Source organism: Vipera berus (genome assembly GCF_964194415.1).
Source record: "Vipera berus genome assembly, chromosome: Z".
Lineage (NCBI taxonomy): Eukaryota > Metazoa > Chordata > Lepidosauria > Squamata > Viperidae > Vipera > Vipera berus.
In genome coordinates, this window is record NC_138205.1 from 26271641 (window position 1) to 26343729 (window position 72089).

Genomic DNA, 72089 nt, shown 5'->3' on the forward strand with positions numbered 1-72089 from the left:
ATGAAACATTTGGAATAATACATTCTGTGTTGATCTATTAATTCTCCAACTGTGATATATACAAGGAAGGGAACATAAGCTTTCAGTGAAGCCATTCTTCTGGAAGTCTCATATCTTGCTTACATTCTAACTGTAATCAGAGAGTATAATTTATTTAGAAGAAAATAATCTGTATCACTTACTAACAACCCATAAACAGCAGCTTGTTATAATTATTTTTCATTACATGTTTAGTGCTTGGATTTAATTTATTCAGAGAGTCTTTAGGAGACTCCATGTACTTTCATATTGTGCATTAAATCAAACTTGAAGGCAAAACCTTAAATAAGCATTGATTCATAGAGGAGAGTAAATTTGTAAACCTTTTGTTCCCTTCTTAAAAATAACATACCTATTGTCAAGAACTTTTGTAGTTCTTTTTCTCTATATCTAGTGAAAGAAATTTTGCACATGTTTAGAAATGTCTTCCATTTTCATTTCTTTAATCATGATTAAAACTTAGATGAAAGGCCCATGGGATATGATGCAGAACATTCCATAAGCTTGCAAATAGTTAATTTCTAATTGTTAACATAAGGACCCAATGCAATGTTACCTTTGTGGGTGTTGTGAAGCTAATTTGTTACTCTTATTTTATCTATTACTTAGATTTATAGCTGAGGCCCTAAGTACAGTCCTCAATGCTTCTTGCACTTCTGCATTTCTCAGTGTATAAATAAAAGGATTTAACAAGGGGGTGACAACTGTATTCAAAACAGTAATTATTTTTGTGAGTTCTTTTGACTGCTCTTTGGAAGGTATGACGTGAAGGAAAATGGTAGCACCATACCATATAATCACCACTGTGAGGTGGGAAGAGCAAGTGGAGAAAGCTCGTTGACGTCCTTGAACTGATGCAATCCTTAAGATTGTAGCAATGATATAAATATAGGAAATCAAGGTAATCATGCAGGATCCCATAATGACAATTGCAAAAAGAATAAGACAGACCATTTCCACTGTATAAGTGCTTGTGCAAGAGAGGACTATCCAAGGGTCAATGTCACAAAAGAAATGGTTGATGACATTAGAGTTACAGAAAGACAATCGAGATATAAAGAAGGCTGGAAACAAAATAATTAAGAAACCACATGTCCAACAGCCAAATGCCATTTGTACAGAAAGAGTTTTACACATAATGATATTATAGTGTAAGGGGTGACAGATGGCCAAATAGCGATCATAAGCCATGGCAGCCAACAAGAAATATTCTGTACATCCCAGGGAGAAAACAATGTACATCTGTGTGAGGCATCCTATGAATGAGATGGCTTGGTTCTGAGCAACAAGGATTGACAACATCTTAGGAATACAGGCTGATGTGTACCATATTTCCAGGAATGAAAGATTGCAGAGGAAGAAGTACATGGGTGTATGAAGCCTCTGAACGTTCTTCACTAAAACTATGATAGATACATTTCCAATGATTGTAAGGACATACATGAAGAAAAAAACTATAAAAAGAGAGATCCGAAGTTCACAAGATCCAGGGAAACCCAGAAGGATAAATTCCTTCACTCTTGAGCCATTTCCTTCTCTCATCGGTATCAGAGCATTTGCCTGTCAAAAGAAGCTGAATAAAAATCTAGAGCTTGAGAATGTCATACAATGTTGTATTATTGTTCATTTGAAAACTTTTCCCATATATTAACACACAAATCTATGCTTACTAGATTTATATCATGTTTTAAATTTTAGTAGTACTTATTTTATGTGAGTAAAAGAAAAAATAAATTTAGTTAAGTAAGACAATTTATATACTGTATCCTAATGAAATAACTGCTTTAGCTATAAGCGTAACAGGATGTTTTCAAAATGTGACAATGACTATCCAAATAAGATAGTAAAATGGGACTAATTTGTCAATTTTTTCTTCACTTTTTGTACCCTTCAAATTTTACATTCATTCCATTCATTCCATTAATGTAATTATTTTTTTTAAAAAAAAATAATACAAAATGTGCATATTTCATTTCAGTACACTTTTCTATTTTTTCTACAAAATGTTTTGTTTTGTATATTTTTATTTTAGAGCACTTTCCCCTACAATCTAGCTATTTAGACATCATTTATTTAATCTATGAATGTGAACTGAAAATATACTGCAAATTTCGGCAAATTAACAAAAGATTATCATTCCTTTGCTTCTACAGTACATCCAATGATTTACATTTATTCATTATACCTATTATACCTATGTTTTCTTGAAATTTTATAACATAATGTAAGTGTGTGCTATATGGATGATAGTTTTACCCTAATTCATAGGACCTTCTCCTTATTCTATCTTCTTGTCAAATCTTCCATCAGACTCCAAATCAGCTGTTTCTTTGGCTGGCAACTCTCTGTAATGAAAGTGTATCATGAAAATACCTATTTTGAGGTTGTGCACATTATTAAGAGTTTAGAAAAGTACAATTTACAAAAATCTATCCAATGGATAGGAAGTCTTGAAAGAAAAGAGTAAACTGGGGAAAAAATACACCATGACTGTACAAAAGGCTTTGAATAAAATAATAAAAATAATTAAAGGAACCATAAAAATACTAACCATTTGTTTTATTTTAGCTATAATTCAGTTTAAATTAAAATTGAAGATGAAGTTCTACTCCATGACTGCTAGTACATCTACAAATACATCTTTTACGGTACATTATATTTAGAACTACCACTCCTTTTCATTTCCCAACCCTTTATATAACATAAACAACCACTTTTTTTATTTATTTTAATTCCATTTATATCCCGCCCTTCTCCGAAGACTCAGGGCGGCTTACAAGCTTAGCAGTAGCCTTCATTCTATGTATATGCCTGCTTATTAGGGCTTTCATACACCCCCCAAGCGGCATTATTACAAAGTCAGCTTATTGCCCCCAACAATCTGGGTCCTCATTTTACCTACCTCGGAAGGATGGAAGGCTGAGTCAACCTTGAGCCTGGTGGGATGCGAACCTGCACTAATTTCCTTGGGTTTTATTATTTTTAGATATTATTTTTAGATATCAATTCCTATTTAAATTCAAACCCTATTGACCCATGACAGTTGTCCGAGGTTTGCCACCAGCCTTATTGTGAAGTTTGTGGAAGATACAATAGTAGTGGTCCTTATTCAAGATGACAGTGAGGGTGCTTACTGCAAGGAGATTAAGGGTTTGGTGAACTGGTGTAAGGAAAACAACCTAGTTTTAAAGCTTATAAAAACCAAAGAGATCATTGTCAATTTCAGAAAAGACAGGCAAAGCCATACTGTCTGTGCATCAATGATTCACCTGTGGAGATGGTTAACAGCATCAAATTCCTGGGTGTGGAGTTAACAAGTAGGCTGGCTTGGTGACTAAACAACAAGACACTGGTGAAGCGGGCACAGCACTGCATGCATTTTTGGTGTCACATGGGAAAAGCACATCTTCCTCCCCCTGTCCTTACCACTTTCTACAGAGGGACAATCAAGAGCATCATGTCACATAGCATTTGGAAGCATCACTGCTTCAGTCAGGAATGGGGTGCAGAGAGTGGTGAAGATGGATGAAAAGATTATTGGCAGTTCTCTCTCTTCCATCCAAGACATAGCAAATAAGTGTTGCTTGAGCAGGGTCCGTAAGATTGTCTGGGACACTACACATCCTCTTCACAACCTGTTTTCTTTGTTACCTTCTGAGTGGAAGCTTTGTGGTATCTAAAGCAGAACATCTAGATTCAGTCACAGTTTTGTTCCATACAGTATTAACCTTCTGAACTCTAAAGCTTCCTCCTTCCATTATTTATTCAAGATGGACAGTGATTAATATTTATATATTACTTATATGTAAGGGTGTAGGTCTATACATATGTTGTACATAGTATGTTTAAATGTGTGTTATGTATGTGTACACTTTTAGAGCAAGCAACTGAATTTTATATTTAATGTGTGCCATTATGCCCACAGTAAAAATGACAATAAAGGTTATCTATCTATCTATCTATCTATCTATCTATCTATCTATCTATCTATCTATCTATCTATCTATCTATCTATCTGTATATCTATCTAAATTTATCAGAATTTAATCAGAAAATAACTTGGAAAATTTGAAACTTAATACCTTGTTTTAAGAATATTTATTGCATTAGTTTCAAGGGACATGAAAAACTTTTTTAATTACTCAGTAATAGCTCATGTGGTAAGGGTTTTGGCATAAGTAATTAAAAATTAAATTAAATTAAAAGTAATTTATTATATCATGATACTTACCTTGCTATTATTCTGATGTAGTTAATGAAGACCTTAGGCCACCATAACAATACTTTGAAAAATGTGATTCAGAGATATAAAAGTAGATGTACACCTGCCTGTGTGTTTGTCTATCTCCTATGTGCGGATAATAGATATTTTCCAATGATTTGCTTAAAAAAGCCACAACCAGTGGTGGGATTCAGCCAGTTCACACAACTTCAGCAGAACCAATAGCTATTTTTTTGTTACCTAAGCCCAGAAAGGACTTCCGGAAGTGGCATCCACACAGAGAACCAGTTGGTCACATATTTGAATCTTACCACTGCCCACAAACCTCTAAAATAATATGCTTTCCTAAGCTATCAACTTGGTTGCTTTGTTTCAAATGCCATGCATTCCAAACTTTATATATATTTGTTATGAATATTTCCTTTGATTTTAGGCCCCAGAAGAAATGGGCATAATTTCAATAAATACAGCAATTGTTGATTCATAAATTAGTAAACCTCAAGAGGGAATTTTGTTTGAATGAGGTTTCATCTCATTAACCCAGCTAATTCAGAAAATATACCAAAATGCATCATAATTTTATATTTCAACATGCATATAGACTGGTTTCAATAAAGAATTATTATAGTTCCCTATGTTTGTCCACATATAATCCACATCTGTAAACCATTTTTTTTTAAAAAAGGCAAATGACATCATGAATAGCTGGGGACTTAAATTTATGGATTATTCAACTGAAATATTCCAAAAGGCAGAGACAAATTTTAATGATGTGTGATTCTTATATTATCTTCAAAAATATGATTTATTCATATCTTTTCTATACAAAAACAATAGAATCTGATAATCCAAAATAGTGAAAACCAACATGTTATAAGAAAATAAAGAAGAGCAATGTACAAAATCAAAACAGAAAACAAGCAAAGGAAAGTGAAAAAGGGAGTTCCACAATCAGTCTCTCCCCAAGGCCAGACTAACAACTAGATCTTCAACAATTTCCTGAACAGTAGAATGATGGTAGCTACGTGAATCTCTTGATTCCAGAGGCCAAGAATTTCAACAGTGTGCTCTTGCTTCTTTGAAGAAAGAAAGAAAGAAAGAAAGAAAGAAAGAAAGAAAGAAAGAAAGAAAGAAAGAAAGAAAGAAAGAAAGAGAGAAAGAAATGGGAGGGAGGGAGGACAGTCTTTAAAAGTAATTATAATTTGCCTCATCCCCAAGTAATGTAACTGTCATGGTTCCGATAAATGAGACAATTCAAACAAATTGCAGGCATCATTGACAGTAACAATCAGAAATCTTGAAAGGCACAATACTACTACAGATTAGAGTAGATTATTATTTTTAAATGATGCTTAAAATTATGCCTTGTATCAGAATTAAATGTGCCTTTCATAAGGGCCTGGTTGGGAGTAGGGTATGTATCCTTATATTGCTACTTTTTGTATTGCCAAAGTGAAGGCAGATTAGCTACCAAAAATTATGTAATAATTGTTGAACTTAACATATTAAGTTAAGGAAATGATTGGTCCATTAGTGGGGGAAAGTGGCAAGAAGGTGACAAGCAATAGGGAGAAAGCAGAACTATTTAATTCGTTTTTTGCATCTGTCTTTACACAAAGGGAAAAAACAGTCCAACCTACGCAAACCAGTGCCATAAAAAACAGAATAGAAACGCAAGTTAAGATAGGCAAGAAAATGGTAAGTGAGCACCTGTCCAGCCTAGACGAGTTCAAATCACCAGGACCAGATGGAGTATACCCCAAGGTTCTGAAGGAACTGGCAGACATGATCTCAGAACCACTGAACTATATTTTTCAAAGATCCTGGAGCACTGGGGAACTACCAGAGGACTGGAAGAGAGCTGATGTAGTTCCCATCTTCAAAAAAGGGAAAAAATAGATCCAGGAAACTACAGACCTATCAGCCTGACCTCAATACCTGGGAAGATTCTGGAAAAGATAATCAAACAACAAATCAGCGAACACCTTGATGCAAACAAAGTCATCACTAAAAGTCAACATGGGTTTGTCAAAAACAGATCATGCCAGACAAATCTTATTGCATTCTTTGACCAAGTGACAAAACTAGTGGACCAGAGGAATGCTGTAGATATAATTTACTTGGACTTCAGTAAGGCATTTGATAAAGTAGATCACAACCTACTACTTGATAAGATAGAAAAATGTGGGTTAGACAGCATTACCACCAGATGGATTCGTAGCTGGCTGAAAGGCCGTACTCAGCGTGTGGTCTTCAATGGAACCGCATCTACATGGAAGGAAGTGTGCAGTGGGGTGCCCCAGGGCTCTGTTCTGGGCCCAGTGCTCTTCAATATCTTCATTAATGATTTGGATGAGGGGATAGATGGGGAACTCATCAAATTTGCAGACGACACCAAGCTGGCAGGAATAGCCAATACTCCAGAAGATAGGCTTAAGATACAGAAGGATCTGGACAGACTCGAACACTGGGCACTATCTAACAAAATGAAATTCAATGGTGAAAAAAGTAAGGTTCTACATTTAGGCAGGAAAAATCAAATGCATAGGTATAGTATAGGTGGTACCTTGCTCAATAGTAGTAACTGTGAGAGGGATCTCGGAGTCTTAGTAGACAATCACTTCAATATGAGCCAGCAGTGTGCTGCAGCTGCCAAAAAAGCCAACACAGTGCTAGGCTGCATTAACAGAGGGATAGAATCAAGATCAAGTGAAGTACTAATACCACTTTACAATGCTTTGGTAAGGCCACACCTGGAATACTGCATCCAGTTTTGGTCACCACGATGTAAAAAAGATGTCGAGACTCTAGAAAGAGTACAGAGAAGAGCAACAAAGATGATTAGGGGGCTGGAGGCTAAAACATATAGGGAACAGTTGCTGGAATTGGGTATGTGCAGTTTAATGAAGAGAAGGGTGAGGGGTGACATGATAGCAGTGTTCCAATATCTCAGGGGCTACCACAAAGAAGAGGGAGTCAAGCTATTCTCCAAAGCACCTGAAAGCAGGACAAGAAGCAATGGATGGAAACTAGTCAAGGAGAGAAGCAACCTAGAACTAAGGAGAAACTTCCTGACAGTTAGAACAATTAACCAGTGGAACAACCTGCCTCCAGAGGTGGTGAATGCTCCAACACTGGAGGTTTTTAAGAAGAGACTGGACAGCCATTTGCCTGAAATGGTATAAGGTTTCCTGCCTGAGCAGGGGGTTGGACTAGATGACCTCCAAGGTCCCTTCCAACTTTATTATTATTATTATTATTATTATTATTATTATTATTATTATTATTATTATTATTATTATTATTATTATTATTATTATTATTATTATTATTATTATATTAATCTGTGTTTGAATTATATTCATTTTTACAGCTTACAATTTTTTCAGGTATAATATCATAAATTAAACTAATTGTATGGTAACTAGGACATGAATGACCATGTACACTTTCAAGGAGCCCAGATATAGAAAGGTATTTGGTTCTGTTGGGACTGAACCTAAACTCTTCTTCCCGATTGCTTGGCTGGGGTATCAATAGCATATTCATGATACCTGATTCTAAATTGGTGGGTGACCTTACTCAGCAGTTTGACAGCAGTTTAATAAATCTTGTCTTCATATTATATCCTGGTCTATGGACCCAATGTAATCAGTAATTTCTATTGTTGTATTGATGCCTTGTTAGGTTTTTTTTGTACCACTATTATCCTTATTGAACTGGCATCCTTCATCATTTCCACCATTCCTATCTAGGGTTCCTGCATGATGATTTTTCTTTTCTACATTTATAATAATAAAGTCTTTATTGATTAGCCCTTGGGCCATATCAAAGTGCAAAGTTCCAGCAACAAATTGTTACTAAAATTTGATAAAAGCAATTTAAAATGGAATTTGGTAAAATACAATTTAAAATTGAACTAGAATAAAATACAATTTAAAATGAAATGGTAATAAAATACATTCTAAAATGAAATTGTAATAGTGTACAATAATTTAAGATATAGATAAAATATGATAAAATTATATTTCGGAGTCACCCTTGCAATCTACCCCAATCAGTCCCACATATGCAGATCTCAATCAAACCGTTTTGTTTAAGTACTGTGCTACATTAAATGTTATTTTCAAGTTCTGGCCAGACATAAGGTAAGTTGTTTTGATATGGTGATCCCAATGGGTCATTCGTTTGGTATATAGACCAAGATACCTGTCTCTCACCTTATACAGGCAACAGTCAAATAGGATGTGAGCCAGGTCTTCTACCTCTGCCGCTTCGCAAATGCAGAGATGCTCATTCTGGGTATAGCATGAAACCTCCCATTGTGTCAAGATGTTCGAATCTCACTCGCATAAATATCTCCCTAAGATGTTTTGGGAGTTTTAACTTCAAATAACTGTCTACTTGAAAAGTATGTTTGCATTTACTCAGCCATTTCAAGTTACCCACCTTACCAAGGATAGCTATATCAGTTTGTGCTTCTATATCCTTAATTCTTTGGGCAACTCTTTTTTTGCATTGTTCTGTTATGCAAGAGACATTTTCTATATTTATATTATTTGGACTTTTCTACATACCCTATCTGTCAAAGTTCAACAAAAAGCCTCTACATTTTCTTTCCTTTTGGTGATTTAGTATGGTTCCACCATCTTCCTTTTTGTCAAGCTTTCTAAGCAGAAGTTTTTAAAAATAAACAAAATTATGAATATCCTCAGTCTCATTATAATTTCACTGATGAACCCTTTTATCTACTTCCAGAGAAGTGAAGGAAGGCTTGAAGCACTTATTACATTGGAATCTGTGCTGACAATAAATTGTAAAGAAAGTATGGAAAGGGGAATATCTAGCTTCTATCACAGCCGTCCACGCTGAAAGAACGACGACAACGTGGTACGGGTGACGACGAGGTTTTCTTTACTTCAGAAAAGCCTAGCAGATACAAAGTCAGCGTTGGGAGCTAGCCGTCCCAACGCGTCTTTTATACACCCCTCCCCATGCAAACCAGCATCCGGCTGAGTCTGCTCAAAAACCCGCCCCCTTCCCAGCTCTCTGCATGTCACCCCGCCCTTTGTGCCTGAGCTCCCACACAGACTCCAGGTGAGTGTATGCCCTTAACCCCCCTTTCATGCTCCCCCACCCCTCCTCCGTGCTCCCCTCCACCATCCAGCGTGTCAGTGTTACAGCCCCTCTAACAGCTCCCCACAACGCCCCGCTGTCCGGACTTCGTTCTGAGCTGCCTGACGCCCCCTCTGAGCCGCCCGACACCCCCGCCGAGGAACAGGCAGCTGGATAATCCCAGGACAAGCTGCGGCTGCCGGTCTGACTGCCTGTGGGTCCCTTCAGCAGCTCCGTCAATGCAGACATGCCAGAAAGCCCCAGAACAGCTGCCCATCAGTGGCATGGCCGTGGGACTTGTGCAGCTGCCCGTGGTAGCTGGCGGCCGTTTGACTGCTGGATGTGCTGTTCCCAGGTGGCTCCAGCAGGAAGGTTCGGGCAGGCGGTTTGCGCGGCGTTTCCCCTGCTCCCCTCGTGATGTCGAGCCCATGGGGCTTGACAGCTTCCTTCAGAATAAGCCTCATCATCATCACAGAATATATATTTACAGACTTGGTCCTTGAGAAATGAAAGGCTGTGTGATAAAGGGATTTTCTAAAAGAGAAAAAAAAGGACAAGGAGTGAGAGAATTCAGCATGATGAAAGACAGGAAGCAAAAGAAGAAATAAATTCTGATGCTGAATGATTCTATTCATGTCTGTAAAAAAGAAAACTAAAGGACATAAACTTCTGTTGGGCATTATCTGGATTTGATTTAAAAATTATGCAGCCTGAGGTTTCAAAGAACACTATGTTATTTTAAAACTCTGCCCCTGAGAACTTAAATAGGTAGATTTTAATGAATAAATAAATTAACCTTCCTTTGGAAAGGGGAAATTATTAAATATATGGAGACTAATTTATTATATGTTTGTGTTAATTAAATTTATATTAAACCGTAATATTTTGTCCTGGGCCACCAACCATTTGGTTCAAGAGAAAATCTTATCTTTCCTGGTTTGCTGAAATAAAAACAAGCAATAACCCTCTTTGTATCAACCAACAGGGGGAAAAAGGTATTTAAAAGGCTTTCAAACAATGAACATCATTGTGTCATTCAGAATTCAGGTTTTCATTAAGATACAGTTGTTGTTGTTGTTAGTTGCGAAGTCGTGTCCGACCCATCGCGACCCTATGGACAACGTTCCTCCAGGCCTTCCTGTCCTCTGCCATCTTCTGGAGTCCATCTAAGCTCACTCCTACTGCTTCAATGACTCCATCCAGCCACCTCATTCTCTGTCGTCCCCTTCTTCTATTGCCCTCAATCTTTCCCAGCATTAGGCTCTTCTCCAGTGAGTCCTTCCTTCTCATTAGGTGGCCAAAGTATTTGAGTTTTAGCTTCAGGATCTGGCCTTCTAAAGAGCAGTCAGGGTTGATCTCCTCTAGGACTGACCGGTTTGATCGCCTTGCAGTCCAAGGAACTCGCAGGAGTCTTCTCCAGCACCATAGTTCAAAGGCCTCAATTCTTTGGCGCTCAGCCTTTCTTATGGTCCAGCTTTCACTGCCATACATTGCAACTGGGAAGACCATAGCCTTGACTATACGCACTTTTGTTGACAGGGTGATGTCTCTGCTTTTTAGTGTGCTGTCTAGATTTGTCATGGCTTTCCTCCCCAGGAGCAAGCGTCTTTTAATTTCTTGGCTACAGTCCCCATCTGCAGTGATCTTGGAGCCCAGGAAAATAAAATCTGTCACTACCTCCATTTCTTCCCCATCTATTTGCCAGGAATTGAGAGGGCCAGATGCCATGATCTTGGTTTTCTTAATGTTAAGTTTCAACCCAAGTTTTGCACTCTCCTTCTTCACCCGCAACAAGAGGCTCTTTAGTTCTTCTTCACTTTCTGCCATTAGAGTGGTATCATCTGCGTATCTTAGGTTGTTGATATTTCTTCCGGCAATCTTAATTCCAACTTTTGATTCATCTAGCCCTGTCTTTCTCATGATGTGCTCTGCATATAAGTTAAATAGGCAGGGCAACAGTATACAGCCTTGCCGGACTCCTTTCCCAATTTTGAACCAATCAGTGGTTCCGTGTCCAGTTCTCACTGTTGCTTCTTGACCCGCATATAGGTTTCTTAAGAGACAAATAAGATGGTCTGGTACTCCCATCTCTTTAAGAACTTGCCACAGTTTGTTATGATCCACACAATCAAAGGCTTTAGCATAGTCAATGAAGCAGAAGTAGATGTTTTTCTGGAACTCCCTAGCTTTCTCCATGATCCAGCGTATGTTGGCAATTTGATCTCTAGTTCCTCTGCCTCTTCGAAATCCTGCTTGTACTTCTGGTAGTTCTCGATCCACATACTGCTGAAGTCTAGCTTGTAGGATTTTAAGCATGACTTTACTAGCATGAGAAATGAGTGCAATGGTGCGATAGTTTGAACATTCTTTGGCACTGCCTTTCTTTGGAATTGGAATGTAAACTGATCTTTTCCAATCCTGTGGCCACTGTTGAGTTTTCCAAATTTGCTGGCAAATTGAGTGTAGCACTTTTACTGCACTGTCTTTTAAGATTTTGAATAGCTCAGCTGGAATACTGTCACCTCCACTAGCTTTGTTGTTGCTCAGCTTTTCTAAGGCCCACTTCACTTCACATTCTAGGATGTCTGGCTCGAGGTCAGTGACCACCTCATTGTGATTATCTGGGACGTTAAGCTCATTCTTGTATAGTTCTTCTGTGTAATTTTTCCACCTCTTCTTAATCTCTTCTGCCTCTGTTAGGTCCCTGCCATTTTGGTCCTTTATCATGCCCATTTTTGCATTAAACGTTCCCTTCATCTCTCCAATTTTCTTGAAAAGATCTCTGGTCCTCCCTATTCTATTGTTTTCTTCTATTTCTTTGCACTGTTCATTTAAGAAGGCATTCTTATCTCTTCTAGCTATTCTCTGGAATTCTGCATTCAATTGGGCATATCTATGTTTTTCTCCCTTGCCTTTCACTTCCCTCCTTTCCTCAGCTATTTGCAAAGCTTCCTCAGACAGCCATTTTGCTTTCTTGCATTTCTTTTTCTTTGGGATGGTTTTGGTTGCTACCTGTTGTACAATGTCGCGAACCTCTGTCCATAGTTCTTCAGGCACTCTGTCTATCAGATCTAATTCCTTAAATCTATTTGTCACCTCTACTGTATATTCAACAGGGATATGATTTAATTCATATATGAGTGGCCTAGTGCTTTTCCCTACTTTCTTCAGTTTAATCCTAAACTTTGCAAGGAGAAGCTCATGGTCTGAGCCACAGTCAGCTCCTGGTCTTGTTTTTACTGACTGTATAGAGCTTCTCCATCTTTGGCTGCAGAGCATATAGTCAATCTGATTTCTGTGTTGACCGTCTGGTGATGTCCATGTGTAGAGCCGTCTCTTGGGTTGTTGGAAAAGAGTGTTTGCTATGACCATCGTATTCTCTTGACAAAATTCTATCAGCCTGTGCCCTGCTTCATTTTGTACTCCAAGGCCAAACTTGCCTGTTATTCCAGTTATCTTTTGGCTTCCTACTTTAGCATTCCAATCCCCCATGATGATAAGGACATCATTTTTTGGTGTTAGTTCTATAAGGTGCTGTAGGGCTTCATAGAACCGGTCAATTTCATCCTTTTCAGCACTGGTGGTTGGGGCATAGACTTGGACTACTGTGATATTGAATGGTTTGCCTTGGATTCGAACTGAGATCATTCTGTCATTTTGGGGATTGTATCCCAGTATTGCTTTTCCTACTCTTTTATTGACTATGAAGGCTACTGCATTTCTTCTGAGGGATTCTTGTCCACAGTAGTATACCTGATGGTCATCTGAATTAAATTCACCCATTCCTGTCCATTTTAGTTCGCTGATACCTAAGATGTCGATGTTCAGTCTTGTCATCTCTTGTTTGACCACGTCCAGCTTGCCTTGATTCATGGATCTTACATTCCAGGTTCCTATGGAGAAAAAATCTTTACAGCATCGGACTTTCCTTTCACCACCAGACACATCCACAGCTGAGCGTCCTTTCGGCTTTGGCCCAGTCGCTTCATTCTTTCTGGCGCTACTAGTACTAGCCCTCTGCTCTTCCCCAGTAGCATATTGGACGCCTTCCGACCTGAGGGGCTCATCTTCCAGCATCATATCTTTTTGCCTTTTGGTACTGTCCATAGGGTTTTCATGGCAAAGATACTGGAGTGGGTTGCCATTTCCTTCTCCAGTGGATCACGTTTTGTCAGAACTCTCGGCTATGACCTGTCCGTCTTGGGTGGCCCTGCACGGCATAGCTCATAGCTTCATTGAATTACGCAAGCCCCTTCGCCACGACAAGGCAGTAATCCATGAAGGGGTTAATATACAGTATCAAAGTAATAAGTAGTTGAAAATGCATAAAACAAACAAACAAACAAAAGAAATGAATTATGGGTTCAATTTTGACTCTTCCTCCTTCAGCCAGAAACAAAAACACATACAAAACACAACTCTGCTTGAATGCTATGCCATATCTGAAATGGTCAAGAGATGATTGTGAATCTACAAAGAACAGAAAAAGCACATATGATAAATGGACTAAATTATTCAAGACCTTCTTTGTCTACATCTTTCCTTATTTGATGCAGCTGTATTATCTTTCCTGTCTTGCTCCTGAATAATTCAGTAATGAATACAATAATTCAATAATGTTTAAGGACTCTTTTAGAATACCCCCATTTTTATTACCTCCTTGAACTTCATTAGCTAAACCTTGTGTCCCATAATCATTTTTCAGACATTTTTTCTTTCTTTCCTTCCTTCCTTCCTTCCTTCCTTCCTTCCTTCCTTCCTTTTCCTTCCTTCCTTCCTTCCTTCCTTCCTTCCTTCCTTCCTTCCTTCCTCTCTCCCTCTCTCTCCCTTCCTTTCTTCAGCTTTCCCCCTCCCTCCCTCCCTCCCTCCCTCCCTCCCTCCCTCCCTCTCTCTCTCTCTCTCTCTCTCTCTCTCTCTTAAATTAATTGGTTCATCATGTGCCATCAAGTTATTTTTGGCACCTAGCAACCACATAGATAAATTTTCTCCATGATAATGTACCCCAATCAGTTCTTTCAGGTCTCCCAATGGAACATTCATCACCACTGGAGCTTACATGCCTTTTGAGAAAAGGGGGGAAATCCTAATAGCTGGAAAAGTGTTTTCACATGAGGTCTAATTGCTATTCATATTAAATCTCAAAGGAGGTTTCAGTTACAATTATATAAACATATTTTATTTCATCCTTCGTATGTCAGCATGTTCTACTTGTCATTAGATTGGGTAAGTAAAAGTAATAAGTATTTTTTTCCAAATACTGTACAACAAAGGAAGGCAGAGAGCTGAGAGTTGGCATATATGAATTGCAGAATGGATGAATGGATAACTGGAAATTTACTGCATATTATTTTTGCATCAGTTCAGATACATGATGTGGAAAATATAATTAAATCTTTGCTGATACCATTCTGAGATTATTTTATCCTTGTCCTCCTTCTTTTTCTAAATATTAGTTTAGAAAAGTATAGTTTTCACCAGCAGAACATATCCAAAGAAAATGAGTACTTTACATAACTGATTTTCTTTTTGATCAAGGAAATAGTATTTCCTTATGTAAGCATAACATTAATAAAGCAATTCATGGCAATTTATTATTATTATGGAACAGATTAAACTAAATCAGAATCTAAATTGTGGGAGAGTGAAACATGTAAAATAGTTAGAAAGGAAGTTATGGAATGTAGAAATTTATAAAACAAGACTGTTCTTGAGTTCATATTTTGCTCAATAGCATGTATTCAGAAATACTGTATGTTATTAAGGAATCAGTGATTGGTTATCCCTCCCTAATTTTCTTCAAATCTAAAAGCAGGATTGACTAGGGATGCAGAACAATCAAATCTACTTTATTGGCCTGAATTAACTCCAGTAATAGATTAACTGCAGTTCATTCATTCCTCAAATCATTGCTACCAAAAACAAACTTCAAAACTCTTCTTACAAAGAAAATACTTGATGCTAAGAAAAAGCCATGATCCACTGATGAAAGTCATATCTGTAATTGTCCCATTTTCAGGAAAGTTGTGCTATTGCCTTTAGGGTTTGCTGATATCACATATATTTTTTTCTAATTAAAAAATAAATATTGCATCTAAAATCACACTTCATTTAAAAATGAAAATCAGAATAGAACTGGAAGGTACATTGGAGGTCTTCTAGTTCAATTCCCTGCTCAGGAGACCCTATACTATTTCAGACAAGTGGATCTCCAGTCTCTTCTTAAAGACCTCCAGTAATGAAACACCAACAACTTCTGAAAGCAAGCTCTTCCACTGATTAATTATTTTCACTGTTAAAACATTTCTCTGTAATTCCAGGTTGCTTCTCTCCTTGATTAGTTTCCATCCATTGTTTCTTGTCTTAGCTGCTCTTCTCTATTTCTCAACATCTTTTTTGTAATGTAGTGATCAAAACTGGATGCAGTATTTCAGGTATGGTTTTACTAAGGTTTATAAAGCAGCACTTCATGTGATCTTGATTCTATGCCTTAACAATACTTAACACTAGTCTGGTTGTATTGCTAGGAATTATTTTGTCATCTACTCATAAAAGTATAAATGTCACTAATGAAGATCATGACATATTCAAAGACTGAAAATTTCAGGAGGAACAAATTGCAATATTGTAAAAGAACTAATATTGGGGTTTTTACAGTGCAACATATATAACTATAGAATCCATTGAAATATTCTGGGCATTAATTTTGTGAGTTCTCCTTTACAGGCTAAAGAAGACACATGGAGTTACTCAACCATGGACAGCCAAACAGCACGAGAGTAACAGAATTCATTCTTCTTGGTTTCCCAGGCTCACCACGTTTTCAGCTCTTCATCTTCATCCTCTTTTTTATCATGTACATTCTGACAATCTTAGGAAATCTCTCCATCATGCTTCTCATAATAACATATCGACACCTCCATACGCCTATGTATTTCTTCCTTTGCAATCTTTCTTTCCTGGAAATATGGTACACAACAGCCTCTATTCCCAAGATCCTTGGCATCTTTTTGGGGAGAAGCAGAGTTATCTCTTTCTCTTGCTGTGTTCTACAGATGTATTTCATTTTTTCTTTTGGATGCACTGAACATTTTCTGATAGCTACAATGGCTTATGACAGATATTTGGCCATATGTTATCCTTTGCATTACAGTACTATCATGAATATCAATCTATCTTGTAAGTTGGCTTGTGGATGTTGGCTTGGGGGCTTCCTTGTTATTTGCATACCTGCCTACCTGGTTACAATACTGTCCTTTTGTGGGCCCAATGTGATCAATAATTTCTATTGTAACCTTGATTCCTGGATCATACTCTCATGTACAGATACTTGGTTTATTGAGATAACAGCTTTTTGCATAGCTATTTTTGTCATTGTAGGCTCCTGTATGATAACCCTTCTTTCTTATATGTACATTATCTCCACAATCCTGCACATTCCTTCCACCAAAGGTCGACAAAAAGCTTTTTCCACATGTTCTTCCCACCTTGCTGTAGTTATCATTTGGTATGGCTCCACCATATTCCTCTTTGTTAAACCTTCTAAACAGACCTCTTTAGAAAAGACCAAGTTAGTAAGCATCTTCAACCTTATTGTGGTCCCATTGCTGAATCCTTTCATCTATACATTAAGAAATAGAGAAGTCAGAGATATTTTGAGGAATGTATTTCACCATGATGGGCAAAATGTATGTTGATCCTCAAAGACTCAAAATAATTAAAACTGAAACATTATACCATACATTTTGAATCTGAACTCTTGCAGATTCATAATCACTGTTTCCATCAACTAGCATTACTTATATTTTCTTTCTGGAAAGGATATGTTAACATTTTATTTATTTTTTCTCCCAGTTTCAGACATTAAAAAATGTTTGATGCAGGCCGTGGAGGTGGTGGGCAGTCCTGCAGGTGGGTGGGGTGGGGAAGGGCAGAGTGGGCAGAGCAGGGGGCAAGAAGATAATTGGGCACTCAGTCTCTAAAAGGTTCACCATCACTGCAATAGGTGATACAATAAAGAAAATTGTCATGGAAAGATACATGCTCGGCATTACAAAGCAAAATCGAAAGATCTGCAACATGGACTAGAGAACAAAGAGAAGTATACAATATCATCAAGAGAGTAAAAGAATTGAAATGGAAACAGGCAGGCAGATCAAGGCAATCATAGAATAGATCCCACTTGACAAAAAGCAGCCATAGAAGAGACCTAAAACAAGATGGATCAATGATATCAGCAAGTATTGTGGGCCCAATTGGGAAAAGACCGTATTGGTTGGAAACATGCCAAAGAGAATTTCATCCTTTAGTGCAGGGGTCTTCAAACTTGGCCCTTTTATGACTTGTGGACTTCACCTCCCAGAATTCCTCAGCCAGCATGCCTGGCTGAAGAATTCTGGGAGTTGAAGTCCACAAGTCATAAAAGGGCCAAGTTTGAAGACCTCTGCTTTAGTGGATAGACAATCATTAAGATGATGGTGGTGGTGGTGGTGGTGGTGATGATGATATGAGGATTTCTGCAATCATTGTTTTACAAAATGGGACAAATGTTCCATTTTGTAAAACAATGATTGCAGAAATCCTCATATCATTATCATCATCATCATCATCATCATCATCATCATCATCACCTTACCCAAGTGGGCTTCCCATCTCTGCTATTTCCTCTAGCATTTCTCTTACATGAAACATCCAGAAAACTGCAAATCTTGGTCTATTAGTTCCTCCCCCCAGATTAATTTATTAGATAACACTGAAACTACTAAGGCAAATCAGAAGTTTCTAATGTTTCAACTAATAGGTATGAATGACATTTTAAAGAAAATTGCTTGAATATTCACAGAGAAATCTGCACACCCAGAGTTTCCAAATGGAAATAACCAATTTCACTTATTTAGATAGTAAACATATGAGATTGTCCTCTGTCAGCATTTCAGATATTAATTGCCAATTCCAATACAACATTTGCCTTTTTCCCCCTTCTGGGCAAAGCATTGCTTCTAAATAAACATACACATAGACACACACACACACACACAGAGAGAGAGAGAGAGAGAGAGAGAGAGAGAGAGAGAGAGAGAGAGAGAGAAATCCATATGGGGTTTCTGATACAATTTGGAAATGATGGATGATTCTAAATACTGGTTTTCTTCTTTAAAGCATATCCAACTTCAGTGGTTATCTACTTACTAGATGCCATTGTGATTAAGTAGCATGATGGCAAGGTTCATCCAGATTAATATGTATCAATTAAGGAGTGGTAGGTATGGGTTCATGTAGGCCATCACACTTCAGACTTATAAAGTAAAATCAAGCAACTTCCTGAAAACATACCAATATGAGGAAAACCCAAATCTGACTCAGGCTAGCTAGTTGATCAGCAGCATTGAATGATGCCAACCATATAGTCAATTTTCTTAATAAAACCCTTTTCTTTTATCAGTCTACCAGTAAGTAAAAAAAAAAACATCCTCAGTTTTTTTTGTTGCAAAAAGAAAAGAAATTATGAAGTGTACAACTGGAGAAGAGGAAATTTAAAGTCAATGGAAAGAGTGGAAAATATAAATGTATCTGTCTATTTTGAAGATATGTATTACTTGCTATCCTCGCTTAATTGCTAATAAATGACCAGGTTAAAATAATCTTATTGAAGTAATCACCTATAGATTACATTTATATGGTATAAATTGCATTATAACTAATATATAAACATATACAAATATATTTATTTCATGTAAAAATAATTTTCAATCAAAAATATAATTGTATTCAATTCAGTTCCAATGCTAAACTGATTTAGAAAATTGATCTGGTTATACAGAGGCATCTTAGTAAATTTGAACCAATTTTCCAAACTCAACTATATAAATAGTTTGGGATAACTAAAATGCACATGCAAAAAGCATCCAAGTTCTTGGTCTTCATGAGAATACCTTTATTTGGCTTATCAAATTGATCTAAAGATTTGAATAGAAAATTTATTATTGTTGTTGTTGTTGCTGCTGCTGCTGCTGCTGCTGCTGATGATGATGATGATGTTGGAAGGCACTTTGGAGGTCATATAGTACAACCACCTGCTCAGACAGGAAATGGCTGTCCAGTCACTTCTTCAAAACTTCCAGTGTTGGCACATTCACAGCTTCTGGAGGCAGGTTGTTCCACTGGTTAATTGTTCTAACTGTCAGAAAAATTCTCCTTAAGTCTAGATTCCTTCTCACTTTGGTTAGTTTCCATCCATTGCTTCTTGTCCTGCCTTCAAGTGCTTTGTAGAATAGCTTGACTCCCTCTTCTTTGTGGCAACCCCTGAGATATTGGAACACTGCTATCATGTCTCCCCTCATCCTTCTCTTCATTAAAATAAGCATACCCAATTCCAGCAATTGTTCCTTGTATGTTTTAGCCTCCAGTCCTCTGATCATCTTCTCTGTACTCTTTCTAGAGTCTCAACATGTTTTTTTACATCGTGGTGAGAAAAACTGGATGCAGTATTCCAGGTGTGGCCTTACCAAGGCATTGTAAATTGGCATTAACACTTCACGTGATCTTGATTCTATTCCTCTGTTAATGCAGTCTAGCACTGTGTTGGCATTTTTGGCAGCTGCAGCACATTGCTGGCTTATATTTAAGTGATTGTCCACTAGCACTTCAAGATCCCTCTCACAGTTGCTACTATTGAGCAAGGTACCACCTACTATACCTGTGCATTTGGTTTTTCTTGCCTAAATGTAGAACCTTATTTTTTTCACCATTGAATTTCATTTTCATAGATAGCACCCAATGTTCAAGTCTGTCAAAATCCTTCTGTATCTTAAACCAGATTAACTTCCAGCTAATCTAAACCAAAAAAGTGTAAATATCAATTTGATCCAGCCTGTCTCTCTCTCTCTCCCCCTCCCTCCCTCCCTCCTTTCTTTCTTTCTTTCTTTCTTTCTTTCTTTCTTTCTTTCTTTCTTTCTTTCTTTCTTTCTTTCTTTCTTTCTTTCTTTCTTTCTTTCTTTCTTTCTTTCTTTCTTTGGTACTCTACTATAATAGCAATGACCAGTTATATTAAAATATTAGGAAGCTCCTTATTAAGGGACAGTGAAGTGTTTGCATTACAGTACCATCATGACTATCAACCTATCTTAGTTGGATTTTGGGTGCTGTCTTTGGTGGGTACCTTGTTATTTGCATATCTGCCTTCCTGGTTACAATACTGTCCTCCTGTGGGCTCATTGTAAGAGAAATGTAGTAAGTGGTGAGATAAATACAATCCTTGATGGAACAAAATCAGAAGTTTACTCAAATAGGGAGGCGTAAGTCCATTGAATCTAATAAGATTTGATTCTCTATAGCAGTGATGGTGAACCTTTTAGAGACAGAGTGCCCAAACTGCAACCCAAAACCCACTTAAGTATCGTCGGGTGCTGGGTGGGTGTGGCCAATTGTGTGGGTGTGGTCCATTACATGGGTGTGGCTGTGGTGGTAATGGCAGACTGGGTGGAACTAAAAAGTTCAATCAATCAATTCCAACTTTGTGAGATCTTTTTTTTTTCGTGCAAGAAGTTGAAATTGATTAATTGAATCTTTTTTTTTGCACATGGCAGCAGAGGCCTAAAGCAAAAGTTGAAGGCCTAGGACTGAGGTGATGGCACGCATGCCCACATAGAGGGCTCTGCGTGCCACCTGTGGCACGCGTGCCATAGGTTCACCACCACTGCTCTATAGAAATGGAGACTTTTTTCCCGTGGTAAATAAATTTTTGTGTGCTAGGATACTTATTTATTAAATTAATACAATATGTAATTAGTATTCTATGTATAATGACTCATCTCTGCGGTCAATCTAGTTGCTATCTTCCAGAAAATTTAATCAGTCACTTTTCTGCAGCAATGCAAATTGGCTGTTTAGAGAGATACTGTAAGAAGATAGACATTCTCCAGAATGACCTATCCCAAAACCTGTTGTTCAGTGTTCCAGTGATGCACCTAACTTAGCCAATCCATCTTGCTCATGATCATTCCTTTCTTCTCTTTGCTATACATAGGAAGAGACAGATCAGGATGATGTACCTGAGATATTTCCTTTTCAGTTGTTTTCACCAAAATCATCTGTAAGGTAAAATGACTGAAATGTAATGTCTTTCCAAAGTTATTCACTGAGACTTAATGCAGGAGGCCAAACTCAGATTAGAATTAGAAGTTTTGCACACCTTGAAGCACACAAAATTGAAAAGTTAGTTTTATTAGACACACTAACCCAACCTACCCACAGAAAACTAGTACTGAAGAAATATGGTAACTCAAAAATATAAAATTATTCTGTGTGTGTGTGTGTGTGTGTGTGTGTGTGTGTGCACACGCACACGTGCATCTGTGTATGTGTATGTATCTGGGTGTCTCAGGGTTTTCAGATCTTATCTAATCTAGATCTCATTCTTGCCCTAGTGATCACATGATGATTAAATGCAATTTAAACTCTTAATGTTAAACTTTAAAGTCCTAAATAGCATAGAATCAGAATATCTAACCAGTATATATCCCTTAAAGAAACCTCTGAGGCTAGACATTGTCACTTAATATTTTTATTCAGCATTGTTCCCTAAATATGAAATAGAAAGAAATAATACACCTCTTTCACCAGAGTTTCTTAATTAATTTTATCTTACTACGCTATGTAGTATATTGGGCAGTATGTATGTGTGTATTTATTTATTTATTTATTTATTTATTTATTTATTTATTTATTTATTTATATTTATGTGCACGCATGTGCATGCACACACACACACACAAACACACACTGCAGTAGTGTTCATTCTATAGGTAATGTATATACTAATATAACCCAGTACTCAGTATCATTAAAATTGAAATTACCCATTGCTAATTCGTAACTATTGACAGGACTACAAGAATTTAATCACAATCCAGTCCTTTTTGTTTTAAACTTTAACGAGGAAATTCAACTTTGCTAGGGAAATCATAATTCACAATTTTCTCATTTTTTATGGAGTAAGCAAAATTCTTTTTTCTGTGTATTTACTCCTCTCTAAAAGGTTTGCTTGGGTTAAGAAACTGTCAATAGAGACATCTCTCCACTGGGATTAAATTAATCATGACATGAATGTTTTTAAAATAGTTTCAATCAACGTACTAGAATCCAGTTTCATAAAACATACCAATTCCAGTATCTCTGGATACTTTTGCTTTCCACTTGTTAATAAAACTCTAAGATAATTTAAAGTTCTGAAAATAGAAGAAAGAAAACAACAAATCAGTATGCAAAACTAAATATAGATATGTTATTTCATGGATTATTGTGAAATTCGCTCAGAAAATCAGGGAAGGGTACCAGGACGTTTTACTGCTAAAATATACTAAATATTTTGTAAGAAGGTAAGATAAACTTAATAATATTTTTTTATCTAATACTTCTTCTGGTTTTCTCTTCTTACACTTTATAGCTTCTTATTAGCTGTAGTTAATTTAACAGAGAATTTCCACTTATATTTTTCTAAAGCAGACACAATTTCTCAAATTAGGGAAAACACTCCTGACATTTTTTTATCTATATTTAAATGTCTAATTTATCTTTTATTCACCTTCCTTCCATTTTTTTTTACTTCAACATATCCTATCAATAGAGGAAAGGTGAATCAGGTTTCTGAACATTAATGCAAAGGAAAACAAACAAACAAAATTTCTTCTTTGCACTTCAGCCAATTCAGTAATATTGGCATAATGATATATTGCATTTACATCCACAACAATGGACTTCATGTTAGAATTCAAACTTGCTTGATGTTGAGAGTCTTCATGGTTACTCCGTTGTTACTAGTGCGTTTTCTCAAAAAAGCATTACTCCAAAGTACATTTTCCCTGTTTTGAAACTGTACTATCATTCTATATACCATTCATGCCTTTCTTATCAAGCTAGAATTATCATAAATTACAGTCCTCTTGTTGAAACAAATAGGATCATCCTATTCATATTATTATTTCATAGAATAATAAATAAAATAATTTCTCCATGCATCTATGTTTTTAACAGCACAATGCTATATATCTCTACTCAAATGTATGCTCTATTGAGCACAGTAGGATGTCCTTCTCTGTAAGTGTGAATATGCAGATGTAAAATGCTGTTCTCTTTGTCTTTAGGTCCAGCATTAACAATTTCTGCCAGCAACACAAATCAATTGTTAGGGGAAAAACCCTCTTCTCTATGACATTTAAACAATTTGGGGAAATTTTCCTCAATATTAAAGTTAAGTCAATAAAAAATTAGGACTGAATGCATAACTGTTTTCTGTCTTTTCTGTTTCTTCAGCAACAATGAATCATCTAGAGAGGCTAGTGATCAAATTGATTGGTATGAAGCAGCTTTGGTATTATTATCATCTAAGCTTGTCTAGCTAATAGCAAGGCTGACAACCATCCTGGAGAAAATAGCTTGGTTCTTTAAACAAAAGAATCCATGGTCACTTTGTAAACAGTAAATGTTGCAAAACTCCATCCATATACATTTTTGTCCCATGTTTGTCTCCCATTTTTACATTATCATGTCTCCAAACATCAACATTGGACTTGGCCCTCTCTTATACACAATCTGTTAAGGAGGAAGGATTAAATATAGTTGTGGGGAATGCATGTCCAATACTCGTTTTATCACCTTCCTTAGATTTTAATCTGTTTTAAATATATTCTCCGGTTTCTAGTTAATTATGTTTTACATGGGATATGTCAAACCTGAATTGTCTTTGAGCTAAATTAAGTTTTCTATAGCTGGTTTTCAAAGCTCCATATAACTGTTAGGTGGAAATAAGGATGAGCAGGAAATATACTTATTTCTGCAGTTGCGCTAGCTAAACCAAACCTAAACTTGAATGAGCCATTATTTGGCTTTTAATGGAAGTATTCTGAAATTCTTTTTGATATTTCATGCAAGCAATATTGCAAGCAATATCCAGTTTGAGGTTAATGCCTGAAATGCCTGAAATTGATCTGAACTTTTGGAATTTTCCAACATGGGCAAGATCAAACTATGCTGATTAGTGCTTTTTTATTTCCTGAAAGATACAAACTGACATATTGTGTTTGTATTTGTGTAATTATTTTACCTAGTTTCAAAATGTAATAATATACTGGGAATAGTCCGCTATGGATTCCTGTCTTATTAAGGCTTAGCACATGACAATAATGATATTGAATTGGTAGTTCTGAAGTAACTTTTATTTTCTTAGCTGTTGCCTCTTTGAGTCCTTTGAATACAATTGCTTATAAAATTTATTTAACTTTGGGCAGAGATATTGAAAAAATTATGGGTGCCATTTCCCCCCAAATTCCCATGCTGTTCTTTGTTCTCTGTTGTATACTAACTTTCTAAAAGACAAGATTAGATTTGCATTCCCTCATAATTAAATATGCCCCACAATTCTCCCAGAATTGCCCTATAATTTTTTAAAGGATGTATTCACTGTCCATTTTCAAATATTTCAGGGTATAACAATACAAGTGCAAGAAATGAGATTAGATTTTAGAGAATCTTAATCAATCAATAAATCCTTGCAAGGACAGCTAATTACCGATACATTTTAGGACCTAATATGTTCTTGGTTTTTAATCACTTTTTCCATATATTTTTTAGTTGGTTCATTCATTCATTTTAGAGGCTTTCAATTCACAACAACTCTGGGCAGCATTGAAAACAATTAAGTGCACACTCACTCTCTCACACACTAAACAGAAAAAAAATGTGACAAGCAAAGACACTAATCAATATACTTCCAAGATTCCTAGAAATGAGTTCAGTCAACACACTGACTGAATACTGAAGAAAACAGCAGGTCTTCAGACAATAAAAAAGGGGCAGTAATATTCGAAGCAGCAAAATCTTGATGGATAACTTGTTCTACAAGATGAGCACCATGGCAGAGAAACACATTTCTGGGACCCATCAAATATCATACCAATGCTGACAGATCCATTGGGGCAAGCAGAGGTAATACAAGATTCTGCCAATAACTCCGGGCTGTGCTTTGAAGTGAATAAATAATAAGAATATATTGAATTGTACCCAGTAATTATTAGAAATAGTACAGTTTATAAACTGATGGTATAACATGGGTATATTCAGGTATGCCTGTAACAACCCATGCCAATGCACTTTAAATCAGTTGTACTTTCAGTTGTAACACAGACATATGTAAAGCACATTCCACTAGTTCAAATGAGATGTCACCAAGGTATGCTTGACCATGATCAGGGCCTCCCAATCCACAAATAGCAAATAGTGGCCCTCAAGACAAACTTCTGAAAAGGTTTTCCTGACTTTACCTGCTAATGGCTCTTCTAGCAGGAGCTGTAAGGACAGTTGGACCCCAAATTATGCATCAATGGTACTTATAGCTCCTACTAGCAGAACCATTGGCAGATAAAGTCAGGCAAACCTTTGCAGAAGTTTATCTTGTGGGCCATTTTTTTCCTATTTGTGGATTGAGAGGCCCTAATCAAGGTCAAGCATGGTGGCATTCCAACTGACCAAGATCTAAAGCTGGAAAATTCCTAGCATAATAGCAATCTAAAACCCACAAGCATTTATACTTATTAGACTTCAACAAAGATTTGTTCCTCCCCATCCAGATTCCCAAAGCTTTTAGATATTCATATAGAACCTTGAGTGCATCACTTAGTTGAACAGAATCAGATAAATATAATTTGAATATCATTGTACTATATAGGTAATACCTTACCCTATAGCAGTGGAAGATCCAACCCTCTAGTTATTATATCATTGCTGTCATCAAGAACTATACAGTAAAAGCTTTTGGGGGCCAGTTTCTGACCTCATCCCTGAGATATGGGATATTGTTAAAATATCTTCCTCAGTTTTGGAAGGGAAAGATCCAATTGTTTCATATTCAGAAAGTCATGACATTTTATTGCAGGATATGTTGAAAGTGTGTGTGTGTGTGTGTGTGTGTGTGTGTGTGTGTGTGTGTGTATACATACATATATTTTATTATATTTTCAAGTTTTGTTGCATTTTCCCAAATAAAACAGAACAATGATATGTAAGAGAATTTTACCTAACTTGGTTGATTAATATATTAAGAATAATTTTCCTTTTAATGAAAGGTCTTTCATTAGCTTTCATTTGAAACCATGCCATATAACAAATATTACTCTGCTGATATTTCTAAAAAAATAATTTTGCTATTGCTCATAAAAATATCAGTGTCACTAATATAGATCATGATAAATTAAGAGATTCAAAATGAAAGTAACAGAAAAATGTAATATTGTAAAATAATTCATATTGTTGGTGCTGATACTATAGCATAAATAAATATTAGTACTGTTACATTTCAGTGAAATCTTCTGTTCATATTTTTTTTTAAAATTTCAGATGGAGGAGCTCAACCATGGACAATTAAATGCCACAAGGGTTACAGAATTTATTCTTCTTGGCTTTCCGGGCTCATCATATTTTCAGCTCTTCATCTTCATATTTTTTTTAAACATATACATTCTGACCATCTTAGGGAATCTCTCCATCATCCTTCTCGTAATAGCATATCAACACCTCCACACTCCCATGTACATTTTCCTTTACAATCTTGCTTTCTTGGAAATATGGTTCACAACAGCCTCTATCCCCAAGATCCTTGCCATACTCCTGGGGGGAAGCAGACGTATTTCTTTCTCTGGCTGCATTCTGCAGTTATATTTCATTTTTTCTTTTGGATGCACTGAACAGTTGCTATTAGCTGTGATGGCTTATGACAGATATTTGGCCATATGTTACCCTTTGCATTACAGCACCATCATGACTATCAACCTATCTTGTAAGGTAGCTCTTGGGTGTTGGCTCGGGAGCTTCCTTCTTATTTGCATACCTACATACATGGTTACTACATTGTCTTTCTGTGGGCCCAATGTGATCAACAATTTTTATTGTAACCTTGATTCTTGGATCATACTCTCATGTACAGATACACGTTTCATTGAATTAACATTTTTTTTCATGGCTATTATTGTTGTTATAGGCTCCTGTATGATGACCCTTCTTTCCTATATGTACATTATTTCCACGATCTTGCGCATTCCTTCTACCAAAGGTCAACAAAAAGCTTTTTCCACGTGTTCTTCACACCTTGCTGTTGTGATCATTTGGTATGGCTCTACCATATTCCTCTTTGTAAAGCCTTCTAAAGAGATTTATTTACAAAAAAACAAGTTAGTAAGTGTCTTCAATGTAATTTTGGTCCCATTTCTGAACCCTTTTATTTATACATTGAGAAACAAAGACATCAGGGATATTTTGAAAAATGTATTTTGCAGGTGATTGACCAATTATACATTGATGTAAAAGACTAAAAATGGTTAAAACAAAGGTACTGCTCAGCAATTTTGAATTTCAACTCTTACAGGTGGCAGGAATATTTTTCCCACACTAGCCATATTCTCCAGCACTGTTTCAGTGAAGCTGCATTGCTGATCTTCTCATTTTGGAGTGAACATGGAAGATATTTGTTATCTGTTTTGTTTTCCTCTCTGTGTTTCAAAACATTAGAAATAAATAAATGTTTAAAAAACCCATACTCACTCTGTGACTCACTTAACAAGGCTGGGTGAGAATGGGAAGAATAGGTTTATTCTTACCGTTTTTTTTCCTTTTGAATATTTTTCCATTCATATTTTCTATCTAAAATGAAAACTCAGAGAGGTACTAATTATTTAGTTGTGAGAATGTTGTCATTCATTCTTTCATTAAAGAAATAGTTTCAGAACTGATCCTAAAATCTGGGTACCAAACACATAGTTCATTTACATAGATAATACCCTCGATTCTAATGCAGCCTTCTTCAATTATTGTCTGAATAAATGGAACACAATAGCAATAGAACTTACACTTATACACCATTCCACAGTGCTTTAGAGCCATCTCTAAGTGGTTTACAGAGTCAGCATATTGCCCCCAACAATTTGGGTTCTCATTTTACTGACCTTAGAAGGATGGAAGTCTGAGTCAACCTTGAGCTGGTGAGAGTCGAACTGCCAAATTGCTGGCAGTCAGCAGTTAGCAGAAGTAGCCTGCAGTACTGCATTCTAACCACTGTGCCACCACGGCAGAATGGAGCACTGATGATGTTACCTACTTTGGGTAACAAAATGTCTGCAAGAAAACAACCAAGAGAGCATCAAGGACCTCTCATAATGGAACATCAATTGTCCCACTGGTATTTCTCCCTGTTTCTTGTTAGTAGGTTAGTAGGTATCACTGGCATTTTGAGAACCTGTAATATTCAAATAAAATGTATTGCACAGGAGGTTCCAAAATGTTACCTAATCTATCCCTCATAATTGCACTAGGTACAATTTAAGGCAGGGATGTCAAACTGCTGGCCCAGGAGCCAGTTGCATCATGTGGAGGCTGTGCCCACCCCAACTCCGACAATGCAAAAAAAGAGAGTTGTGATACATCATGACATATCACTCATGATTTAAGGTCTTAATGTTATTCTTCAAAGTTCTTTTTTAATATATTTTATTGATTTTTTTCCCACTCAATAAGTGGTGAACAGTGCGTTGTCTGGGTTACATTTGTAAAAGGAACATTAACAATTAATTTCTATAATCCATATTCCACATATTAATTTTAGTTGATTTCCTCTTTCTCCAAAATAACCTCTTTTGCAAGCATTGGATTGATACAATTCTTATTATTTTGATAAATAACAATTAAATGTATAGGTTTTTTTTCAATCATTCTGATTGCTTCATCATAAATCCTGTTACAATCCTTATTTTAATTTAATTCTAGATATTCTGGGTGGTGAAGATTTTCTCAAAAGGTAATTACATTTACACTTACAAATTTAACTCTATTTTTTTCCATATAAGCCATCTCACATTTTTACATTTCTTAAGAAATAAATAAAACAATGAAAAGAAAAAAGAAAAAAAAGGAAAGGAAAGGGAAGGAGAAAAAAAGAATAAAGAATAAAGAAACATAAGAAATAACATAATATTTAAAATATCTATCCCTCCTAGGCTAATATATATTTATTTCCTTAGTTTCTTATTCTTTTTAACCATAATTAAGAATATATTTAATCTTTAAACATTCCATTCAATACATCTAGTCATCTAGTCTTCTAACTCTTACTCAATTTTTTTAAAAAATTTCTTACATTCAGTCACGTTTACGTATCTAAAACATTTCCTTCATTTCAACTTTTTTATGTTACTCATAGCAAGAAAAAGAACACAAAAGAGAAGAAAGCATACTATATTGTTTAGAGAATCCATCCTTCTTAAAATAATATATTCCAAAAATTTTCTATTTCTTTAACCATATTCAAACAAATGTTTCTTTTTTAACTATTCTCTCTGACAAGTCCCATCACCTGTTTTCTTGGTTTCCATCTTAGTCTTTTCCCTTTGCCCAATATCTTTCTTAATCAGTGTATTTTGTTGAATCAAAAGGTTTTTCCATATGTCTATAAATGTTGCTGTAGATATAAAAGATAAGTCAATATCTTTGTTAGGGGCATTTACCCACTGCTTTTTATTAGGAATTTTTTTCCTTCTTTTTCTCTTTGCTTCTGTTGTCACTTTTTGCCTCTCTGGTTCTGGTGTTTTTCCTGATATTTCTGCAGAATGTTTTATCCAGTCTTTTTTCTTGTCCTCCAATTTATTTTGTAGTGTTGAAAAATCTAGTATTTCTTGTATTTTTTTTCCCTCACTTGGATTAGATCATACTCCTTTGTTTTGTTGAATTCCATCTTCAAGTCTCTATCCTCGAATTTATGTTCAGTCTTTTTTTGTCTATTCATTCTCTGCTGTATTTTCCTGAGGATTTTTTTTTTGGTATAAGCTTAAATTGGAAATAAGTTGACTTATATTTTCAAAGTTATTCTGATTTTCTTTGTGATTTGAGATCATTGTTCTTTGAATTAGTTGCAGTTCTACATGAAAAATATTCATTTTTTCTTGATAAATACTTCCTATAAATCTCTGATTTTCCATCATGGCCAAAAATCCAGATTTTTTCCCCCCACTTTGGAAATAGCTTTGAAGTCAGAATTGTTCTTGTTCTGTTTTTGTTCTCTCAGGTTTGCAAGTCTCACTTTACCTACACAGCTGTACTTTGAAGGTCACAGGCAAGATTATTTTTTCCCCTGGTTTTACCTTGACTGTCATTATCCTCATCCACCAGTGGGTGTCATCACTAGTTCATTTTTCAGATTTTATTCCTCCTTGGAAGGTTAAGATTCACCACATCCGAAAGGTAGGGGCAACCCCCCCTTCAGTTTTGGAGGCTTTTTTTTGCTTCTTGGGAGTTTCTCCCCTTCAGGAAAGTAGGTAGGATAGAGAAAATCAATGCTCTTACCCAGATTCAATCACACTGTTTACGATCAACTTAAATTAGTGCTTTTGACTTCCGTTGCTTGCAACTGTGGCTGGACTCTGAAGTTAAGCCAGCCTTTCTCCTGTTGGTTTCTCGAAGGCTTCTCCTGGATTAATCAGGTTGACTGCCATCTCTTCTAGGTCCCTGGGACTTCCTTCCTTCATTGCCACCTCTTCAGGGTGGCCTCTGGCCCATTTAGGATCCCCTAACAGGAATAAACTCAGCTGGACAGCTCAGAGTCCAGAGCCTCTCAACTGCTTTGCTGCTTGCAGGAACTGGACATCCCTTTAAGTTCTGTATTACATAGGATTAGAATATCTGGGGGACTAACTTTCCCATTAAAATCAATGGGCTCGGTCACAGGTCTGCAACCCGCAGCTCCGGAGCTCCATGCAGCTCTTTCAGCCATCTCCTGCAGCTCCCAGTCCTCTGCCATGTGCAGTCCAAAAAAAAAAAAAGTGGGACTAAAAACGTTCAACCAATCAATTCAAATATGCAGGGTAGGTGCATATCTCACCTTGGCTCCACTCTTCAGTCAAACCCTGTTCTGCGCATGCGCGCATGTACGCAGTTTTGCGGCTCCCAGTGTTTCCTTTTGTGAGGGAACCGGTTCTGAGTGGCTCTTTCACTGTTTCAGGTTGCTGACCCATGGGCTAGGTTCTCTGGAAGAGACCTCTGAGACCAGAGGCTTGTAACTTAAGTCTCAGTGCTATTGCTATGAGTAGGGAGGAAGGTGGGATCTGTTGTTATCAATCAATCTAGAGTGACGGTCCCCTAGTGGAGCTCCAGGCCAGTTGGCAGACTCAGGTCTTCAAGCTCTTGCAGAAGGTCAGAAGGGTGGGGACTAATCTCATTCCAGAGAGCTATGTGTTCAAAAGGGCAGGAGTGAATTTATTTATTTTATTTTTATTTAGTTACATTTATATACCGCCCTATTCCCTGAGGACTCAGGGCGGTTTACAGGAAATTAAAAAATCCACCATACAAAAGTTAAAAAACCAAATTAAAAAATATTAAATTGACCCTGTATACTTAAAACCCCAATTAAAATTTCTCCTCAGCCTGGGCCCGAGAGCTCAAAGAGCCAGGTCTTCAGGCCCCGGCGGAATGATCGGAGGTCGGGGGCAGTCCTCAGCTCCACCGGCAGCTGGTTCCAGAGGGCAGGCGCTCCCACTGAGAAGGCCCTATCCCTGGGTGTCACCCGCCGGTGATCTCTCACCGGCGGCACCCTGAGCAGACCCTCCCTGTGGGAGCGCACTGGGCGAAGGGCGTTTGATGCTGGCAGCAGGTGTTCCCTCAAATAGCCCGGACCCAGGCCATGTAGGGCTTTATAGGTAATAACCAGCACCTTGAATTTCACCCGGAGGGCAACCGGAAGCCAATGCAGCTCGCGGAGTATGAACTAGGCAATTCACCCAAAAATCTTCATTTTTTTCTCTATGGTATTGTATTGTTTTGTTTGACCAAGGCCATCCCTGATGGATGTAAAGCAAATCATAAATATTCTGATACTATGTAATGTCGTAACTTAGTGTAGAAAAGATAACTTAATTGTTTTATCTTTTTATTATGCCACTGTAACATTCAGATGACCAGCGTATAAATTTCAGAAATAATGAAGGCATCAGGGTTAGCTGTTGTTGTTTTGATTTGATTTGTGTGTGTATACTTGTCTGTTTTGTGGGTGTGTTTCCCTCCAGAATCAATCATATGCAGTGTTTCACAGTTTCAGGAATTAGATATGTCTAGTTTAGTGAAAAGAAAGACTAGGGGTGACATGATAACATTATTCCAATATCTAAGGGACTGCACAAAGCACTTGAAGGCAGACAAGAAGCAATGGATGGAAAATAATCAAGGAGAGAACCAACCTAGAACTAAGGAGAAATTTCTTGACAATCAGAAGAATTAATCAGTGAAATGACTTGCCTCCTGAAATTGTGGGTGCTCCAATACTGGAGGCTTTTAACAAGAGATTAGATAATAATTTGTCTGAAATTGTATATGGTTTCCTGCCTGAACAAGGGGTTGGACTAGAAGTTCTCCAAGCTCCTTTCCAACTCTGTTATTTTCATATTCTGAATTCTGAAAGTAAAAGAGTAGTGTTTGACACAGTTTTCTGTTCACAACTTGAAGGAATATGAGCTATAATCTGTCAGTTTCCACAGCTCCTTTAAGTTGCAAAAGTGTTTATTTTCCCAAAATGGATCCCTTTTAACTATTGTTAAAAAGGATTCCATCTTTCATTTTTCCCTTTAGGGTTCAGGATCATTCTTTTGATCCCCTGTAACCAGCTGCTAATACAGGCAGCCATTGAGTTATAACCAGTCACTTAGCTATCTTTTGAATTTATGATGAACTCCCTCAAAATGTACTTAGGACTTGGTTCTGAAGTTCTGACTCTGCCTGCCCCATGGTGATGTGATCAGATTTCTGGCACTTGACAACCAGCCCACATTTATGGCGCTTTGCAATCTCCTGCGGTTACATTACATCTTTGCCCAAAACAGGCAAATTTTGTCATTTAGTTGGCAAAAATGCCACACACAATGAACAATGGGTTCACTTAATGATTGCAGTATTCGCTTAGATGTCGTGTTTCCCCGAAAGTAAAACCTACCCTGAAAATAAGTCCTAGCTTGATTTTTCAGGGTGGGCCTATTATAACCTCTAACCCAAAAATAAACCCTAATTTTGGAGTGAGGTGCACATCTAAAAATCAAGCTGGGGTGGGAGCATTACCATTGCAGCCAGGCTTCCCATGGATTGACACTTGCCTCGCTGACCCACTTCTTCAATGGCCGAAGGAGCAGCTTCATTCTGTAGCTAAGAATGGAGCTCCGGCCTGCATTTTACAGTCAGAGGTCTTTCTGGAAGGCGTCTGTAGCTGAGAACCAAGCTGTGGTTTCAATCCATAGCTCAGTACTCGGCTGCAGAGTCTTTCTGGAAGTTGCCATAGCCAACTCACCATGGCCAAATCATCATAGCCAACTCACCATGGCCAACTTCTTTCTGGACAATTCACTATGGCTAACTAGCTGTGGGACAACTTGTTGAAAGACAAAAGTTACACTAATATCAAAGAAAGGATGAAAGAGAAACATTAAAGAAAGGATGAAAAAGGAAGGACAGAATGATATGTGAACAGTAAAAATTAAAATATTTTTAAATTTATTTTAAATAATTAAATAGAATTGTTAAATTGTCTGCAGTGAGTAGTCTCATGGTGAGTTGGCCATAGCGAGTTGTCCTGTGGTGAGTTGGCTGTGTCTGTTGGCTGTGGTGAATTGGCTTTGGCAAGTTGGCCATGGTGAGTTGGCCGCAGTGAATTGGCTGTGGCAAATTGTCCCATTCCCTTCTGGGGGTGTCTAACTGTAAAATGCAGGTTGGAGCTCTATTATCAGCTGCAGAATGAAACTGGTCCTTCCGCCACCACAAGGTGAATAGAAAAGACACCCCCAAAAAAATAAGATCTGGTGCTGCTTTTGGAGGCAAAAAGAAAATAAGAACAGGTCTTATTTTGAGAGAAACAGAGTACCATAGCTGTTGCTTTACAACCACATCATTTGCTAATGATCCCTACAAAAAAAGGCAATAAAATCAGGTCAGTCACATGATGACCTGCCTAATTCAAGAACTACTGTAGTAAAGAATAGTACTTTAAACAAATAAAGTTTATGGGAAGACAATGGGGACAGAGAAAACAAAGCAAGTGCACTCGACAAATTAGGAAATGTGACACATAATGAATACTTAACTTTATGTTTGTGTGTGTGTATGTGTGTGTTTGTATGTATATGTAAATGTTTGTATGATTATGTGTGTGTGTATGCATCACATGGTTGAAGTCACTTCTGAATCTCTGAATCTGTTTTCCTCTGTTTTATCACAACATTTTATGTATGCATATACATATGCTATGTATAATGACTCATCTGTGCTGTCAATCTACTTGCTAAGTTCCAGAAAAAATAATCATTCACTTTTTTGCAGCAATGCAAATTAGCTTCAATATCTTGGCTGTTTGGAGACATACTGTAGGTAGATAGACATTCCCCAGAATGACCTATCCCAAAACTTGTTCTTCAGTCTTCCAGTGATGCACCCAACATAACCAATCCATCTTGCTCATAATCATCCCCTTCTTCTCTTTGCTATACATAGCACGAGACAGATCAGGATGATGTACCTGAGATATTTCCTTTTCAGTTGTTTTCACCAAAATCATCTGTAAGGTAAAATGACTGAAATGTAATGTCTTTCCAAAGTCATCTACTGAGACTTAATGCAGGAGACCAAACCAAAATTGGAATTAGAAGTTTTGCACACCTTGAAGCACACATTATTGAAAAGTTAGTTTTATTAGACATACTAACCCAACCTACCCATAGAAAACTAGTAATGAAGAAATATGGTAACTCCAAAATATAAAATCATTCTCTTAATGTTATCCTTTAAAGTCCTAAATAACATAGAATTAGAATATCTGACCATGTTCCCTTGAAGAAACCTCTGAGGCTAGACATTGTCACTTAATATTTTTATTCAGCATTGTTACCTAAATATGAAATAGAAAGAAATAATACACCAGAGTTTCTTAATTAATTTTATCTTTGGGCTAAAAAAAGTATTGCTCACCTGGAATTCCACTTTCTATGGCACTTGATCTTACCATGCTATGTAGTATATTGGGCAGTATGTATGTATGTATGCATTCATGCATGCATGCATGCATGTATATATGTATGTATTCATTCATTTATTTATTTATTCATTTATTTAATTATGTGCACACATGTGCATGCATGCACGCACACACACACACACACACACACACACACAGACTGCAGTAGTGTTCATTCTACAGACAATGTATATACTAATATAACCCAGTACCCAGTATTATTAAAGTTGCAATTACCCATTGCTAATTCCTAACTATTGACAGGACTATAAGAATTTGATCACAATCTAGTCCTATTTGTTTTAAACTTAACCAGGAAGTTCAACTTTGCTATCAGAATTCATAATGCCTCAATTTTCTCATTTTTTATGGAGTAAGCAAAATTCTTATCTCTGTGTATTTTTTCCTCTCTAAAAGGTTTGCTTGGGTTAATAAACTGCCAGTAGAGACATCTATCCACTGGGATTAAATTAATCATGACATGAATGTTTTTAAAATAGTTTCAATCAACGTATTAGAATCCAGTTTCATAAAACATACCAATTCCAGTATCTCTGGATACTTTTGCTTTCCACTTGTTAATAAAACTCTAAGAAAATTTCAAGTTCTGCAAATAGAAGAAAGAAAACAACAAATCAGTATGCAAAACTAAATATAGGTATATTATTTCATGGATTATTGAGAAGTTCACTCAGAAAATCAGGGAAGGGTATCATTAGGACATTTTACTGCTAAAATATACTAAAGATTTTGTAAGAAGGTAAGATAAACTTAATAATAATGTTTTTTCCCATCTAATGCTTCTTCTGGTTTTCTCTTCTTACGTTTTATAGTTTCTTATTAGCTGTAGTTAATTTAATAGATAATTTTCACTTATATTTTTCTAAAGCAGATACAATTTCTCAAATTAGGGAAAACCGTAGATAGGGCTCGCAACCTGGGTGTCCTCCTAGATTCACAGCTCTCCTTGGAAGATCACATAGGAGCTGTGACTAGGGGGGCTAGTAACCCCCAGGGGGAGAGCATTCTCGGTGGGTGCGCCAACCCTCTGGAACTGCTTGCCAGCCGAAATCCGGATGGCCCCTGACCTTCGCACCTTCCGGCGTGACTTAAAAACCTATCTATTCCAGCAAGCCGGCCTGGCCTGATAGATTTGGGGTTTATTTGTTTTATTATTGCTTTATTGTATACTTGCCTTGCTCTGTACACCGCCCTGAGTCCTCCAGGAGAAGGGCGGTATATAAAACAAATAAATAAATAAATAAAACACTCCTGACATTTTTTATCTATATTTAAATATCTAATTTATCTTTTCTTCACCTTCCTTCCATTTTTTTTTACTTCAACATATCCTATCAATAGAGGAAAGGTGAATCAGGTTTCTGAACAATAATACAAAGGGGAAAAACAAATAAAATTTCTTCTTTGCACTTCAGTTAATTCAGTAATATTGGCATGATGATATATTGCATTTACATCCACAACAATGGACTTCATGTTACAATTCAAACTTGCTTGATGTTGAGGGTCTTCATGGTTCTCCATTGTTACTAGTGCGTTTGCTCAAAAAAGCATTACTTCAAAGTACATTTTCCCTGTTTTGAAACTGTACCATCACTCTATATGCCATTTATGCCTTTCTTATCAAACTATAATTAACATAAATTGCAGTCCTCTTGTTGAAGCAAATTGGATCATCCTATTTGTATTATTATTTCGTAGAATAAATGAAATGCATGTGCAATACTTCTTTTATGACCATCCTTTTGACTTAGATTTTAATCAGTTTTAACTATATTTTCTGGTTTCTAGTTCAATTATGTTTTACAAGGGATATGTCAAACCTGAATTGTCTTTGAGCTAAATTAAGTTTTCTATAATAGCTGCTTTTCAAAGCTCCATATAACTGTTAGGTGGAAATAAGGATGAGCGGGAAATATACTTATTTCTGCAGTTGCGCTAGCTAAACAAAAACCTAAAATTGAATGAGCCATTATTTGGCTTTTAATGGAAGTATTCTGAAATTCTTTTTGATATTTCATGCAAGCAATATTGCAAGCAATATCCAGTTTGAGGTTAATGCCTGAAATGCCTGAAATTGCTCTGAACTTTTGGAATTTTCGAACATGGGCAAGATCAAACTATGCTGATTAGTGCTTTTTTATTTCCTGAAAGATAGAAAATAACATATTGTGTTTGTGTTTGTGTATTTATGTTACCTAGTTTCAAAATGTAATAATATACTGGGAATAGTACGCTATGGATTCCTGTCTTATTAAGGCTTAGCACATGACAGTAATGATATTGAATTGGTAATTCTGAAGTAACTTTTATTTTCTTAGCTGTTGCCTCTTTGAGTCCTTTGAATACAATTGCTTCTAAAATTTATTTAACTTTGGGCAGAGATATTGAAAGAATTATGAGTGCCATTTCCCCCCAAATTTCCATGCTGTTCTTTGTTCTCTGTTGTATACTAACTTTCTAAAAGACAGGATTAGATTTGCATTCCCTCATAATTAAATATGCCCCACAATTCTCCCAGAATTGCCCTATAATTTTTTTAAGGATGTATTCACCATCCATTTTCAAATATTTCAGGGTATAACAATACTAGTGCAAAAAATGAGATTAGATTTAGAGAATCTTAATCAATCAATAAATCCTTGCAAGGACAGCTAATAACCAATACATTTTGGGACCTAATATTATGTTCTTGTTTTTTATATTTTTTAGTTTATTCATTCATTCATTTTGTTGTTGTTGTTAGCTGCGAAGTCGTGTCCGACCCATCGCGACCCTATGGACAACATTCCTCCAGGCCTTCCTGTCATCTACCATCTTCTGGAGTTCATTTAAGCTCACACCTACTGCTTCAGTGACTATCCAGCCACCTCATTCTCTGTTGTCCCATTCTTCTATTGCCCTCAATCTTTCCCAGCATTAGGCTCTTCTCCAGTGAGTCCTTCCTTCTCATTAGGTGGCCAAAGTATTTGAGTTTTAGCTTCAGGATCTGGCCTTCTAAAGAGCAGTCAGAATTGACCTCCTCTAGGACTGACCGGTTTGATCGCCTTGCAATCCAAGAGACTCGCAGGAGTCTTCTCCAGCACCATAGTTCAAAGGCTTCAACTCTTTGGCACTCAGCCTTTCTTATGCTCCAGCTTTCACTGCCATACATTGAAACTGGGAAGACCATAGCCTTGACTATACACACTTTTGTTGACAGGATGATGTCTCTGCTTTTTAGTGTGCTGTCTAGATTTGCCATTGCTTTCCTCCCAAGGAGCAAGCGTCTTTTAATTTCTTGGCTACAGTCCCCATCTGGATCTTGGAGCCAGCCCAGGAAAATAAAATCTGTCACTACCTCCATTTCTTCCCCATCTATTTGCCAGGAATTGAGAGGGCCGGATGCCATGATATTGCTTTTCTTAATGTTAGGTTTCAACCCAAGTTTTGAACTCTCCTTCTTCACCCGCAACAAGAGGCTTTTTAGTTCTTCTTCACTTTTTGCCATTAGAGTGGTATCATCTGCATATCTTAGGTTGTTGATATTTCTTCCTGCAATCTTAATTCCAACTTTTGATTCATCTAGCCCTGCCTTTCTCATGATGTGCTCTGCATATAAGTTAAATAGGCAGGGCGACAGTATACAGCCTTGCCGGACTCCTTTCCCAATTTTGAACCAATCAGTGGTTCCATGTCCAGTTTTCACTGTTGCTTCTTGGCCTACATATAGGTTTCTCAAGAGACAAATAAGATGGTCTGGTATGCCCATCTCTTTAAGAACTTGCCACAGTTTGTTATGATCCACACAATCAAGGGCTTTAGCATAGTCAATGAAACAGAAGTAGATGTTTTTCTGGAACTCCCTAGCTTTCTCCATGATCCAGCGTATGTTGGCAATTTGATCTCTAGTTCCTCTGCCTCTTTGAAATCCTGCCTCTACTTCTGGTAGTTCTCAATCCACATGCTGCTGGAGTCTAGCTTGTAGGATTTTAAGCATAACTTTACTAGCATGAGAAATGAGTGCAATGGTGTGATAGTTTGAACATTCTTTGGCACTGCCTTTCTTTGGAATTGGAATGAAAACTGATCTTCTCCAATCCTGTGGCCACTGTTGAGTTTTCCAAATTTGCTGGCAAATTGAGTGTAACACTTTTACTGCATCATCTTTTAAGATGTTGAATAGCTCAGCTGGAATACTGTCACTTCCACTAGCTTTGTTGTTGCTCAGTTTTTCTAAGGCCCTCTTCACTTCACATTCTAGGATCTCTGGCTCAAGGTAAGTGACCACCTCATCATGGTTACCAGGGACGTTAAGCTCATTCTTGTATATTTCCTCTGTGTAATTTTGCCACCTCTTCTTAATCTCTTCTGCCTCTGTTAGGTCCCTGCCATTTTGGTCCTTTATCATGCCCATTTTTGCATGAAACGTTCCCTTCATCTCTCCAATTTTCTTGAAGAGATCTCTGGTCCTCCCTCTTCTATTGTTTTCTTCTATTTCTTTGCACTGTTCATTTAAGAAGGCATTCTTATCTCTTCTAGCTATTCTCTGGAATTCTGCATTCAGTTGGGTGTATCTTTCTTTTTCTCCCTTGCCTTTCACTTCCCTCCTGTTCTCAGCTATTTGCAAAGCTTCGTCAAACAGCCATTTTGTTTTCTTGCATTTCTTTTTCTTTGGAATGGTTTTAGTTGCTACTTCTTGTACAATGCTGTGAACCTCTGTCCATAATTCTTGAGGCACTCTGTCTATGAGGCCTAATTCCTTAAATCTATTTGTTACCTCTACTGTATATTCGTCAGGGATATGATTTAGTTCATACCTGAGTGGCCTAGTGCTTTCCCCTACTTTCTTCAGTTTAAGCCTAAATTTTGCAACGAGAAGCTCATGGTCTGAGCCACAGTCAGCTCCTCGTCTTGGTTTTACTGACTGTATGGAGATTCTTCATCTTTGGCTGCAGAGCACATAGTCAATCTGATTTCTGTGTTGACCGTCTGGTGATGTCCATGTGTAGAGCTGTCTCTTGGGTTGTTGGAAAAGAGTGTTTGCTATGACCATCATATTCTCTTGACAAAATTCTATCAGCCTGTGCCCTGCTTCATTTTGTACTCCAAGGCCAAACTTGCCTGTTATTCCGGGTATCTTTTGGCTTCCTACTTTAGCCTTCCAATCCCCCATGATGATAAGGACATCATTTTTTTGTGTTAGTTCTATAAGGTGCTGTAGGCTTCATAGAACCGGTAAATTTCATCCTCTTCAGCACTGGTGGTTGGGGTATAGACTTGAACTACTGTGATATTGAATGGTTTGCCTTGGATTCAAACTGAGATCATTCTGACATTTTAAGGATTGCATCCCAGGATTGCTTTTCCTATTCTTTTATTGACTATGAAGGCTACTCCATTTCTTCCGAGGGATTCTTGCCACAACAAGGCAGTAATCCATGAAGGGGATAACAAGTATTACTCTGTTGATATTTCTAAAAATCATTTTGCTAATGCTCATATCAAAGTCACTAATATAGGTCATGATAAATTAAGAGATTCAAAACGGAAGGAGAAGAAAAAATGTAATATTGTAAAATAATTCATATTGGTGGTGCTGATACTATAGTATAAATAAATATTAGTACTGTTACATTTCAGTGAAATTTTCTGTTCATTTTTTTTTTCATTTCAGATGGAGGAACTCAACCATGAACAACTAAATGCCACAAGGGTTACAGAATTTATTCTTCTAGGCTTTCCAGGCTCATCATATTTTCAGCTCTTCATGTTCATATTTTTTTTAAATATTTACATTCTGACCATCTTAGGGAATCTTTCCATCATCCTTCTCATAATAACATATCAACACCTCCACACTCCCATGTACATTTTTCTTTACAATCTTGCTTTCTTGGAAGTATGGTTCACAACAGCCTCTATCCCCAAGATCCTTGCCATACTCCTGGGGGGAAGCAGAAGTATTTCTTTCTCTGGCTGCATTCTGCAGTTATATTTCATTTTTTCTTTTGGATGCACTGAACAGTTGCTATTAGCTGTGATGGCTTATGACAGATATTTGGCCATATGTTATCCTTTGCATTACAGCACCATCATGACTATCAACCTATCTTGTAAGGTAGCTCTTGGATGTTGGCTGGGGAGCTTCCTTCTTATTTCCATACCTATATACATGGTTACTACATTGTCTTTCTGTGGGCCCAATGTGATCAATAATTTCTATTGTAACCTTGATTCTTGGATCATACTCTCATGTACAGATACACGTTTCATTGAATTAACATTTTTTTTCATAGCTAGTATTGTTATTATAGGCTCCTGTATGATGACCCTTCTTTCCTATATGTACATTATTTCCACGATCTTGCGCATTCCTTCTACCAAAGGTCAACAAAAAGCTTTTTCCACGTGTTCTTCACACCTTGCTGTTGTGATCATTTGGTATGGCTCCACCATATTCCTCTTTGTAAAGCCTTCTAAAGAGATTTATTTACAAAAAAACAAGTTAGTAAGTGTTTTCAGTGTAATTTTGGTCCCATTTCTGAACCCTTTTATTTATACATTAAGAAACAAAGACATCAGGGATATTTTGAAAAATGTATTTTGCAGGTGATTGACCAATTATAGATTGATGTAAAAGACTAAAAAATGGTTAAAACAAAGGTACTGCTCAGCAATTTTGAATTTCAACTCTTACAGGTGGCAGGAATATTTTTCCCACACTAGCCAAATTCTCCAGCACTGTGTCAGTGAAGCTGCATTGCTGATCTTCTCATTTTAGAGTGAATATGGAAGATATTTGTTATCTGTTTTGTTTTCCTCTCTGTGTTTCAAAACATTAGAAATAAATAAATGTTTAAAAAACCCATACTCACTCTGTGACTCACTTAACAAGGCTGGGAGAGAATGGGAAGAATAGGTTTATTTTTTTTCTTTTGCATATTTTTCCATTCATATTTTCTATCTAAATGTTAATGCTGCAAACATTGATATGTTTTTGCACTGACAATATAAGAGACAGCCTGTTACTTTAACTGCTTTGCTTTGAATCCCCGGGGGGGGGGATATCAACCGGATGTTTTGAGAAGATAAGAAAAGCCTGTGTACAGAATGGGAAGTGAAACTTCATATGCAAAACTTATTGGATAATATGATTTATGACATGTAAATAAGGGCAGGAATTGTGTATGTTACGATGGGTTTGGGGGGAGGAGATTTCAGATTCTGGCATCCCTCCATGAGTGCCAATGTTTCATTTAATTATTAAGAGTTTTTAGATAAACAGTGCCTGCATTTTGTTTGAACTGTCTCATTTATCGGAACCATGACATCATGCCAGAATCTAAATTCTTTCAAACAACCTGTCATTGTCTCTGGCCTTGAGAGAATTTGGCAAAGATTCAGAGGAGAATCTTTATCATGGAAACAGAGAATTGGTTGAGAACTGAAGATTTGGCAGCTACCGACAGTGCAGGGCAGGATTTCACTGACAGTATGCTGTGGGAAGATGAATTTTTGCAGAACTCCCATTTGGGGGCAGAATCTGAGCAGTTAGCAGAGGTCAGCTGTTTGTCAGGCTGGAACCACTATAGTGGAGACTACACATGCCTTGAGACTGTATTGCCGGAGCCCCAAAGAGCAGAATGGTGGAGAGCTGCCAGACCATCTACCACTGAGAATCAGGGTGAGTGGAAAATCCCATCTGCAGACCAGACTGTCTGCCAGCCCCAGGAGTCCCCTGCCAGGCCCTCCAGACACACAGAGACAGAGGACCCCAGCATGGGGCCTCTGTAGCTATAGGAGGTTGGAGAACCCCCACTAGTGAAGGACCAACAACCTCTGAGCTTCTCCCAGCTAATAGAGGCCTTGCAATAGATGGGGGTGGTGCAGAAGCCTGGAGATCAGGAGCTGGTGGGAGGACAACAGCAAGGATGGCAGCAGCAGGACACAAATGTGCAACCCCTGAATATACAGCAGGAGCAGTGGGGCCAGCAGCTGTGGGGGCACTGGCAGCCATTAAATCAACAACCGGAGTGGGGCCAGCAGCAACTGGACACACAACAACAGCAGTGGGGGACTCAGCAACCATTTAACCAACAACCAAGGTGGGGCCAGCAGCAATGGGGCCCCCAGCAACCAATAATGAGCCCATCCTTCAGAGCAACCTTTGATGGGGACCCAAAGAAACTGATTTTCTTCCTCAACCAAGTACGCTCTCATTTGAATCACTGGGGTCATCTCTACCCGCACCCAGGTGCTATGGTAGATGTGATTGCATCCAGCCTAGAGGGAGAAGCATCCAAGTGATTGAACAATTTATATAATGGGCAGGCCCCTGAGTTGGAGGACCCCCACATTTTCCTCCTGGAGCTGAGGGAAAGATTTGAGGATCCTTCCATTGCCCTCAAAGAGGAAGAACAAATCCATAAGATAAAGCAAGCTGGCCGACCTGCCCTAAAGTATGTGCAGGAGTTTTGAAAGATGGCTGGTCAGTTAGAAAGATGGCCTGAGCAATCCATAATTCATCTTTTTAGAGAAGGGTTAGATGACCACCTTTCTAAGGCATGTATCTACTGAGCTGTGCCAGACCAGCTGCATGAATGGTACCAGGCAGTGGTGAAATTAGATGTTCAGCTCACCCGCTATAAGAAGTCTCTCCTCCGTGAAGCTGAGCTAAGTTGAGAACAACCCGAATGGCAATCACCCCCACGAAAATCTCCAGCTACTGTTAGGGCTGAAAGACCCAGGCGACCTGTAGGCCTGGCATTTAAGTGTTTTTGATATGGACAGAAGGGTCATCAAGCAGTGAAATGCCCAGTCCCCTTCCCCCAACAGCAGAACAGACCAGGACCAGTAGTGAGAAAAAGACCTGCATGGCGGCTAAAGGGAGAGAAATCCAACCAGATGATGCAGGAACCTGTTACCCAGGTCACATCCCCCACACAGGAGGATACCAGAACTCAGGCTGGATCCACCCCCATTCTACCCTCTTTCGACAGTGACAATGAAGGAGAGAATGACCTGATGGTGAGCCGACATGTCCCACCTTTCTTGCTACCTGCCAAGCTCATAATCCCTAAGTCTGGTACACAGGTAGATTTAAAAGTACTAATTGATTCTGGATGTTCCTGGTGCATCATTAGCTTGACATTTGCCATGAAACTGGGCATACGAGCAAAACTGCTTTCCAAATCTGTGAGGTTTGAGCAAGCTGATGGCTCCCTGATGGGAGGGACTTTAGCAATTAATGGAGCCCCTATGTCTAGAAATAGGTGAGCACTGGGAATTTATTCGCTTCCTGGTGTCTCCAAAAATGACTGAGGCTGTGATTCTAGGATTAGCCTGGTTGGACAAATGGAAACCATTTATCAGGGAGCCCTGATCGACTCCCATTGTACCTGCTGTCTCATCAGTAAGGATGTGGTAGCCAAGGTAAGGATCAGGGTAAGGCAGTTACCTAACCTTATCCAATTCAAACAAGTGGATGGGTACCTCTTGGGGGGGGGCCTCCAATCACTTTTGTAACAAAACCTGTAAGGATGGAGATGGGGGCTTATTGGGAGGTCCTCCAATTCATTGCAGTTTCTTCCATGACTGAGGCTGTAATTCTGGGGCTTGCATGGCTCGATAAGTGGGGCCCAACAATCTAGTGGGAGCTTGGTTACCAAAACCTATGCATTGGGGTTGGCCCCTGGCCACAATCCCAAGACCCCAGGAAATCTGAGGGAAAAGGTAGGGGGGCAAAGATAAGCCAGGTCAGCACAGGGCAAGAGAACTCCTTCCTGGCTGTGTACGCTAACCACGCCAAGGTGTTTGAGAAATGAGAATGTGACATCCTGCCACCCCACTGGCCAACTGACTGCACCATTGACATTGTGCCAGGAGCACAGCTGCCCAAGCCCCGTATGTATGTGATGGCACCAAGAGGGATAGAGGAGTTGTGTCACTACATCGACCGGAACCAGGCCAGGGGTTTCATCCAACCAGCCTGCTCACAGATTGTGGTGCTGGTCCTGTCCAAGGAAAAGAAGGATGGTTCTCTCCATTTATGTGTGGACTTCCAAGGCATTATTGGTGTCTGTGTTGAACATATGTATCCCCTTCCTCTGATGAAAGACCTCCTGGCCCATCTGGTAAAGGGTAAGATATTCACCAAGTTGGGCTTGTGGGAGGCATACTATATGGTCCGTATTAAGCAGGGGGATGAATGGAAGATGGTGTTCAATTGCCCATTTGGCAGTTATCAATTTCGGGTCATGCCATTTGGACTGCAGGGGGCCCCCCACAGTGTTCATGCAACTCATTAATGAAATGTTGAATGAACACCTATACTGCAGTGTGCTTGTGTAGCTAGATGACATCCTCATTTATACCACCACCATGGAGGAATACGTCAGGTTGGTGAGGCGGGTGTTGGAGAAACTGTTGAGGACCCAGCTATTTGTGAAACTGTCCAAATGCGAGTTCCACCAGACCTGTTTGGACTACCTGGCTTATCGGATATCAGAGGCAGGGGTGCAGATGGACCCCAATAAGGTCAAGGCTGTTCTAGAGTGGCAGGCACCAAGGACCCATTGTCAGCTACAGAGATTCCTGGGGTTTGCCAATTTCTATCAGCAATTCATCCCATTGTTTGCTGCAGTAGCTTTACCCCTTACGGACCTGTTACATACCCAACAGGCCATGATGAAGCCACATCCTGGTCAACCACTGGCATGGTCCACAGTATGTCAGATATCCTTTGATACTCTGAAGGCTTTGTTCATGAGGGAGCCGGTCCTGCTCCATCCAGACAAAGTCAAAATTGAGAAGACAGCAACAGACAGTAAGTGCCACCTATGCAAAGAAGGTGAAGAAACAGTGGACCACCTGATAAGATGCTGAAAGAAGATCACACAGACTGATTACAAGCAGCGGCATGACAAAGCAACAATGGTGCATTGGAAGATCTGCAAGAAATATCATTTGCCTGTAAGCAAGAACTGGTGGGATCATAAAATAGAGAAAGTCATAGAAAATGATAAAATTAAACTGCTCTGGGACTTCAGAATTCAAACAGACAAGCACCAGCAACATAACACCCCAGACATAACAATTGTTGATAAGAAAGACAAGAAAGACAGCAGAATAGATGAGAAAGAACTGGAGAAGATAACAAAATACAAAGACCTACAAATAGAAAGAGAAAGACTGTGGCAAAAGCAAGCAAGGGTAGTACCAATAGTAATAGGTGCCTTGGGTGCAATCCCAAAACAACTGGAGCACCACTTGAACACCATTGGCATTGGCAAATTCACCATTAATGAATTGCAAAAGGCGGCCTTATATGGGAACTGCTTCCATCCTGTGACGATATCTATAATACCGTCAAACATCCACATCTGCCTATCCCAGGTCCTTGGTAAGGACTCTATAGGTAGACAAAAATGCTGAATCCAGTCTGAACATTTGACTGACTGTGAATAATAATAATAATAATAATAATAATAATAATAATAATAATAATAATAATAATAATAATGATGATGATGATGATGATGATGATGATGATGATGATGATGATGATGATGATGATGATGGAAGGGACCTTGGAGGTCAGGCAGGAAACCCTATACCATCTCAGACAAATGGCTGTCCAGTCTCTTCTTAAAAACTTCCAGTGTTGGAGCATTCACCGCTTCTGGAGGCAGGTTGTTCCACTGGTTAATTCTTCTTACACTCAGGAAATTTCTCCTTAGTTCAAAGTTGCTTTTCTCCATGATTAGTTTCCATCCATTGCTTCTTGTCCTGCCTTCAGGCACTTTGGAGAATAGCTTGACTTCCTCTTCTTTGTGGCCCCTAAATGGCCCCTTGCTTTATCACTTTAAATTACTGTATTATTCCTTAGATAAATTTTCTTTTACTTTCTCTAAGTTGAATTTGAAATTCAACTTATTTCTTTATGTAATTTTCCATCTGTATCCTACTGAATTGGTTAATTGGTTTATTGGTTTATTCATCATGCAGTAAATGATGTTACTGAATTATGCATATCCTACTGAATTGGCATATTCATCATGCAGTATGTCAATTGGAAAGGTGAAAGAAAGAAAGTATGAAAAAACAAATAAAATGGTAAAAAAATGAAAATGAAAGACCAAAATGCTAATGATCTGAAAAGTACTTATCTCTCTTTCACAGGTGCCTATAACTAGTGAAGGAGAGGCACAAATGAAAGTGCATGCTAAACACTAATAAAGAACTAGCAATTAAACAACAGAAAATGCCTTATTTTTTTCAACGTAACTACAAAAATACCAATGCCTGAGTGTTCATTGTTCCTTTGGATAGCTTAGTGAAGTTACATAAATATACAAACTTATAAATTTCAAGGAGACACCATAGATAGTCTTTTAAAAAAACTGTTCATACTAAAACCTATTTTTATAACCAACAAATAGATATTTTTCTTTAATGCCAATGCAATGAATGTCTAAATGCCTTCTTTACTTCTTTGTTCCTTAACGTGTAAATAAAGGGATTCAGCAAGGGAGTTACAACTGTGTTCAAAATGTTCACTAATTTGGTCATTTCTAAAGAGGTCCATTTAGAAGGCTTAACAAAGAGAAAAATAGTGGAACCATACCAAATGATGACAACAGCAAGATGGGAGGAACATGTAGAAAATGCTTTTTGCTGCCCTTTGACTGAAGGAATACGCAGGATGGTAGAGATTATATAAATGTAGGAAAGTAGAGTTATGACACAGGATCCCAATATAACAAAGATGGATATAATAAAGGCAGCCATTTCAACATCATAGGTGCTGCTGCAAGCCAGAACAATCCAAGAATCAATGTTGCAATAGAAGTGATTAATCACATTGGGTCCACAGAAGGTCAATCTTGAGATCAGAAAAGCTGGCACGGAAATAATAATGAATCCACAGACCCAAGAGCTAGCTGCTAGCATGCTAGACAAATGAAAGTTCATGATAGTGGTGTAATGCAATGGATAACATACGGCCAAATATCGATCGTAAGCCATGACAGATAGCAGGAAGTATTCTGTGCAACCCATAGCAAAAACAAAGTACATCTGCAGAATGCACCCAATGAAAGATATGGTTCTATTCCATCCAACAATGGTGGCAAGTGTCTTTGGAACAGATGCTGTTGTATACCACATTTCCAGAAAAGAGAGATTGCAAAGGAAGAAATACATAGGAGTATGGAGATGTTGATTTGTAGTTATGATAATAATAATGGCAACATTTCCTAAAACTGTTAGAGAGTACATGATAAAAAAGATTATAAAGATGAACATTTTTAGATAATGAGATCCAGGGAAGCCAAGAAGAATAAATTCCATAACTTTTGATTCATTTTGGGCACCTTCATTGGTCTTTTCCATTTGTCCTCTATTTGTCTTTGCTGAAACTGGAGAAAAAACATACTAATTGAATTCAGGCTTTCATTCTCTGAGATCTCTGAGGTCCTTTTCAGCCCTATGATTCTACGTTACTTATTCTATACTTGAAGCATCAATTTTTCATGATTTTTATTTTCCCTAAGTTTGATTTCACCTGCACGAGATTATAATTATAAAATCCTTTTAAAATAATAATAAAAACCCTCTTTCTTGAATTTGAATACTGGGGTCACATTCATCCTTCATCTCTGATAGCTTCCCAAAGATATTATACAGGTACTTCTACCATCTCAAATAAAACTATGATCTAGGGCAAATTCTCCATTCTAAAATGATTTTCCCACTTATATTCTCCCATTGTCTGATGTCCTCATTCACAATTTTGATCTTCAGTCACTAAACTGCAAATCTAACAGACAAAACTTGTCGCATACCAACAGACAAATATACAGACAAATGTATATATATGTTATTGTGTGTTAGTATGTCTATATATATACCCATTACTATTGCTTTACAATTTATGGTGGAAGGCACTTTGAAAGGTTTGTAACCACTACATTGTAGAATAAATTTGAGACAAGTAATAAATTACAAAATACAGGGTATTTTCTTGTTTTTAAAACTATATCTATAATGTAGTCAGAATTGAAATCATGAAATAATACATATTTGGTTAATTCTAATATATTATTTTATCTCTTTCCATCCAAACTGAGCTTCAAAAGAATAAAAAGAAAAATCAAATGTTCTTTAAATATGCCTTCTGGCATTGTCTAATATTGTTTTTAATTATTATTTATATTAGAATGTACCAGATGTTCATATGTTTTGAAAAAGAAAGTATGTTCAACAGGCAGTTTTGAAGAGAACATGAATATAAAGTTGAAATTTTCTAAACTTTTATTCAGTGACCTAAAAAAACAAAGACCACTAACAAAATATTTGCTACTTGGGTTCTTAATCTGAAATGCACTTGCATTTCTATTTTGATAATTTGCAATTGCTCTTCTATGTAATAATTATTCATACTTCTTTCTTTATAAAAATGTGTCAGAATAAATAGCGATATCAAGATAGAAATATATAAACTTACACTTTTCCAATACAACAAATACATTATTCCTTCACCAAAACCATCTTTTTTGTATATTACAGTTTGCAACTAAGTCTAATTTGAATGAATAATATATATTTTCTTTTGTTATCATTGGAAAGAATCCCAAAGGTCAAATGTTTTCTCAGTAGATTTATATTGCTATTTCCCTCAAGATCAAGATATTGCACAGCAAATAACAGAATAATGCGCAGCAACTGAGCTTTTTCTGCTTGCATATGAAGTAAGATGATCTTCACATCTGCACTGATTCACAAGTTTGTACAGATAACAAACTTTTAAAATAATTTACATCATTGTGCTTTGTATTGAATGATTTATTTAGCGTCTTAGAAAGAAAGCTCCCTCTTCCTTTTATATATAGTCTCATCAAAATTCAGTATCAGAGTTTGGTAACTTATAAAAACACATATTGACAAGTCCAAAGCTAGCACATGGCTGTCAAAGTCCAAGACTTGAACAGGTCCATAAGTAAGCCCATCATCAACTGCAATGCTTTGAGTCACTTGTGTGTTTAAACTTCCCTTTATGCTTATAATAGTATTGGTCTGGAGCACTGTAGTCTGTTGTTAAACATTGTATTGTAGAATATTGATGCTTCAAGAGAGAATCTTCTTGCACCTCAACAGTGCAAGCAGAATCATAGAAAATGTTAATATCCAGAGTTTAAATTTTGGACATAAATGTTTTCAGCTACAGAAGGAAATAAATTTAGATGTCAGATATATCAGCAGACAGATCTAGATTTAGATATATGAAATATATCAACAATTTCAAAGATCCTGGAGCACTGGGGAACTACCAGAGGACTGGAAGAGAGCTGATGTAGTTCCCATCTTCAAAAAAGGAAAAAAAATGGATCCAGGAAACTACAGACCTATCATCCTGACCTCAATACCTCAGAAGATTCTGGAAAAGATAATCAAACAATGAATCAGTGAACACCTAGAGGCAAACAAAGTCATTGCCAAAAGTCAACATGGCTTTGTCAAAAACAGATCATGCCAGACAAATCTTATTGAATTCTTTGACCAGGTGACAAAATTAGTGAACAAGAGGAATGCTGTGGATATAATTTATTTGGACTTCAGTAAGGCATTTGATAAAGTAGATCACAACCTACTACTTGATAAGATAGAAAAATATGGGATAGACAGCAGCATCCCAGAGGAATTCATAGCTGACTGACCGGCCATACACAGCATGTGGTCCTCAATGGAACTGCATCTACATGGAGGGAAATATGCAGTGGGGTGTCCAAGGGCCCAGTACTCATCAACATCTTCATCAATGATTTGGATGAGGGGATAGATGGGGAACTCATCAAATTTGTAGTAGACACCAAGCTGGCAGGAACAGCGAACACTCCAGAAGATAGCCTTAAGATACAGAAGGATTTTGACACTATCTTGGCGCTATCTAACAAAATGAAATTCAATGGTGAAAAAAGTAAGGTTCTACATTTAAGCAAGAAAAAACAGATGCACAGGTATAGTACAGGTAGTGCCTTGCTCAACAGTAGTAACTGTAAGAGGGATCTCAGAGTCCTAGTGGACACTCATTTAAAAATGAACTAGCAGTGTGCTGTAGCTGCCAAAAAAGCCAGCATAGTGCTAGGCTGCATTATCAGAGGGTTAGAATCAAGTTCATTTGAACTCTTAATATCACTTTACAATGTCTTGGTAAGGCCACACTTGGAATACTGCACCCAATTTTGGTCACCATTATTTAAAAAAGATGTTGAGACTCTAGAGTACAGAAAAGGGCAACAAAGATGATTATGGGACTGGAGGCTAAAACATATAAGGAACAGTTGCTGAAATTGGGTATGTGTAGTTTAATGAAGAGAAGGGTGAGGGGTGACATAATAGCAGTGTTCCAATATCTCAGGGGTTGCCACAAAGAAGAGGAAGTCAAGCTATTCTCCAAAGCACCTTAAGGCAGGACAAGAAGCAACAGATGGAAACTAACCAAAGAGAGAAGTTACCTAGAACTAAGAATAAATTTTCTGACAGTTAGAACAATTAATCAGTAAGACAACATGCCTCCAAAAGCTGTGAATGCTCCAACACTGGAAGTTTTTAAGAAGAGACTGGACAGGCATTTGTCTGAAATGGTATAGGGTTTCCTGCCTGAGCAGCAGGTTCGACTAGATGACCTCCAAGGTCCCTTCCAACTATTATTATTATTATTATTATTATTATTATTATTATTATTATTATTATTATTATTATTATTATTATTATTATTATTATTATTATTATTATTATTATTATTCCAAAGCCTTCAGGTGCAAAATTTATATCAATAGTTATAGTTAAAACAAATATTCTTGATGAGGAAAAGGAGGAGGAGGAGGAGGAGAAGAAGAAGAAGATAAACTAATATTACCTACGATATCTATACTCAACAGCCTATTTCTGCTGCTTCTTCTCAATCTATCTTCTGTTTCCTTGATTCTAAAGTTTCTTTGGTGCTACAATTAAATGTGCCACTATGTGTCCTGATCCAACTGTATGATATGAATTTGCACAGTAATCAGGGCTTTTAAGAGATAGTTTTTAAGTTTAATCATTAGTTCTCTTAGGTATTAGACATTTTTTGAAATCAATGGATGAACCCTATTTATGCTACATTATATCTTCTTTTTGGAAAAGATGACATGAGAGTTGACTTCCAGTATAATAGCTAGAATGATTAGGAACTAGAGAATATAATCTTTCAAGCAATTTTAATTCTGAAGTTTTTTTATTCAGCATCATATAAAGGCATGGTACTGTATATTATGTCAAATCCCAGTTGATACGATTATCTAATTTTATGGGTTGAAGCTATCATAATACCATGGAAATTGATGGTAATTAAATTAATTAGGTTAAAGGTAACTTTTCACATTAATTTTAATGGGATGGATAGGTATAACACTTTTAATCCAAGGAAGAAATGTAATGATTGTGCGACATGTTTCAACTCTGCTCAATAATTCAAAGTGTATGATGAATGTTGAAAATCACATCAAAAAGAGTTTTGCTTTGTTTGGATTATTACAGAAGGACTAATCCATCTCTTCAATTCTGCCAAAACATAGTTATGGTTCTGCTTGATTTATTAATATTGCATAAGTACTTATTTTGTCCATTTTATCCATTTCAGCTTTGCATCCAGCTTAGTTATAGAGTCATGCATACCTGAACAGGTTCTTTGAGATCATGTAAAAAAACTGGAAGTATTACAAAATCTGGTGATCAGTTTGGAATTCAATAGAGTGTTGACTAATGACTGTGGCAGATTGTGGCAGTCATCTTTAAATGAAATATTCAGTCCTTTAAATTTCATTTAAAATACAATTGGATCCAATATGGGTCAGTCACCAGGACCAGAGGTTTTGTCTTCCAAGGTTTTGGACTTGTCCTGGAGCCCATCTTCAGAGAACTTCTCTCTAGAAGACAGTGTGTCCTTATAATGCCTTTTGTATGTGGCTTTTTAGATGTTTATTACTATGTGTTGACAGCTGGCTTTTAAGTCATTAGTTGTCATTTGCTTGTATCACAAGATGTCTGTGCAACACAGTGGGGAGAGAAAGAAAGAAACAAGGTACAATACCAACCACATGACACACCCTGCCATATATCAAAAACTTTACAGAAACTGTAGAACACAGATCTGCAAGTGGGCATTGCACATGCAGAGGTTACCAAACAAAGACAAATTATCCATTGTAAAGATCGCTTGGAGATGGGAAATACTTCCAATGTAATCTACCAAATCCTCTTTATGTATTGCCTCTGTAACTAGGTAGGACAGACGAGAAGGAAACCAACCACCAGATTGCAAGAACCCAAGTGAACAGTCAGACAAGAAGACCCAAACTCATTGGTAGTCTCACAATGCAATGAACAAGGACATGCATTCAATTTTGCAGCTACTAAGATTGTTGGAAAAGCTGGCACAAAAAAGCCAGGAAAATGATTGAAGCCTGGAAAACAGGCCTCTCGTCAATCAAGAGGAGTGCTAATTTACCACCAGCCTATCAAGTACCTAGAAGGCAAGGGATGGGCAATGCAAGCAAATGACAGCTAACAGCTTAAAAGCCAGCCATCAACACATCCAATCAACATCTACAAAGTCATATGCAACAGGCAATATAAATACCACAGAATAGCACACATTCTGCTAGAAAGAAGTTCCCTGAAGATGGGCTCCAGGATGAGTCCAAAAGGTCAGAAGACAAAACTGGCCCCAGTGACTGACCCAGATTGGATCCTGCAATATTATCCTGGGACACAAATATTTTCCTTCATTTGTAAAATACAGTCTATACAAAAACATATCACTTGGGGAATTTCAGGGATTATACACCTGACTTTTTTATGTATTTCATTTAAAATCAAATTGAAAACAAAGATTCCTTTTGGGGAACAGTGAGAAGATTGAACAATGCCTGCAAAGATAGACAGCTCTGCCAGGTAAATGTCAAATCAGAACAAGTTCAAGAAGGGTGTTATGTCCCAAAAGTAATGGTCAATTTGGTTGAAGTCACAGAGAGTTAAGTATATAAATGTAATGTAGTTTGTCCCAGCAGCCAATAAAAACCTGATTGCCAGGTGTAACTTATAGCAAAAATAATAATCCATCAAGTAGGTATAGTGCAATGACTTTGTTGTTAGTTGCGAAGTCATGTCTGACCCATCGCGACCCCATGGACAATGTTCCTCCAGGCCTTCCTGTCCTCTACCATCTTCTGGAGTCTACTTAGGCTCATGCCTACTGCTTCAGTGACTCCATCCAGCCACCTCTTTCTCTGTCATCCCATTCTTCTCTTGCCCTCAACCTTTCCCAGCATTAGGCTCTTCTCCAGTGAGTCCTTCCTTCTCATTAGGTGGCCAAAGTATTTCAGTTTCAACTTCAGGATCTGGCCTTCTAAAGAGCAGTCAGGGTTGATCTTCTCTAGGATTGACTGGTTTGATAACCTTGCAGTCCAAGGGACTCGCAGGAGTCTTCTCCAGCACCATAGTTTAAAGGCTTCCATTCTTTGGTGCTCAGCCTTTCTTATGGTTCAAAATTTCACAGCCATACATTGTAGCTGGGAAGACCATAGCCTTGACTATATGCACTTTTGTTGGCAGGGTGATGTCTCTGCTTTTTAATATGCTGTCTAGATTTGCCATGGCTTTCCTCCCCAGGAGCAAGTGTCTTTTAATTTCTTGGCTGCAGTCCCCGTCTGCGGTGATCTTGGAGCCCAGGAAAATAAAATCTGTCACTACCTCCATTTCCTCCCCATCTATTTGCCAGGAATTGAGAGGGCTGGATGCCATGATCTTGGTTTTCTTAATGTTTAGTTTCAACCCAACTTTTGCACTCTCCTTCTTCACATGCAACAAGAGGCTCTTTAGTTCCTCTTCACTTTCTGCCATTAGAAAGTGAATGCTACAATGACTTACACATCACCAAATAGAACAATGGCAGGAAGAATTCAATTGTTTCCACATCATACAAAACATTACTATATGATGCATTTTGTCAATTAAATAGTTTTCTGATTTCTAAACAAATCTGTTAGCAACTTGGGAAGTGAGGTTTGAAATATACCCTACTTCAAAGAATAATAAAAGCAGCTATTTGTCCCATGCAATCTGAAAGGGAATATGAAATAGAATATGTGGATTTTTTTAAAAAAATCATGATAATTATTAGCTATGATTATGAAAGACAAAATACATTTTACAATTCTTATTTATCAGCTCTTCAAATTTATAATTTTGTTCTGTCTGGTCTCTTATTTCTGTTATCTAGCTTCTTCCATTTACTTCTATAAATTGGATTTTTCTAATGTCATCATTTGTACTTGTTCATTTTTCTCAAATCAGATCCAAAATGACTTTATTATAATATACTCCTATCATAGGTGGTGCTTTTAATCAGACTTTTATTAGTAATGGGAGGTGCTGTGGTTAAGACATGAGGCCTGGCTTCAAAACCTGAGCTCCATATGACAGGATGAGCTTCCATCCTCCCTTTGGCTCTTGTCAACCTAGCACTTCAAAATCATACCAAGGCAAGTAGATAAATAGATATCACTTCAGTGGGAAGGTAATTGTGCTCTGTGACATCTTGATGGACACATGACCACAAAAATGTCTTTGGACAGTGCTGGCTCAATAGCCTTGAAATGGAGATAAGCACCACCCCCTATAGTTGGCAAAGACTAGCGACATAAAATCCGCAGGGATTCCTTTACCTTTTTTAAATACCTTATTTGTAATGGTTGGACAATTATATAACCATTTTTCTGATTCTTTCCCCTATCAAACTACAACAGTGATAACTCCTAGCTAACATTAACTTAGGTCATGAGATAAATATAAGAACATAAAAAAGAAAGCCAACTTTTGTCTTCTGGTTTAATTGATCCTTTTTTTAGTGAACATTTTTTTGGTATTAAGATTAGGACGGAAAATAATGATGTAACATTTTGGGAAAAAGATGCAAGTCAAGAGGCCAGTGTTGGAAGCCAAGATAGCAAAAATCTCCACAATCACAATCTTCTTCCCTGTGATGCTCAGATAAACTGGAATAAAGGAGATCCAAACACTGCAAAAGACCAGCATGCTAAAGGTGATAAACTTGGCTTCATTGAATATGTCTGGTAAATTGCGGGCTAGGAAAGCTACAATAAAGCTGATGATGGCCAAAAAGGCTAAATAGCCCAGAACATAATAGAACATGTTGATGGAACCTTCACTGCATTCTATTTCCATTTGCCCAGTTGGTGAATCCAAGTTAAGATGTGGAAATGGAGGGGAGATCAACAACCTAGCAGTACAAATTGCTACTTCAATGAAGGAGCAGGAAATGACAATGGCATTGGCCACTTTTTGTCCTAGCCATTTTGCAAACCTGTTTCCTGGTTTTGTAGCTATGAAAGCCAGAATAACAATGATTGTTTTTGCCAACACACAAGAAACTGCAATGGAAAAAATTATGCCAAAAGCTGTTATCTGAAGGAGGCAGGACACTTTAGTAGGTTTGCCAATAAAAAGCAAGGAACAAAGGTAAGATAGAAGTAAGCAGACAAGAAGAACCCAACTGAGATTCTGATTGTTAGCTCGAACAATGGGTGTGTTCCAATTCTTTATAAAAACTAATATCACAAAGCATGTGATAAAGGCAAAGAATATGGCAAAATAAACCAAAACAGTCCCAATTGGTTCATGATAAGAAAGGAAAGTTAAAATCTTTGGTATACATTGATCTTGATTGCTGTTTGGATACTGATCTTGAGGGCATGGAATACAATGAGCAGCATCTGAAATGAGGAAACAAATATTGCTGAGTCAGTAATTCCATTGCCTTTTTTTTAAAAAAAGTACTGATTAATTTGTGAACTGGTATCAAAAGAAAATGAATAAAAGAGATTATAAATTGAAAGGGGGGGGGAAAGAATCTAGTCAAATCTCAGAAGGGACCCACATATTAATTATCTTCCTTTGAGGATGATAAAAATTACCACTAAGTTCTTCTTTTAACATTTGGTGCCAGGAGAAACACCACATTTCACAAAGAAACCATCATGTTTCAAAATGACAACAGGTAACCAAACACAATAAGAGACATTGGTGTCCAATGTCATCCATATAACTAAAACAACAACAACAACACAACACATGTAGTGACAATTGAATGCAGACTGATTTCTGTAATCCACAAATAGTGGATACAAGTAACTGAAATCATAGATTTTGCATCATGATGCATTTATTTCCATTGCTCCCTATCCACCACTACAGACACCTAATATACGGATAATAGAACAATCCAATACTCAGGGATGGCTAACATTTTATCTACCACTTTAGTTCATCTAAATAGGCCCAATTTTATATTCAGTAGTCCTACTTCCTGAAATCAAGGTGCTTGACCACTCCTACTATATCAATTATTATTGCTGCCTGTGAGCAACAGGAGAACTGTTCTTCTTTCATGCAATGAGGACATGGTCATACATGCAAGGGTGACTTGCATGCCCATCCAGTGAGATGCTACTTTTCTCTGCTTTAGATTTCTCTGCATTTCCAGGTATTTCATTAATATTAAACTTTAACAATTTTCCTTAAAAAAAATTGCATAAACTTCTCCAGATCAGCTAATAGGGAGAGAAAGAGAGAGGGAGGGAATGGAAGTTTTTAAAAAGAGATTGGACAACCATTTGTCTGCAATGGTATAGGTTTTCCTGCCAGAGCAGGGGGATGTACTAGAACTCCTCCAAGGTCCTTTATTCTTCCTCATCCTTGTATTAGGGAAGATAGCAATAGTTTTTTTGGTTCACCCCCCCCCCATACTTCATATATTTTCCCCTTTGGTTTCTATTGTTAGTATGACAGCCATATCAGTAAGTGTTTTCCAGTTTCCTGGAGAAAAGCTAGTAGATTAATATTCTCTTTTTAATCTTTTTTTCTGCTCAGACTATCTTGCCTCTTACAAGTAACATTTCTAGAAAACAATATTCATATATAATTACAGAACTATCTCTAGAGAGATGAGAGAGTAAATATTTTGCTCAGTTGTAACATACATGTTCAAACCTAATTAGTACACATATGTAAATTATCACTTACCTGTCTGGTTAGAAATCATATCTTTTGAACATGGAACACAATCATAACAACATATTGATTTTCCTTCCTGAAGTATCTTGCTTAGTCCTAAATGGCAACTTTCAACACACAATGAATGGGGAGGTACCTAGTTTTATAAAATGTGTTATAAGCATTATTATTATTATTATTATTATTATTATTATTATTATTATTATTATTATTATTGTTGTTGTTGTTGTTGTTGTTGTTATTATTATTATTGTTATTGTTGTTGTTGTTATTATTATTATTATTATTATTATTATTATTATTATTATTATTATTATTATTATTATACCAGTCTAATCCTATTTTTTCAGGAACCTTGTTCTTCTACAAAACTTGATTTCTATTTTCTGTCACAACTCTATATAAAATAAAAAGAGAAACTACACAAGAACTACCTTTAGTCAAGAAATTTGAATATACACTGTACAATGATGGTGATCATCATCATTGCTAGTAATAATCCACCCTGAATTTTACTTCATATATTACTGTGTATGTATCTCAGAATTAAATCTGCTACTTACATTATATAGCACACCTCCCTATTTGTTCTACAATACTATATCTAAATGTATGCAGAATTTTCCACACTTTGCAGTGATCAGAGAAACCCAAACAGTGATCAACAGCACAATAGCACTATCCATCAATGTAATTTAAACTGTTGTTTATTTTTTTAACCTGTTTTAATCTTGTATTCCACTGAATAGCATTTTCAGAGATAGTGAATTCTTCCCTTGGTGAAAGCTTTCCCACTTTCATTTTAGAATATGTCTGATTGGGGAAAGTGATCCAGTTGATGACGTCCAAGCCAGCAAAGAATTCCCCATAGGCAAATGAGATTTCATGACCAGCACTATTGTTAAATTTAATATTTCTCAGGAAACTTTGAAGCTGGAATGGAATAAAAATAAATGAATGGAATACATTATTATAATTAGTATAATACAGCAATAAAAATCCATGTGCTCTCAGAGCTTGGTTGCTTTCTTACAGACGTTTCATTACCCAAACTTAGTAAGAAGTGAGGTTTGCGCTCAGTTTATATTATAGAGCACGGGTGTCAAACTCACCATATCATGTGACATGCCGTGATGTATCACGACTCTTTTTGCATTGCCGGCAATGGGGTGGGCACGGCTTCAGTATGATGAAACCAGCCCGCAGGCCAGCAGTTTGACACCCCTGTTCTAGAGGCTTGCCTTGCCAGTGTTGGTGAGGCTGGTCTTAGAGGGTTCTTTGAGCTGTTTACTGTTGGCTTGTTTGGCAGTTCCTTGATTGGGGTATTGTTTACTTAACTGTTGGTCTAATATTAATCTTGGAGTTAATCTATGCTCATCTGACTGCTGATTGTTGATTACTGGTGGGGAGGTGCCTTGCTCTTTCCCCCACCTTTTTGGTTTGTTGATTGTCTCTTTTGCATAATATATAGACTTTGTTTGTGTATATGTGCCTATTGATGGTTAATTTGTCAGAGTGCCAGGTTTCTAGCATTTTTGGATTTGATTTGGTCTAGGATAGTCAGTTTCCTGGTTGAAACAATGGTTAAGTCTGTCCATATGTTGTGAAATTAAAGAGATTTCATCATGTCTTCTGGCAGCTGTTGGAGTTTGTGGATGCGTTCTGCCTGTCTTCTGCCCATTTGTTCTACATAATGCTTGTTGCAGTCATTATACTGTATGTTGTAGATGCCTTCTGTTTTTCCTTCCGAGGCTACTGAGCCTTTTGGTTTATTTAGGCTGTTTTGAAGGGCTTTAGTAGGCTTGTGTGCTGTATTGATTCATGTGGTTGTAGTAGTCTGTTGGTGGTTTCTGAAATGTTCTTGATGTATGGCAGTGTTATACATCTCCCACAAAAGAAGCTGCATAAGAACTTTTTTTTAGATGAGCACAAACTCACTGTAGCAACCCTGAACAGCACAAAAAGGAAACAGACCATCTATCCAACATATTTCAACAAAATGGATATCCGTATAACTTTATCGTATACCCTTGACCGAAGATTGGTCCACTCCTTATATCTGGGATGGTCATCCTCTTCCACTGAGTGCACAGCTTGGGGAGGGACACACATGGAGCAGTGAGGGAGGAAGGGGACACCCACCTAGCCAGCCAGATCAGCCGAATCAACCCTGGTGATCAATAGGGTGACAGATGTCGCAGCCAGATCACCCTCACATCCTCGTGCAACTTTATCAAAAAGTGCCTGACTATCCTACCCAATACAATTCAAACAACACTGCCATACATTTTTGAAGGATGCTGTATAGATGATCTGTTTCTTTTTCATGATGTTTCTGCACTTGTTTGCCCTCATCCAAACACCTTCTCTTGTTGGGTTGTTACTTTGGTAGTGGAGCATTTGGTGAGAGTGGATGATTTTACAATAGACTTGTTTCTAATTTGCCATTTTTTTCTTGGCTGGTGGGGATATCTAGGAAGGGTAGTGTGATGTTTTTTCTTTCTTTGTGAATTTTGTTCCTTTGAAGATATTGTTGATAATTTCAAGTGCCTTCTCTAATTATTCCTTTTTTATTACAACAAAGGAGTTCTCTAATATTGGATCAATACTTTGGATTGTATTTGCAGGAATACTGTAGTTTCAAGATATTGCATTACATTCTCTGCCATGAATTCTAAGAGTGGAGATCCCATGGGTGTTTATTTGTTTAGTTGGTATATTTGTCTGACAAACTGAAAGTAAGGCAAACATTTATGAGATTCATGGTTCTGAATATTTCAGTCTTACTATATTTGTTTATGTTGGGTATGTTATGTGCTGGATTAATTCTTTTATAATTTTGGGTCTATGGCTATAAGGAATCCTTGATATCAAAAGAAAGCATGATCTCATCTTCTATTATCAGGTCTTTGATTTTTTTTGGGGGAGGCACTATAATGCAGAGTTGACAGAATATTTTCTCTTTTCTGTGAGATATCTAAGCTTTTTTGTCAGTTGTTTAACAATATTATAGGTTGGGGTCCCTAATAACTGTACAATGGGACCAAGAGATATGCCTGGCTTACAGTATGTATTTATACACAATATTTGAACACTTATATATTTAAAAACAATTATATAACTTCAATACTATGAATTTCTCTATGTCTGTGTGTCTATAACAGACTCCCTCCTCTAAAACGCCTGAGAAAATCTTTAGGAAATTACTGGTTTTGACTCTTATATTTTAGGTCACACGAATAAAAATGTGAATACAAACATACAGATGCACACAAATGCATATAGACACTGAAATTTCTTTACCTGCCATGGCTGAACATTCAAATGCTTACATTGAAATCTATTTTGGAAGGTTCTTTCTTTAGAAAGGTATATAGCATGTAAAGCATGTGCTAAGGAATAAACAGCATTGTAGATATTGTAGCTCTCACTAGAGAGTTCCATCTCAAATACATGTGCCGGGAATTGGTTCAGTTTCTCTTCTCCTCTACATTTTTCACATGCATGAAATGCACTTTCCAAAAACATACAGAAAAAGTGATTCAGTGTCTCATCTAGATTCATGTTATCTAGAAAATCTTTAAATCCAGGCACTGGATTTGTTTGAACCGAGAAAGAAAAGGAACCATGGAAAACGTTTCTGCCATGCAATTCATTTTTAGGTGTGATACTGAAATACCATTGAACTGGCATGATCCAAACTTTTTCTACACACCCTTTGAATGTTAATTCGTTTTTTTCTAAGAAGAATGTCAAGATATTAATTAATTCAGAGCCCATGCTGAGAATAATTACACTAGCATCTGTTGAATGAAGTGTTGTTAATAATTTTCTAGTATTTTTAGCCGAGTAACTGACAGGAAGATAATTCTTTGCTGTATCTCTTTTCAGGAAGGCAATGCATATACTATTAAGAGCCAGCATAGGTGTCAGTTTCTGCACAAAGTTTTCTCCATCATCATCATCAGAAACAATAAGGCCAATCCATTTCCATTGAAAGTGTAGAAGTAACTGGATTATCCCTCTAAACACAATAGATTCTCTGGGCACCATCCAATATAGACATGGGAAATCAATTTTACTACTTGATTCAGGCTGATATTCACCATAAGTGAGCTAACAGAGGAAAAATAATCCTATTTTGAAATGGGTGATTAAATGTTTCTCCAATGATTTCTTTTGTTCTGAAAACAATACCGAATACCAAAATAAAACAGCATGCATACCCCCAAGTAAAATTGATAAAACCTTCGTATAAATCTTCTATTTATTGTTGTCAAATTAAAGTACAGCAATAAATAATTTGTTTAGACTTCTTTTATTTTTTAAAATAATATTATATTCAGTAAAGATTATAAAACAGGTAAAGTAAAAACTAATAGAAAGTTAAACTATAAAATGTGTCAAATTATAGAAATAAATGTCAGAATAAATGTCTTACACTTAAATAACTTTGTAGGAAGGCAGATTCAATTATTCTAAACATTAAAAACCAGGGAAAATACAAAAACATCTGAAGCAAAACCTCTCCTAAAGCAGACATCAACCAAATCTCTAGTAAGAGGACATTCTGCATTATAATTCCACTAGTGAGACTCCAAATCTTCTGATCCATCAGTATAAAACACTTCATCAAGAGTACACTTTATTGATGAAATGGTTGACAAGATTCTCAGCCACAAAGTAGTATTTTCAATTAATCATTTAAACCAGGGGTGTCAAACTGCTGGCCCATGGGCCAGATGCCTCATGGCAAAACCGCAGCTACCCCATTGCTGGCAAAGGTAAAAAAAGTTGTGATACGACACAATATCCCTGATTTAAACACTTGAATAATCAATACCAAGAACTTCCTCAATACAAAATCTAATCCATTGAAATTATATACAGTAATTATGTCTGGCTTCATGTTTATAAGTGAAAAATAATATATTAAAATTACAAGCCTCTTCCCATCAAGACAGTTAGCTGAACAGAATCTGATCATAAATGACAACAAATGTAAGAATCCAAATTGTTACTGCAGACATAAACACACACCTGTGGAATCTTGTAGATACTTAATATTGTGGCCATCTGGATGCTGTTTTCAACAGTGAAGCCTCCAATAACAGATAATAGATGTTTCTTATCACATTTGTAATTAAGTGTATTCTTCTTCTTTGAGAACAATAGGTCCAGAACAGTCTTGTATGTTGTCTTTGAATCAAAAAGATTGTCAAAAATATGAAAACCCAAAGTGTTATTGGACAGGAGTTCTGGATTCTTATCAATTTCATTAATTGCAAAAATCAGGGCAAGAATATGTTGATAATGTTTCATCTTTATTCTGCAATAATATCAACACTGAGCATGAAAAAACTGACATCAGCAACAATGTATCATTGTTTCTAACCCACGGATAAAAAAGGCTGAATTTTCTCCCAAGAAAAGAGATGTTCACAATTCTGTTTACTGGAATAGAATTGCTCTAATCTGTGATTCTTAATCTAGCAGCAATCTGTTATCTTCCACCCACAACCCAGAAACTCTAGAAATATTGCAGTGTTGTTTATAAATTTGTGGAACAGCAATCCTCACAGACTGGAAAAGGATCTGTTCTACTGATTATGAGAAATAAATATATTTTGAGAGACTTTATTGCAAATTATACTTTATGCTGAAATTTTATCATTGAGTTTACTGAGAGACTTCAACTAATGTAACATTACCTTATGTTGCTTCCACTGTTTTATTTTTTAGCTCAATTTGCTGAAGAATACATTTGGGGGATGTTGAAAAATAATAAGATAAACAAGAAAGTAATCAATGTGAAATATTCAAAGATGATTTTATATAATATACATACAATTTATTTAACTATGGAGTCTATGATATCTGTTTTCCAGATCCGCATGAATAAATATTGTGGGATAATACAGAGATACTTAGCATATGCAGTATATGAAAAGTAGAACACTTTTATGAATTGAAATTATAGGAGGCCTCAAGACAAAAGACACAATCATTCTGGAATTCAGGCATGTGAGTGATGGTAGTGCAGCAGTTGCTATGTATAGATACATGCATAGAAAAATGCACAGAACAGTGTTTAATGCTTTCCAGAAAATGCATACATGAACCCTAGAAAAATTCAATTCAGTTTCTATAGTGATTTTTCTATGGAACTTGTAACAACTTTCAGTGGTTGCTTCTCAATGCTTGGATTCTGATCGTCTTCTTAGTTAAAAAAAATAAACTTAATTAAAAAAAATGAATTTGCTTGTGGAGGTAAATTAAAAAGAAAAGTGTTGCAGCATCACAGAAACATACACTGGCACCAGAAATAATTGAGAATGAGTTATCCCTAGACATATCACTGATAAAACTCTTTGTGAATGTCAGATGTTTATAGCAACTGGGTAGTTTCTGCATAAACCTAATTCACATGCTTTACTAATGCTATTGTTTCAAGAACCAGTTCCAACTTTAGTAGTTTAATCAATGATAGAGAATGGGATATATCTTTCTTAACTCCAGACAGTTCCCATAATATCTAATAAATTTGTTACTATGATTGGTTGCACAGTTAGCCACATGTTTATTACTCAATTTGTCATTTTTATCTAATTATTGAGTCCTTCCCAAGGACCTGGTATTGTATTTATTTATTTAAGTTTATAATAATAGTTTCAATGTAGGAGGTACTTTAAGAGAAAACTTACACAGAAGTGTCATATATCCTATTTGGAATTTCATTAAAATTGTGGACATGAACTATAGGATAGATTAGAGAAAGAACACCTCCAATAATCACTTCTCCTGGTCTGTATAAATTCTCTTGCGTATTTGTAGAATGACTACACTTTTTTGTTACATTTTCACATGCAGGAGGAGGGAGCAGCAACTGTAACAGCAGCAGTAGGTTTCCATGCTTAATGATGCCACAGTTGCATAGTCTCATCTTTGGTCATACAGAATGCTGCAATGTTCTCTACATCAGGCTTCCAAATTAGTCATAAATCTCTATTGCCCTTAGCTCTGAATGTCAAATTATAGCTTCAGCACACTAAGATACAGAATTTATTTCTTTGTATCTTTAGCCTTGATTGTTATTGACTGCAAGAAAATAAATACATACTAGTGATTTCATTAATTACAGAGTAGATAAGTATCTCTCAGAGGGCAAAGATTTTTCACATGGGTTTCTATTAGCCATATCCTTCTTGATGGAATAGTCTTGAGAAGTTTTCAAATAAATGATTTTTGTACAAAGTTTTAAAAATATTTTTATCTCACCTTTATTATTATTTTTTAATTACTCAAGATGGCAAACACACATAAGACTTCTTCCTTTTTCTATTTTCCCCTTGTGAAGTGGTTTAGGCTAACAGAGAGTGAAGATCACTCAGTCAGCTTTTATGCCTAGAACTCACAGAGTCCTGGTTTCTAGGCCAGCATTTTCATCACTATACCAATTAACTGCTTCAATTGTATTCTGATAACTTTTATTTTTGATAGCTGATGCTGCTGATATGCTTCTGGGCATAGAAAATGTTGCTAGCAACCCATATGATGCCATTTTTTCCCAGATAAATCAAACTGTGGTCAGTTTTCATAACTCTCAATAGGTAGCTCTCTCTGCTTCCACAACTTTTTTTTCTCCCAAAAACAAAAACTGGATCCCATGATTATTGTTAAAAATCATCACAGGAGTCCATGTTACATTTTCTTACTGTCACTAGGGTGACAGTAAGACTGTCATCAGGGTTCAGGGTCATTCTTTTGATCACTTATAAAAAGGTAAAGGTTCCCCCGCACATGCGTGCTAGTCGTTTCCGACTCTAGGGGCCGGTGCTCATCTCCGTTTCATAGCCGAAGAGCCAGCGTTTGTCCGAGGACGTCTCCGTGGTCATGTGGCTGGCATGACTAGACGCCAAAGGCGCACGGAACGCTGTTACCTTCCCACCATAGTGGTCCCTATTTTTCTACTTGCATTTTTACATGCTTTCGAACTGCTAGGTTGGCAGAAGCTGGGACGAGTAACAGGCGCTCACTCTGTTACGCGGCACTCGGGATTCGACCCGCCAAACTGCCGACCTTCTGATCAACAAGCTCAGCGTCCTAACCCACTGAGCCACCGCGTCCCTTATTGATCACTTATAACAAACTACTAATACAGACAGTCTTTGATTTACCACTGATCACTTAGTGATCTTTTGAGTTACTCCTCAAAAGGTACTTATGATCCAGTTCTAATGTTCTGTTGGCTGTTCTTGGGTTGCATTCAAGTTCATCAGTTGTTTTGTGTTGAGCTTGTTGTGAATCTAGTCATCCATCCTAATACTTTCTGAGAATATCTTTCTCCCTAACACTAACTGACACTAGAATAAGTTCAGTGATTCTGATTTGTATTTTAAAGGAAGTCAGGACATCATTATCTTTTTGTTTTAATGTTTAATTTGTTGTATAAAGGCTATTTGTTTTTAATAAAGTTTCTAAATCTTATTCAAATAAAATTCTTACTTATTTGTTTGATAGTATGCTTTGAAATTGACATTTTATTTGAATTGTTAGCAATTTATTATTAAAAGGCATAGATGCATACAAATCAGCTTGAGAATCAAATACTTTCTGAGTGTAAGTTATTGCATTCAAACTCCTTGTGCAAATATTATTGGAGATGCAGTTTTATTAATTTTCACTCAGTACAGAATGATTAGGAAAATGTTCAACAAAATAAAACTAAAGAGAGGTAACAAAATGGGGAAAATGGAAAAAAAAAGTATTGTACACAAACCAATATGTTATTTCTATACAACATCAGATCAGAGTTACAAAAAGCCAGATTTTACCCTGTGATATGATTCAGATTTTAACTTTTACATGTTACTGTGGTATGTACCAAGCACCTAGACTCACTATGAAGAATTCCCCACCCTGTTCTCCCTCTAGTACTTGTCCCTTCCTGTGGAAAAACTGGGACTGTTCTCTCACAGAAGATCTGTGTGTAGCTTGAGAAGAAACCTCTGTATTACTCAATCACCATTGAGGAAGGTAAAGAATTTTATCTTGTATAAATGTTTCTGTGATTGTTGTGTTTTAGCTGCAAATCTTTGATTTAACTGATGTGAAATCAGTTGACTCAATGTAGAAATATATAAGTACTTGAAGTGTCAACTTTTTAATATTGGAAAAATTAATTGCACCTGCCCAAATTATAATGATACGTCTGGTGCCAAACTGGAAAATAAATACCTGAACAATATTCAGTGATCTTTGCAGATTTAAAGATAATATTTACCTGTTTCATGATGAAGAAAACTGAATAGCTGCAAATGGAAGAAAGAAAATATATTTTCCCAAAGCAATCTTAAGTATGAATTAAAAAAATTCTTTAATTAGTACAGAGTACAATATAAATGTAGACTCATTACCACATGGAAAACTAATCAAATTCTGATATACTTTTTACTTATTATTTCAGAAATAGTAGAGTTCCCAAAATAAAATTATACTTTGCTGCAAAGTTCATGGGTAGCCCAAATTTGGTTTTTCCAAGTTTTCCTCTGAGGCTGTTGAGGGAGTGAAGGCCCTAATCTAAAATCAGGTTCTTTCTGCAGTTTTGCCAGATTTCTGCCCAGGTTTTCTTCTCTGTTCTACAGATATCCTACAATGTTACAACTATATCCTACAATTGCCCTACAATATCAGATTTTTCCATAATAAAGTAGATTGCATTTCTAAGCCTAAACTTTCAGTCTGACATAAAACCACACTTGCAACAATGACATTGTGTTCTCAAAATCCATCCAAATGTTTTTTTTAAAAAAATAGGATGTAACATCAGAGACCAAATAAAGGTTTCTTCCTGTCTTTGTCTTTATATTTTTTGTCTTTCTTTTCTTCTACTTTTCTATATTCTAAATCTTAGTTTCAGTTAGTATTCAATTGCCTTTTTATTCAAATCTTATTAAAGTTATTTTAAAACATGATGTAAAAACAGAATTAGATGTATATTGTCTTTAAAACTATTCAAACTAAAACCTATTTTTATCACCAACTGTCATTCTTCTTTAATGCCAATATAGTGTATGCTTAAATGCCTCCTTTACTTCTTTGTTCCTTAGTGTGTAAATAAAGGGATTCAGCAAGGGAGTTACAACTGTACTCAAAATGTTCACTAATTTGGTCATTTCTAAAGAGGTCCGTTTAAAAGGCTTAACATAGAGAAAAATAGTGGAACCATACCAAATGATGACAACAGCAAGATGGGAGGAACATGTAGAAAATGCTTTTTGCTGCCCTTTGACTGAAGGAATACGCAGGATGGTAGAGATTATATAAATGTAGGAAAGTAGAGTTACAGCACAGGGTCCCAGTACAACAAAGATGGATATAATAAAGGCAGCCATTTCAACATCATAGGTGCTGCTGCAAGCCAGAACAATCCAAGAATCAATGTTGCAATAGAAGTGATTAATCACATTGGGTCCACAGAAGGTCAATCTTGAGATCAGAAAAGTTGGCACAGAAATAATGATGAATCCACAGAGCCAAGAGCTAGCTGCTAGTATGCTAGACAAATGGAATCTCATGATGTTGGTATAATGCAGTGGATAACATATCGCCAAATATCGGTCGTAAGCCATGACAGATAGAAGAAAGTATTCTGTGCATCCCAAAGAAAAAACAAAGTACATCTGCAGAATGCAGCCAGTGGAAGAAATGGCTTTATTCCATCCAAGAACAGTGGCAAGGGCCTTTGGAACAGAGGCTGTCGTATACCACATTTCCAGAAAAGAGAGATTGCAAAGGAAGAAATACATGGGAGTATGGAGACACTGATTTGAGATTATGAGAATGATGATGACAACATTTCCCAAAACTGTTAGAATGTACATTATAAGGAAGATAATAAAGACAAACATTTGTATATAATGAGATCCAGGGAAGCCAAGAAGAATGAATTCCATCACTTTTGTTTGATTTTGTGCTCCTTCATTGGTCTTTTCCATTTGTCCCATATTTGTCTTTGCTGAAATTGGGGAAAAGCATACTATTTAGACTCTGGCTTCCCTACTTGAAACAGACCAATTTTATATTTTGTTTAGGTCTTTCTAAGTCTGATTTCACCTACATGAGATTGCATTTAGAATATATATTAAAATCTTTTTTCCCCTAGAAATTTAAATACTGAGATCCCATTCAAACTGCCACTAGGATAGTTTCCCTTGGATATTCTGTAGGTACAGTACTTCTACTATATAAAAATACAAGATTATTCATGCTCAGTCTCCTCAATAGATTTATGTTGCTCTACCACAAAGGGAAAATATCATCAAATTTAATAAAGCACATGGGACCTATTATTTTTAATTTAACATTGGTGATTCATTAAATTTTGGGTTGGATCATTATCAAATACTTCATTTTAAGAGAAACTCACACTTGGTATTTAAGTTATTTCTTCTGGGGCCACAATCTGCAAAGTGAGAAGACCATATTAAAAGTTGTAATTTCAATTGTATGTAAGCTGTTGACACTAGTGCCATCAAATTATTTTTGAGGCATTTATTTATTTAAAATGTTTTATTGATTTTTAAGAATCATAATCTTTATTGCTTATTAAACAACATGCCTCGATTCACATATTTGACATCAACTTCTTCAATATAAATCTGTTAAGTACTACACAATCCCATATTTTTCCCCTGATGCTCCTTTCTTCCCCATATTTTTTCCATTTCCCCCTTATTATACAGTTACAATCAGGTGTGGAAGACAAAGCCCTGCTTTTCTGTGTCCCATTGCTTTGCGATGCAAAACCAGAAATGAGGAATTTGTTTATTTAAATTTTTTGTAGTTAGTGGTTTTAGAGCATATATTAGGTCACAGTAGTAGAAAGGATTTTTTTAAGTGCTTCTAAAATTTCAATGGGGAGGGGAGTGACAACAGTCAAGATGGGGTGATAAACTTTGGTTGACATTTGCAAATGGTCTTTGATGGCAAAGTTGAACATACCTCTGAGAAACTTAGCCTCTTCTGGCCACACTTTCTCAGCTGAATTCCTGAAAGTTCCTGAGAATTTAAAAAGAAATCAATAGTAGCTACCATTTCCTGACTCTGGACTGTAGATTGTCTGAGTTCTAAGCCTTTAATCTGGCCTGAAAACTACTTTTGCAATAAGAATAAAGTGGTGTTATTGGGAGATAGGAATGAAGAACGTCAGCCCAAAGTTTTTTGAATGGGAGATAACAGAAGAAGAAAGTTCATTACACCAATTTCATTGATTACATTATTTAAACGTAAATATGAGATTTGAAAGTGACCATTTTGCAGTTGAATTTCAGCAGAATAATGTCAGCATGTACAGAAGACTCCAAATGGGACTTTAGGTTCTAAATACTGTTAATGAGCCCTTGTTATCCAGTGTGGATTAGATAGTAAGATACTACTCCAACTCTATGTAATTCAACTTCCAGTTTTGCATCGTGGGGATATGGATGTAGGAGGTAGGGCTCTGCCAGATGCACCCAATTTTGCCCTGCTGGGGACCCTAAAAAGGGCCTAAAGTTGCCCCAAAGAGGCAGTGAAGAAGGAGGGGTGTTTCATCAATCACAGAGAGATGGTAGTCTTTCCTTTGGAGAGGCCTATGGAAGTCATGGTTTTCATGAAATCCCAGGTTACCTGTGACCCCACCCCCAGGGATGGTCCTCCAGAACTATAAGCCTCCTCACTGACAGCCCTGTGGTGAGGTCTAGCAACCTGGGTAGAGAAGCTGATATGCAGCAGGGAGGCTGGTACAACAGCAGCAATCCCACATGATCCCTTGAATCCAACCTAAGAAAAAAAGATCTCATAGATAGACATTTGTTGGAACTAATTCCCTGCAGGCTGCCAGAGATTTTATGGTGAAAACAGCCATACTTTCTCCCTGGCCATTAAGTCTAGGCTGGTGCCATACTCAATAACCCATTGGGCACATTACTAAGAAAGGAACACCTCCCTCTGGGCATAGCCAGGTCTCAGTGATGCAAGTCAGATCAGCCTTCTCTACATGAATCAAATCAGCAATAAGACAAGCCTTGTTATAGGCTGATCTGACATTTAAAAGCAGCAGCCTAAAACCTACACCCTGCAGTTCTGCTGAGGTGGGTGCAAGTGGTCAGAACAGAAAAATGGTACTAAATACCGAGGTTGTGTTCCCTGTCCTTTTTTGCCTCCATATCACCCATTATCTGATACCACTGAAATGCACTCCTTTCCTTCCATGCCAACATTCCATTCCCAATCTTCCATACTCTTTTATTGCTATAAAAGGGGAATCTTTGCCAACTAACAAAAGTCAGGGGGTAAGATGACCCCAAAAGGCAGAGGAGTCACATCTAGCATCCTCACTGCAGCAGAGGAGTCACATCCAACATTCCCTTGTACACCAACACACTTACAATGCATCCACTCAGTACACAAATAACACCCTGCCTGGTTGCTCTCACCCACCAAGCAGGGAGCCACTTT

General features: G+C 37.0%; 6 protein-coding genes across 6 annotated transcripts; 3 read left to right on the plus strand and 3 right to left on the minus strand.

Moving 5' to 3' along the window:
• Positions 1–633: 633 nt before the first annotated feature.
• Positions 634–1581, minus strand: LOC308678834 (olfactory receptor 6F1-like; the record flags this gene model as incomplete). Its single annotated transcript, XM_081346066.1, has 1 exon — positions 634–1581. One exon carries the CDS (start codon positions 1579–1581, stop codon positions 634–636), a length of 948 nt encoding a protein of 315 aa, XP_081202192.1.
• Positions 1582–16113: 14532 nt separating this feature from the next.
• On the plus strand, positions 16114–17070 carry LOC308678835 (olfactory receptor 6F1-like; the record flags this gene model as incomplete). The annotated part of the gene is made up of 1 exon (XM_081346067.1): positions 16114–17070. The coding sequence occupies one exon, from the start codon at positions 16114–16116 to the stop codon at positions 17068–17070; it is 957 nt and encodes a 318-aa protein (XP_081202193.1).
• Positions 17071–20406: 3336 nt separating this feature from the next.
• On the plus strand, positions 20407–27700 carry LOC308678836 (olfactory receptor 6F1-like; the record flags this gene model as incomplete). The annotated part of the gene is made up of 4 exons (XM_081346068.1): positions 20407–20523; positions 21399–21469; positions 23684–23741; positions 26762–27700. The coding sequence occupies 4 exons, from the start codon at positions 20407–20409 to the stop codon at positions 27698–27700; spliced, it is 1185 nt and encodes a 394-aa protein (XP_081202194.1).
• A 13139-nt stretch (positions 27701–40839) lies between these two features.
• LOC308678837 (olfactory receptor 6F1-like) lies at positions 40840–42069 on the plus strand (the record flags this gene model as incomplete). The annotated part of the gene is made up of 2 exons (XM_081346069.1): positions 40840–41028; positions 41131–42069. 2 exons carry the CDS (start codon positions 40840–40842, stop codon positions 42067–42069), a joined length of 1128 nt encoding a protein of 375 aa, XP_081202195.1.
• Positions 42070–47906: 5837 nt separating this feature from the next.
• On the minus strand, positions 47907–48848 carry LOC308678838 (olfactory receptor 6F1-like; the record flags this gene model as incomplete). The annotated part of the gene is made up of 1 exon (XM_081346070.1): positions 47907–48848. One exon carries the CDS (start codon positions 48846–48848, stop codon positions 47907–47909), a length of 942 nt encoding a protein of 313 aa, XP_081202196.1.
• Positions 48849–68644: 19796 nt separating this feature from the next.
• On the minus strand, positions 68645–69586 carry LOC308678839 (olfactory receptor 6F1-like; the record flags this gene model as incomplete). The annotated part of the gene is made up of 1 exon (XM_081346071.1): positions 68645–69586. The coding sequence occupies one exon, from the start codon at positions 69584–69586 to the stop codon at positions 68645–68647; it is 942 nt and encodes a 313-aa protein (XP_081202197.1).
• Positions 69587–72089: the final 2503 nt, after the last annotated feature.